Here is a 72089-nt window from a genome sequence, read left to right on the forward strand (position 1 = left end):
AGAGCGTCTCACGGCAGATATACCTGAGACTACTATGGACGACATTCCTATCAGGCTTCAGCGCTTCGTAGTCGCGGTCCCTGGACCGTTTAGGAGATTTTTGCGTAAGGTAGCCCGCGCAGTGGTGTCGTACAGAGAGCACCACCAGTGATTGACTAGTCACTTTTGTAGTCACATGTGACATTTTGACTTTTTGTACTATCATTTTGCCGATCATAAGGTGTTTTAAACCTATGATCGAAGACGATGTATATATTTTTTGACACACTTCTATCTATATATATCACTATTACCGGCTTATCTTGTTTAACATATGTGATGAAATGTTTTTAAATTTACTTGCATGATTATTGTAAATGTCTGTCCAACATTCGAGAAGCAATTGCATCTGCTAATGTATTCAAAGACCTTGGAATATGTTGATATTCAATGTAATCAAATTCACGTTCCAAGAGACGCACTCTCAAAAACAACCTTAATAACACAGGATTTCTAATGGCATAAACTCTATTAAGCTGTAATACAACAAGTTCAGAATCTAACCTCACTATCAAACGTCGAATTCCAAATGAAATAGATTCGGATAATAATTCAACCACTGCACTGTATTCTGCAATGTTATTCGTTGTTTGACCGAGGCTTACCCCATGCATAGAAACTAACTCGTCAGAGGGCGAATAGATAACCCAAGCTGCGGAAGAGATATTCCGTGTACTACGACAAGCACCATCAGCAAATCCAATGTATGTTTGGAGAGGCGTCGACATCTACAATATCAAGAGTAAAACCAAGATAAGCCAAAATAATGACGAAAAACCACACTTGCTAAGCTAAGCACACTGACTAAACTAACACACTTGCTAGCTAGAAAGAAAATCTAACCTATCTAAAAATTTCTCCATACCCATCATTTTAAGCATAATACCTCTTTAGGTAAAGTCCATTTCTGGGTTTACCCAAAGAGTCCCCATCAAAATCAACTAACTCATAAGCCCCTTTTGCTAGCTTTCGCTTTACAATGTAGGGCCCATGCCACATGGGAACGAATTTTCCGGCACCTAGCTTATCGTTAGCTTGATCATATAATAGTACTAGGTCTCCTTCCGAAAAACTTCGAGGGGTTACATTTTTATCGTACTGAGCTTTCATTCGTTTCGCGTGAGTCTCGATAGCTAAAGTAGCGTCACGTCGAGTCTCATCTAATTTAGCCAAGTATAATAACCGTTTCTCCTCTTCGGAAGTAGCTGGAAGTAATTCGACAGCCATTTGAAGTGATGGGATTTCGCATTCAATAGGTAACACAGCTTCTAAGCCATAAACTAGCTGAAAAGGGGTGAAACCTGTTGAATTTTTCACTGAAGTTCGATATGCCCATAGCGCCGAAAATAACATGTTATGCCAATTCGTTCGATGGATACCAATGATCCGTCGAATCATGATGACTAGAACTTTGTTGATTGACTCAACCAAACCGTTGGCTTGCGGATAATAAGGAGTAGAGCTATCGTGGCGCAAACCAAGCTGGCTTGTAAGCTCAGTCATCATGACGTTTCGAAAATGGCTCCCATGGTCAGTAATGATTGCTTGTGGGACACCAAACCTAGTTATGATATGATTGAATACGAAAACTGCAGCTGTCTTGCCGCTTGCGTCGAATGTAGGCATCGCCTCGGCCCATTTTGTAAAATAATCAACCGCGAGGATGATATACGCATGCCCCCCGGCCGAGTGAGGGTTACAAGTAATAAAGTCAATGCCCCATTTGGCGAATGGACCAGCGGCAATTATAGGGTGGAGAGGAGCAGGTGGAGCGCGCATCTTTCGATCAAACACTTGACAGTTGTGGCATGTTCTGACAGCAAGGATACAATCTTTAAACATAGACGGCCAGAAATAGCCAGCGCGCAACACCTTCTGAGCTGTGGCATACCCAGACATATGACCGCCACATGCTCCAGAGTGACAATCATTCAAAACTCTCTCAGCCTCTTCGTGAGTTAAACAACGTCGAAAAACTAAGTCTGCCCCCCGGCGATAAAGTGTATCTCCAATAATTCTGTATTGCTGGGATCGAAACCGAATTTTTCGACGGTCTTCCTTGGAAGCTTCAGGCCGAAAGGTTTGGGTTTGGAGATAGATGATTATATCCCCATACCACGGATCTAAAGTGCTAATAAGAAACAAAGATTCGTCCGCAATGGACTCCTCTGCCACAGTCTCTGTGTCAGCACTCGGGAAATCACACATCAATTCCGCAAAAACTAAAGATTTCTTAGACTTGGACTTCTCGAACTCCAAGTCGAACTCTTGCAGGATAACAATCCATTTAGAGTACTTGCCCCCTAGCAGTTGTTTTGTCAAAATATAAATCATAGGGTTGCAATCCGAAATAACTGTAGTCTTGCGGAGAAGAATGTAGTGACGAAAACGCTGGACAGCTTGAACGGCTGCCAGGGCCAATTTCTCCACATGCGAATATTTTAACTCAGTGGGATTTAAGGTTCTACTAAGATAATATATCACATGCTCTGCTTTGAATTCATCTTCTTGAACTAACACCATTCCAATGGTGGAATGCGAAGCTGCGAGGTATAAGAAGTAGTCCTGGTTGTAGTTGGGAGGATGCAATAACGGTGCATGGGTCAACGCGTGTTTAGTGCATCAAAAGATTGTTGGGCAATCTCGTCCCAAAAGAATTGTGCGTTCTGTTTCAACAACCGTGTAAAACCTTTAGTGACCTCGGCGTAGTTTGGGATGAATCGGCGTAAAAAGTTCGCTTTCCCTTGCAAACTTTGGAGTTGGCGCAAACTCGAAGGAGGAGGCAATTTGATGATAGCCTCGACTTTCGAGGGATCGACGCGAATGCCGGTTTTTGAAACAACAAATCCCAGCAATCGACCTGTTTCTATACAGAAAACACACTTGTGGGGATTCAACCGAATTCGATAATGCCTACACCTCATAAAGATTGCTCGTAGGTGGACAAGGTGATCAGCTCGTTGTAAAGAATGAGCAGGCAAATCATCGAGATAGGGTTGCACAATGTGCTTGATGTCATGAAATGCATAAGACATCGCCCGTTGAAAAGTGGCCCCGGCATTCTTAAGTCCAAAAGGTAATTTGCAATAAGCAAATGTCCCCCATGGACAAATGAATGCCGTTTTTGGTTGATCGGCAGGTAGAATATTGATTTGATTATAGCCTGAGAAACCATCCATGAAGGAAAACATCTCACTTCCGGCACAATCATCAATGATTTGATCGATATAAGGCGTAGGATAGTTGTCTTTTGGACAAGCTCGATTGATATCCCTATAGTCGATACAGATTCTTATTGTTCCTTGTTTTTTATTGACGGGAACAATATTCGATACCCAATCCGTTAACGGGATCGGATAAATGAAACCTGCTTTCAACAGCTTTTCGACTTCTGCTTTAATTGCAGCCGCTTTTCGAGGGTGAATCTGACGCAACCGTTGCCGAATGGGTTTAGCATCCGGGTAGGTTTTGATTTCATGAACAACAATGGCAGGATCAATTCCCGGCATTTCCTCGTAAGACCAGGCAAACACGTCGCGGAATTCTTGGAATAGGGCCTTGTAAGTTTGGATTTCTTTTCAGTACATGCGGCACCTATATGAATGTTCTCCTCGATTCCGGGCTTCACTGAAATATCAATGGGAATAGTACGAGAAATATTCCCTAAATTCAGCTCTGAATCAGAATGTTTCGTTGGATCCTGAGCGTCTTTGACATATTCAGCGGTAAAGATAGATGAAAAATCATTTTCAAATGCATCATCCTTAGGTAAAAACGAAGATCTGTGATGGAGATCTTCCCATGGTAGATCATCTACACTTAGGATTTCGCGAAGTTGTTCGTCAGATGACACTTCTTCGGGAAACGTTATCCGTTCTAAGGGTGAGGTGAAAAGTGACTCTTCACTGACCACATTCATTTGGTCGGTTGAATGAAAGTCGGTAAAAGACATAAGAGCTTCATAAGCAATCTCATACGGACTCAACGGCATAACATCACCGAGTGAGTCTAGCTCAGAGTCAGAGGGAACATACCAAGGATCATCATAAATAATGTTTTCTGACGTGATCATATGAATTGTTGCGAACGAAGGGTCTGCATTGAGTGGAGGGAGAGGAAAAGTTCCCAGTAAACCGGAATCCTTAACTAAACCTACACCAATGTCCCTATAAGGGATTGTCGTTTTACCGACATGCTGGATAGTTTCTAAAGAGGTTGGGTCGGATGAAAAGTATGTCAGCTGATCAATAGTCACGATCTTACCGTTATGTGGAAACTTAATGACTCTGAAGACCGATGAAACGACCGCTGTCATAGCATATGACCAACTTCGACCCAAAAGAAGGTTGTAGTCTAGAGGGGCATCAACCACTTCCACATCCAGACTAACGGTTTTACCTTCGACCCCTATAGGCAATTCTTGTAGAATACCAAACGGACGGAACCCACGGCCATCAAAGGCCTTAAGGATGGTGGGGGATTGGTTCAATGTAGGAGAACCAAGTGATCTCCAACATTGAATCGACATAATACACGTAGAAGCTCCCTCATCAATCACAGTCCGATGAATAGGCCTGTTTTTGACTATCACTGGAATTTGGAAAGCCATTTGATGGGGGAGACGTGGTGTACTACTTTCTAGATCAAAGATCATTAGGTTCGGGTCCTGAACATCGACAGCTCCAATAGCCGACAAAAGCAATTTTCGTTGCGCTGGACATGATTGCAGCACTTCGAGTGCCGACATTGCTGAAGGTGAAACAGCTAAGTCTTCAACAATGTTGTAATTCTGGGCTGCTCTCGCATGTGGATTGAAAGCAGACCTTCGAAGTACACCCTTGGCGGGCGGCTTTATCACTAAGTCTGGGTTAGGTTTTTCGATCTGTAGTGGATCGGAACCAGGAGCTGAGGTTGATGGGTTAGAGTGAGAAGATTCTGCTTCCTTACCATCAACAGGAGCCTTACTACCATAATCTTGCGATCGAGTCGCAATCCTGACATGAGACATCATCAAAATGGGTTCTTCACTGGCATTCGAAGAAGAACCTATCATCTTATTTCCTGCTCTGGAAATGGATTCTTTAACACAGCAGGAGTCGGAGAACCTTTGACTATTTTTACTACCTCGGCCCGATGAGGGCAGTCTCTCGTAAAATGATCTTCTTCACAAATAAGACAAGGATAGCGAGGTTTACGCTTTTCGTCATTGGTTTCCGACTTTTCCGTTTTCTCTTTTGGAGCCTTGTCTGCTTTAGCCTTCTTCTTTCCTTTCTTCTTTCCACCGTTTTTGGATTTGGCCGTAGATGACTCTACAGCGTGAATGTCGGCGGTAAGTTCAGGAGGAGAAGACTCTCCTGTCGGAGAATCAGGCAAAGTGATAATTGGAGTATTGGAGGTCTTGGAAGACTTCTTCTTACTCTTTGTAGTCACGATACCGATCATGCCATCAGCGGCATGAGATCCCGAAGGAGCAGCAGCGATTTGGTTTGATTTTGGAAGATCCGGAATTTTCTCATGTAACGTACCCGACTGAGTATAAACCAAGTCAAGGTACTGTGCCTGAGCAATGACTTGCTCCTCAGTAACTACTCCGGCCTTAGCGACATCTTCAGTAATTCTTGGTAATAATGATTTGACAAACCATTCAGCTAAGATTTGGTCTGGGATAAAAACTTTCACTAATCTTCTTCGACGTCTCCACTCATGGATGTGATCAGAAATGTACGTGGATGTCGATTGTTTTAGCGAAGTTAATAACTCTGTACCATTATCGTATCTGACTGGTAACTGAAAATGAGTTAAGAACGAGGTAGCTAACTGGCTAAAGTTGTAAAAAGAGGCCCGTGGTAACTCAATGTACCACTTGGCTGCGAGACCAATGAGTGTACGCTGGAAAAGACGTAAGCGGATGGAATCATCTGCGATGGAATTTGATGCACACCAGAGGTGGTAAGTCATCACGTGATTAGACGGATCCTCTCCAGACTTCCCTTCGAACTTGGGTATATCGCTGGGCAACTTATTTGGCATTGGCGGCCAAAACGGAAGATATTGAATTGGATCGTTCGTTAGGCGCGTCAAGTCGGGTAAATCTAAAGTTGCAATAAATGGTAACTGCCGGTTAGGATCTCTGAAACTCTGAGTCACAATACCAGCCCCAGGAGGAGGATATCCAGGATAACTAGGAACAGGATTCGCATTGGGGATATTATATCCTCCTGGAAAACCAGGATTAACCGGACCGTACTGGGGTTGTTGAGGTGGTTGATAAGTGTACCCAGGATACGGTTGATACTGGTAAACCGGTTGTTGGGCAGCTTGCCCAGGTTGATACTGTCCCTGGTACGGAGGTTGAACAAATTGAGGTTGAGTAGTAACAACCGTACTAGTACCAGGTTGGCCTACAGGCATCTGGACTGTGGTTTGAACCGTGGGTCCAGACAACGGTACAGATGTCTGAGGAGTGGTTACAGGGACAGTAGAAACTGGAGCTGCCGATACTCCAGAAGTAAACATGGTAGATGAAGCGGTAGTTGCTACAGCCGTGTGAGGTGGAGTACCAGGTGCAATTGGCGGCTGAGTAACTACAGAAGTTACAGGGGTCTGAACACTTGATTGGACAGGTTGCGGTTGCTGGGATGAACCAGGAACTGCAGGTTGTCCTGCTTGAGGTACCGACTGTATACTTGGTTGCAACATCTGTTGACCCTGTGACGGATCCCATGTTAACATTCCAGGGTATTGACTCGTAACAGGTTGAGGATACTGAGACCCATAGCCGTATTGAGGATAGGGTTGATAACTGTAAGGTGCAGTCCCATATGATTGCCCTTGAGGTGGTTGATAACCTTGACTAGGGTATTGACCCGTAGGTTGATAACCTTGAGGTAAATACGAATACTGGGGTTGACCTTGACCTTGAGGTTGGTATCCTTGAGGTTGATACCCTTGGGGTTGATACCCTTGGGGTTGCCATCCTTGAGGTTGCCATCCTTGAGGTTGATACTGATACTGAGGTTGACTTTGGGGTACATATTGAGGCTGGGGTTGATACCCTTGGGGTTGATACCCTTGAGGTTGCCCCCCAGTCAGGAATGAAGTACCTTGAGGTTGCCCCCCAGGTATAAACGAAGGTTGCCCCCCAGGCGGTAATTGGCCACCTTGAGGTTGGTTAATGGGAGTTGAACCTGACATCATATAAATGTCACCTATACTCAATGGTACATTACCATTGTTTCCAACTAATAACCCATGATCAACAGGTTGAGGAGATGCTCCCGCAAAGGTACCAGAAAGTGATTGATACCCAGTAGGAACAGAAGGACCGCCATGTAAAAATGATTCAGGACTTTGTGAAAACACAGATGACTGACCAGACATATTTACAGGAGAATGAATTCCTCTAGGTGGAACCGGAGTACGAGGTGTAGAAAAACCTACTGAGTTGTCTAAAAAATTTGTTAATGCAAGGTACCAAGATTCACTTCTAGGAGGCCTGTAAAAGATGGATTCACGCTCCCTTAGATCAAGGGTAATTAGATCTTCAGAATTAGAAACGCCTATTTCTTCCTCTGGAACAAGTTCTTCTATAGCAATTAATCCAACAGGAAGATTTTCGGTGATAATTCTTTCTATTCTTGGTGAATCAGGAACACTAGGAGTTGGAGTAACAGGTTCTGAAATTTCAGGTGCGGACACGACTGACCTTCCTAGAAGTCTAAGACATTCTAATGACAAACAAGACAAAAAGGAGTGATCTTTCTCTAAATACACCTTTTATAACATGAAAACTACAAGTGTTTAGGCTTACCTTATTCCAAAACGCTGTTGTTGAAGTCCGTTCTTGACGATCCGGATGAGCTCCTCCTTCAAGTCAATTCCTGCAACCACAAACAATCAAACAATTACCAAGCACTTGCATTTCATATAATAAAACATATATTCAACATGCAGACCAAGGAACACATGAAATAACTCATTAACACAAGCTATTGAGAAAAATAAACCAGTTTGTATTAATAACGAAACAAAGAAACTCTTACAACCTGGCCTTGGTGTTGTGCAAGTTCCTCCCAGGGTCCATCAAGGGTTTTCCTCTACTTTGACAAAGCTCACCCTCTCCCAAGTAGAATCAAGTGAAGACAATCTCTCCTCACAAAGGCTCTAATGGAAGACCTAAATCCTGCAGCATTTACCCAAAGAAAATGTATAGCTCCAACCTCCCCTCCTTCTGGCTCAATGCCTTTATTTATAGTGCTGTAAAGAGGTTATTCAGGTCGACCATCAATGGGATCATCCCCCTCTTTGGGTGGGATAGCTCCCTTATTGATGGGATAAGCTTCCCCTTAATAGAGATACATGAACCAACTGGAGGCGCATCCATTTCATCAAACCGACCTCTAGAATGTTCTAGAAGTAACCACAAGTAACTTTTTCAAGATAAAACTCGCGCATTTTGTCTTTTACAGAGGGACGCACCTGTCCCTTTACATACAGAGCGTCCATGGACGCAGTTTTTGTGAACAAGGTCCGCGTCCCCGCCGGTAAGACTAGAGAGAACCTGCGACCCCAGAGATAAACATGATTTTTACAAGACTTTCTCTCTTCTTTGAGTTTGAGATGGATAACAGAGGCATGAGACTTGCCTAAGAGGGTAGCATGACTGTTGATTTGAGCCATACTAACTGTAAGTAGTCAAGGTGACATTTTTTAGTGTAACAATATCGGACCGGCCCCGACGTCCGAATGATACCTTCCGATATCTATCAGTGGGTGACGTCAGGCCTCTGCCACGCGTCACCCCCACATTGTATCGGAGGTACATCTGACAATTCCGCTTCCGTATCAAAAGCGGTGCGATATGAAGCCGCTAACCACTTCCGGTTTTGGTGAACCCGCCTGCCAACGTCATCGCCAGCGTCATCACCGTGTCAGCGCCCCGTCCGCCACTGGCTCCACCTGTCTGCCACCTCATCATCCCCGTGGACCTATCGTATGCCGCCACGTCACCCGATGACGTCATGCTGACGTCATCCGACCTTGACCCCACCTGATGATGTCATGCTGACGTCATCCAAAAAAAGCGCCAAAGTCCCGAAAAATCCATATTTTGGCCAAAATGTCGCATTTTTTGCACTTTTTGCAAAAAACGCTGTTGTATCCTTTGCATGAAATTCACGTCCGAGCCTTCGCCAACCTGCTGAATTCATCCTGGAGACCACTGGCGCACCATTTCCACCTGCATTCGTGACCATTGCTCACAGTATACCAGGTATTTATCCTTATGAATCCCTCCTGCGCCTGGTTTTGTCCGTAAATCGCCAAAAATAGCTTAAAACAGTGAAAAAACATATAATTCACCGGTAATTCCCCTGTGCCTGGTCCCCATTTACACCTAGAACGACAAAATTCACCAGCTAAGCCTCGTTTTCCCGAAGTTTCTATAAAAAACTGCATTCTGTTCGCGCAGTCGCGAACTGGTAATCCAAATTGCACCCTTTGACTGAGAGAAAGAGATTAAGGCCAAAAATTTGCCTTATTCATGTTATAAGCAGTATTTCAATTGCTGCAATTGACCATTTATCCTCTATCCCTGAGTGAATCACATTTCTCTATCAAAGAAAACCCTTTTGTGTTGCTCTGTATAGTAACACCAGTCCATAAACAACAGAAATCCTTAAAGTAACCATGGATCCACCAGTAGCCCCGGTGGCATTGAACGTTGCTCCATTGAATGCCCCTCAGAGAGAATTGGAGTGGCAGCCTCTAGCAGACCTGGACTATCAAATTTCAGAGGAAATGCTGATGAGGACCAAGTTCCACATCCACCTGCTAAATGAATTGAAGGCTAAACATGAGAGTGGGACAGATGTGCTGGGCATATGGGACTCTTTTCTCCCTATCTTCAAGCTCCCTCAGGTCAACCAGTTCCCTGATTTGATCCACCTATGTGCTGAAAACTATGACCCTACTCAGAGGGCTGTGCTTGACCCTTCAGGCTCAGCTGTTTTCTACATCACCCCTGAAGCTATCAAAGAGATGCTCTGCTTCAAAACTGAGAAGAAATTGGTCCCTCTATCACTCATAGACTTGATAAATCAAGGAGCCAGGTTGACAGATGCTCAGGTCACCAAATTAAATCAGCTGTACATTGACTCTGACTCTGTGAAGTATCCTCCTATCAACCAAGTATACCTCAACCAATTGGGCAGAGATCTTGCAGACATGATTAGTCCCATTTTGGGCTATAATTCAATTGAATTTGTTGATGAAACTGTGCTGGTGATCATGCTAATGTTCGCTCCTGGCAAGTCTCCAATCTGCTATGACTATGCCACCTACATATCTGATAAGATACATGAGCAGTTGATGAACTTGGCAAGAGAAAAGGTGTTTAGATACACCTCTTACATCTACCACTTAATCCTATATTATCAAAATGAAAAGTTTTCTTTTGCTATGAAAAGGGTGGATGCCCAAGGCAATCCAAGGTCAATGGTCTATTGGTCCTCTGTCTTCCACTGCAGACCTGACTCCCCATATACTTACTGTGAGTTCATAGATCTCTTCATCCACCCAGCCATGTCTCTGACGATGAGCTCACCTCCTCCAAGACTAACTGATGAGATGCAAAGGGTACTTCAGTTGTCTAAGTCATACAGCATTGGGGACTAGTACTTCTACTAGAACCACATGGTCATCAGGATATATGGGTGTGAATTGCCTCCCTACAGATTGCCCAAATATGTGCCCATGAGATTGTTTGCCCTTGAATATTTCAGGCAGTTTGGGAATGCTGATGTGCTACATTTTTCAGGCAAAGGCAAGAAAGAACAACTCAAGGTCAGGAACCAATTAGGCCACTTTATCTACAACAAAAGGGAGGAAGGTTGGAAAGAGGCGGATAGCATGTTAGAATCCCTTGGCTTGCAAACCAGTTTCCTTTGGAAACCTTATGACCCCAATCACGTCATAACTTTGAGAAGGGTCAAGTATAAGCTGTCTGGTTATGATCATGTAAGGATTCCTCACATAGAAAAATATGCAAATCAAGTAAAATGGAGGAGAGGAACCTTAGAGGAGGCTGTCACACAAGAAGAGTTAAATCAAAGAGCAATAAGAAATCTGAGGAAGATGGCTGACCTTGAGCTTTGTTCACAGGTGTTTACTCTTCCAGGCACTCAAGTGGGAGCAGCTGCCTCTTCCTCCACAGCAAATCAGCAAGCAGTTAAAGCTACTGGGCAGACTTCTAGCAAAGGCAAGGAAAAAGAGATGGAAACCGAATAGCCACCTCATGAGGAGGTGCAACAGCAATAACAACAGGTACAACAGCAACAAGAGGGGCAGCAAGAGAAAGAGCAGCCATTACGGCAAGAAAAGGCAGTTGAGGCCCCAATTTTTACTGAGCAGCAGCCACCACCAATTGTGCCTCCTAGGCGGGAAACAACAGCTGAAGCTTCAGTCCTCCAAACTCCACAAAAGGAAGACATAAGCAGAAAGAGGGACAGAGAGACTCCCCTAACCACATCAATAAGTCATGGGGAGAAAAGGCACAGAATGAATCCCCTTTCAGAGGAGGAAATGCCTATTGGGCAGTCATTGGGCATGGGCCCACCTAGTATGGAGGCATCTGCAAGTTCCTTCCAGCAGGAACAAGAGAGGACAGTGGGAGGAGAAGTCAGCTCCTCAAGCCAGCAGAGAGAAGGTGAACTGGGCATCAAACAACAGTTCATTGACATAAAGAAGAGGAATGAGCCCATAAAAATACAACTATATAATCATTTGTTGAAAATGGCTCCCACTAACCAGCAAAGACTAATGTCTGCATATGATGTCCAGGAGGGCAAGATGATCATGAGTCACTTTATGCCAACTGCATTGCAGCCGCAGTCCCCTTCAGACTACTTGAGAACCAATCTTGAGGTCCTTGCCAAGGACATCCACCCAATGGACAAAATCGAATTGCATAAGCAAACGGGTGAGATGGTATATGCCTCCTTGGCAGACAAGACATTGGATAACTACAGGCTAGAAAATAGCCTAAATAATACAGCTGCCTAGCTTGAGTTGGAGAGAGCATCCTCTCAAGCAAAGGACAACAGGATCAGGGCCTTAGAAGATATAATCATAGAGATTGGGCATAACCCCAAGGACATCAAGGGCATACAAGAAATATTGAAATTGAGGGATGCAGACATGGCATCTTTGAGGAAAAAGATCAAAATCCCAGCAACTATTCACCCTCAAACGAAAGAAATTGCCCAGCTGAGACATGATCAAGATGCCACAGCTTTGTTGGTGTCTTTATACAAACAGCTGATCCAGACTCAAGAAAAGTTGGGAGAATCAGAGGCTGCACAGGGAGCATTGCAAACAACATTACAGCAAAAGGAAGGAGGGAAAACATCTCAGCCTCCTCCTGAAATAATTAACCTTGAGAAGGCTCCTCCAACTACTACTTCCCTCACTCAACAAACAGAACAGGCAGCACCTTCTACCTCAGCACCAGCGCCAACAACAGAGTAGGCTCCAAGCTTGGACATGCAGAAGCTCAAAAATGAAATCCAAGCCCTGGAAGCTCAAATGGCAGAATTAAAAGAGGCCAGGGAAAATTTGGTCAAGTTGAATGAAAGATATGACAAATCCAAGCAGACTGTAGCAGAAAAGGGCAGGGAAATAAAGGCCCTTAAGGATAAGATAAAAGAGCTGGAGAAGGAGCACACACTTGACAAAGTGACGGCTGAGCTCAAGACAGTGCTATGGGCCAACATTGGCCAATCCATAACTGATCAATGGCAATATATTCAGACAATTCATGAGCAGCTGGAGCTCATTGCAAAAGCACACAGGGAAATCCAGAGATCAAGGGCATCTCTAGGCAATATGCCTGAGGTTGCCAACAGGATGATCAATGTGCTTAATAATAGAACAAGTGCTCAGTTGGCAACTATGGGAATCTCCAACAGGACTGAGACTATTATGTTAATAAAGAGGGTCCTGACACTAAGAAACCTGGTGCAGACACTAGAAAGAAGGACCCAGGACATGCAGACAGAGGTCAATAGATTCATGGACAAATTTGTGGCATTGCAAAACAGAGGTCTCCCTGGCTTACTGAACAGCGCAGGAAGGCTACTTACACATGAGCAGTATGCCAAGAGGGTCAACACATTCGCCACGAATCAGATCACTGAAAGGCCCAGCACCTCAGAGGAAACAGGGCCAACTACAAGACAAAGTCTCTACAACAAGGTAGAGAATTTATTCTTTATAATGAATGAAATTGAACATCTGTTTGAAGTGCCTCCAAACTTCTACAAATACACAGAGGCAGATGAGACTTTGGATGCAATCCTTAGACATCAATTGCCCACACAGGAATACTGGACCAAAATGATACAGCTGATATTGTAAACTAGAGCCTGTAAATCAAGTTTTTTTGTTCAAATTCATAAGTGGTCATGCACAGGAAAACTTAGTAAAATCAGCATGCATAAAAAGGGAAGGGCTGAGCCAACTCAGCAGATCATATACGACCCACAAAGCAAGATTGACAGCTAACAGGTAACAGGGCCGAAAAGCTACAGCACGATAGCCATAAAGGCACATTTCCGGCATTAAAGCAGAACGTTCAGACCGACTCAGTGGCCTCCAAAGGTCAAAGTGTCTCCTGACAGATATAAAGAGCATTTATTTTGTATTCAATGATGTAATAACTTTCTTATCTGCTATCTTGAAAAGTTGGTGAACGTATTCATTTCTCAGATGACTCAACACTTCAGATATTTTGTATGAGCATTTGTATATATTCCCCCTCGCATAAGTTTGCAAAGGTTGTTGTTGATTTCTCTTCAAGAGTTTCTTATGCTGTATTTTTCCAGACTATTAATACAAAAGTTGATGGAATTTCCAAAGCTCTGCGTTATCTGAGTCGTTGTGGTGTTTTGCTAAATGTTACAGGATTCCTGCGTGTTTCATGGCACAATAAGTCTTCTTCAAACTCTTGTTATGTGTTTTTGTATCTTTTCATAGCTCGCTCATATTCTGTGTTTTACAATTAATGGCAAGGAAAAAGAATAGTTCTAGGATTTAATCACAGATTACCCTAGACTCAATTTATGCCATTATAAATGTTTTCTTCAGTTACAGTTATGAAGGTGTAATTCTTAATTGCTGCACTTTCAAACTATATACTTTCACAGTGATTGTTGTTTCAGGAATTCAAGTTTGCTCCTGTGCAACATATCTCTTTCTCACACTCAGCTTAGTGAAAGATTCTTAATTTCGTTTCACTGGTTGAACACACATCACAATCACCATTTTAGATTTGTTCCATGAGATATTTAAATGGCCCTGTAATTCCAGTAACTCAACCCAATATCCAGTCAACCTGTAGCCACAGACTCCATTGCCCAATGGACTAATATTACCTGAAAACTTACACCTTAGATGCAGAAGACATCCCTAAACCAAAACATAAAACAAAACCCTGAGCATAATAGCTAGCCTAAAATACTATCAAAACAGAGACAAATCATAAAGAGAGAGCCCTCTCTGGTTACAGTTTGGCTAGAAACTGTGATCCAAAGATTGGTTAGTGGTTACCCCGGCCGTATTCCCTTGGGAGTCAAAGGGAACAACCTGGGTGTTAACATAATTGGCGACTCCACTGGGGAATCCTTAGGATTTTCTAATTACTGTATATCTCCTAAAGCTACAGATGAAGCCTGAATACCAGCCAGGAAGCCTTCAGAACTGTTTTTGTTTTACATTAACAGGTTCAGATAAATGCTGCTTCAGTCAATCTTCATGTTAGCTTTGAGATATATACAGCTATTCCAAAATCTTGCCTAGTCCTTACAGATATAAAAATATTCCAAAAAACATACTCAAAAACAAGTTCAGAAGCTGGCTCCTAAGAAGAATCTACGATATACTAGGTCAAATCCTGACCCCAACCCACCAGCTGTTTTTGAAAATCCTAATACAATCCCTAAGATCATTAGGAAGCAGCAAGGACAGGAAACTCTTGCTGATGTAAGTCCTGAGACAGCTTATCCAAATCCGGTTCCAACTCCAATCAAGGTCCTATTTCGGTCTACCCTTGATTCCCCCAGTTCTCCATCCATCTCTCAAAGCCCTCCTTTCACACCTTCATCCACTGCACATATTCCCTTGACCAACAGTCTAGTTTCTACCGGTCCCATCAACCCTGTAGTACCCATCGTCCCTGTTTTCCCGTTTATCCCGGTCAATCCCATAAACCCTGCAAATATGGCCAATAGGTATGCACCCTTGCAGTTACCTGCTAATGCTGCAGCTCTACCCCAAGACTACCAATCTAAGATCTCATATTTTGACTCCACTGGCCCCTTCACAGCTATTCAGCATGCCAAAAGGATGCAAGATCATTTTGAGACCTATGAAATAGATGATGACAGTGTGAGAATGAGGATGTTCGTTCAAAGTCTGACTGGGGATGTAAGAACTTGGTTTAGATCCCTGAATGCAAATTCCATCACAACTCCTGATGAGCTTTATCAAGCCTTTACTAACAGATGGGAGAAAAAGAAAGATCCTCTGCACATACTTGGTGAATATGACACTATCAAACGAGGTCCTCAAGAGACCGTTCTAGAGTATTGTGCAAGATTCAACAATGTATATAACGCAATCCCGCAAAATTTAAGACCTCCTCCTGATTTGGCCTTGTACAAATTTCCTGATGGTTTTGACCTTGATATGGCCTATCAGTTGAAGGAGAGAGCTCCTGAAACCCTTGAAGATGCCCAAAAGGTTGTTGTCACAGTGGAGGCTAACCTGATTGCCAAAAGAAATAGAGCAAGGTTGGAAAAGAGAACCACCTTCAAAGAAGAACCCTCAGCCTTTGATCAAAAACTGGATGCAATACTCACTGGTATGAAGAGATTGGGTGATAGAGTGGAATCAGTTGAGAGAAAGTCATCATGGGAAGCACCACAAAACAACCCTCCTAGGAATCCAAATTTTAGGAGAACTCAAGACCCCCTTTCCAAGAGAATTATGCTGAGACTTCCACATCAAGTGAACCCAATGAAGATCCCCACATTAATTTAATGGGTTTGGATGGTGAAAGTCAAGTCTTTTTAACACAAGAAGATCATGAGAATGATGAAATCAAGCTGTTCCAAACCAAATCAGGTGAGTCATTTGACTTTAAACAAGGCTATGACACAGTTGTTTATGAATTCCATAAACAATACAAGTTAAGGAGTAGAACTGTAAATGTAACGCAGCCTGAAAAGATAAAGGATAGCCAACAGCCCAAAAGAGCCATAGTCACAGAGCCAAATGACACAACGGAATCACTTGCAAAGGAAGTAACCATTGAAGAAGTCACTGAACCGTTTTCTTCAAAACAGCAGCCCATGGCTACATCATCCTTGCACTCTAACCCAAGTGTCACTCCTCAAGAGATGAGCAAGAAGGACAAGCCTCAAGATCAAGATAAGAATCAAGAAGAAGAGTTAGTGAACAAGGAAAGAACTGTCATCCACAACCAAAAGACCCAATTTGAAAAACCCTTTGACCTAGAAACTGAAATTGGTAAATTGAAGGTAGCTATTCCTCTTTCAGAACTAACCAAGCATGACACTTATAAACAACAAATCAAGAAATCCCTTCAACTTACTAACAACAAAGATGATGTCAATGTGTTGGATGATACCCCAGAATTGCTGTTCGGTCCAGAAGTTGATGGAAAAACAGCAGTCACAGGGATCTTACCTTTTTATGTCAGTTTACATGTTCATGATAAGATATTACACAATGCAATGTTTGACTCAGGTGCCTCTCACAACCTCATGCCAAAAGAAGTCATGGAAAGATTGAATCTAGATATTACGAGACCATATAAGGACCTATTCTCCTTTGACTCCAGCCAAGTCAAGTGCTTAGGTCTGATAAAAGATCTATGTGTGTCCCTTGTTCATTACCCAAATAAAACAATTCTAATGGATGTTGTAGTTGCTGATATCCCACCCAAGTATGGGATGTTGTTATCAAGGCCATGGGGGGCTAAACTTCAAGGTTCCCTACAACTGGACATGTCATACGCCACCATCTCTGTTTTTGGGCAACCAAAGAGACTATACAGAGAAACACTAATGAAATACATGGTCAGCAGTGAAGAAAAGCCCCAAAAGTTTCCCATATATGCTGTCCATTCAGACATAGACTCATACATTCTCTTCAATGATAATACAACTCCCTCAAACAATGATGTTGAAACCAATACACTCATACAAGAGGAGGACACTGATGAACAAACTGCTACCCAATAAATAATGGTTAAACCATCACTAAACAAAGCTGTTGTTCTAGAAATCAAGCTAATTCAATCAAGTGATCGGACTGTCCTAGAAGACAAACCAGGTGAAAAACCAGAACTTCAACTTATGATCCCAGATCACAGAGAAGTTATTAAAACTCCCCTAGAAAAAGAGAACCTATGGTTCCTTGAATTTGATGGATCAGTCAACAAATTAGGGGCAAGAGCTGGAGTTTGGATACATAATAAACAAAACAGTCATGCAGAAGGCCGAGCCTACAGACTAAATTTCAGATGCACTAATAACATGGCAGAATATGAAGCTCTTTTACTAGGCCTCAAACTAGTAAAATCCCTACAAGCCATAAAAGTGTCAATTCTAGGAGACTCAGACCTAGTTATCCAACAAGTAAAGGGAAATTTTGTCACCAATGACAAAAGACTGAGATCTTATAGATATGTTGCTGCTGAACTACTACAGTCCTTCACTGAATTTCAAATTACCAAGATTCCCAGAATCCATAACTTGCATGCTCACAGTTTAGCCACATTTGCAAGTACCTGTAAACTACCCTTTGAACCTAGCCATTGCTTTACAGCTGAGGTAAAACACAGACCTTCTGTCCCAAACAATATCAAGGACTGGCAAGTATTTGAGGATGATACACAAATAAATAATTTCTTGACCTTACAACAAGAATTTGCAGGACTAAATATTGACACTGAGGGAGCAAGTCAATCACAAATACTTGATCTACAGAGCCATAAGCCATTATCAACTAAAACATAAAAAAAAATGCTACATCCAACCATTTTCAACAAAGAAAACATACAACAAATTCAACAAAACAGTTATGAAGAAGTGCCTGTTACAGAGGCTGAAATCATAGAGCTGAAAGACAATTTTCTTCCAACAGGCCTAACTCCATTAGAGGACATCTTTGATTCAAATGATATCCCTAGAAAACCAAAAATGCAGCCCTTAAATGTGGCCATTGAAGAATGCAACATTGGTACTGTTGACAAGCCCAAAATAATAAAGTTGTCTGCATCTTTACCTCCTGATCAAAAACCCAAATACATTGACCTTTTCAAAGAATTTCAGGATGTTTTTGCATGGGGCTATGAGGATCTAAAATCCTATGATACCTCTGTTATCCAGCACACTATCCCTCTCAAGCCTAATCAAAATCCATTCAAACAGAAATTGAGAAGGATTAATCCCATGCTTCTCCCCTCAATTGAAAAAGAGCTACAAAAAATGTTTGAAGCTAGTATCATAGCACCAATCAGGTTTTCTGATTGGATCTCAAATTTGGTGCCCACAAGGAAGAAAACTGGTGAAATAAGACTTTGTGTTGATCTTATAAATCTAAACCAAGTGTCTCTCAAAGACAACTACCCCTTACCTAAGATGGATCGCATTCTCCAAAGAGTGGTAGGGGCCTCAAGGATTTCATTACTGGATGGATTCTCAGGTTTTAATCAAATCCTAGTGCATCCTCATGATCAAGACAAAACTGCATTCACAACCCCATGGGGAACTTTCAAATATGTAAAAATGCCTTTTGGATTGAAGAATGCAGGGGCAACATTTCAAAGAGCAATGGATATTGCTTTTGCCAAAGAGATTCATGACTTCCTTGTCATTTATTTGGATGACCTCACACCTTTCTCAAAATCAGACCAAGAACATTTGAAACATTTGAGACAGATCTTCCTAACATGTAGGAAATATGGAATCTCCTTGAATCCCAAGAAGTCCTTATTTGGTTTGGAGGAAGGTAAGCTATTGGGACATATCATTTCAAAGGATGGCATTAGAATTGACCCAGATAGGATACAAGCTATCTTACAAATGCCCCACCCAAGAAATATCAAAGAATTGCAAGAATTCTTGGGAAAAATCAACTTCTTGAGAAGGTTTATCCCAAACTTAGCAGAACTGATCAGATTACTGAATAACATGCTAAATAAGGATTCAAAAGTGAAATGGACAGTTGAGGCAAATCAAGCCTTTGAAGGTATAAAATTGGCCCTTACCCAAACCCCAGTCTTAACAAATCCTCAATTTGATAGAGAATTTATCATTTTCTCTTTTGCCTCCCAGCATACCATTGCTGCTGTTTTATTACAGAAAGATGACCAAGGAAATGAGAAACCCATTGCTTTCTTTAGTAGAGCTCTTAGAGATGCACCTCTGAAATATCAAATCATGGAGAAACAAGCTTATGCTTTGGTCAAGGCTATTAAAGACTTTAGGATTTACATCCTTTATTCCCATGTCATAGCTTACGTGCCAAGTCCCATCGTAAAAGACATACTCACTCAAGAAAATTTAGAGGGCAGAAGAGGAAAGTGGATTGCCAACATTTTGGAATTTGATATTGAGATAAAACCTACAAAACTAATAAAAGGGCAAGGTTTGGCCAAACTAATGATAGAAGCAAACTTCCAAGCCTTAGACATAAACCAGCTGGACAATGAACCGGAGCTGGCGACTCCAAAGATCAATGTAGCCTTTCAACAATCCCCTTGGTACTCTGATATATGTTATGTGTTACAAAACCTGTGTGCTCCCCCAGGATTGTCCAGAACTAAATGTAGGTTCTTAAAAATGAAAACTTCAAGATTTTGTGTCATGGATGCCAATTTGCTTTGGAAAAACCATGAAGGTATATTGTTAAACTGCTTAATTGAGAAAGAGACTAACAAAATCATGGAAGAATTTCATGCAGGTGACTGTGGTGGACACTTGTATTGGAAGTCCATTGTGGATAAGATTTTGAGGGCTGGTTATTATTGGCCCACTGTTTTCTCTGATGTCAAGAAATTTACCACCTCTTGTCACAAATGCCAAGTATTTGAGGGAAAGAGAAAGTTACTACCACTTCCCTTGAGGCCTATTGCAACAAAGAGACCTTTTCAACAATGGGGCTTGGATTTCATTGGGGAAATTCATCCCTCATCCTCAGGCCAACACAGATGGATTCTAACAGCTACAGACTACTTCACTAAATGGATTGAAGCTGTTCCATGCAGACAAGCAAATGATTCAACAATCATTCAGTTTTTGGAGAATAACATATTGGCTAGATTTGGTTGTCCTGACAAAATAATAACAGACAATGCTGCTGCTTTCAGATCTAAGAAGATGGTGAATTTCTGCCACAAATTTCACATTACCTTGGGCCATTCTACTGTGTATTATCCCCAAGGAAATGGCCTTGCTGAATCATCAAATAAAAGCCTTGTAAATATCATAAAGAAGGTGCTGGAAGAAAATAAGAAGAATTGGCATAAGAAGCTGGTCAATGCCTTATGGGCAGATAGACTAACAACCAAGAGATCAATTGGGGTCAGCCCATATGAGTTAGTCTATGGATTAGAAGCCAAATTCCCTTCAGCACTAGGGATTCCTGTCATGAAACTTCTTCAAGAAAGTCAAGCTGAACCAAATGATATGCAGAGAAGGATAAATCAAATAATATGTTTGCAGCAAACTAGAGATCAAGTTTACAGCAGAGTTCAAGTGTTACAAGAAAAATTAAAGAAAGCTTTTGACAGAAGGACCAAGGCAGAAGATTTTAATGTTGGAGACAAAGTCCTCAAGTGGGACTCAAGAAGAGAAGATAAGGGAAAACATGGAAAATTTGATTCCCTTTGGAGAGGACCATTTGCTGTTCAAGCAGTGCAAGGAAACAATACTTATTTCCTTAAAAGTCTTGATGAAGCTGATTTGGATGAAGGTCCTGTAAACGGCAGGATGCTGAAGCACTATTTTGACTACCATCCATGAGTACAGCCTAAGTTTCCCTTGTACATATTCAGGTGTATATATTACCTTCTGTTGACATGTTAAAATGCAGTTTCTCAAGTTTTATAAGGTATCACCAAAAGGCAAATAAGTTCAGAGATTTACTAAGATGGGAAGAGCACAATTTTGGCGTTTCTAAGCAGCATACTTCAAGTTTTGGTAAAAGCAATCAAGGGCCAAGGCATTCTGACCTGCTGTTCTTGGTCTTTCAAATGGAAAAACCATCCCCATGTGGAGCCACTGTTAGCTACCTATACCAATAGGTTTCATATTTCATGATTGGCAAAGAAAGTTCCAAATATGCTCTGCTTTGATGATGCAAAGATCCCATATTTCCAAGAGAAGACAATGTGTGTATATAGCTTGATGTGGACTCAATTTTGATGGATGGTCCAACAGCCTAATCTGGATCATGCCATGTTTCAATTTTTTGTTATAGAATAGAGAAAGAAGTTTGTCCAAACTGTTTAATCTTGGTAGACCAGTAGCTTAGGTAGAGAAAGTAAGGTTCCCAACTGCTTAATCTGGGACCTTGGAAGCAATAAGGGTAGCCTTAGATAGAAAATCAAAAGAAAAAGCCAAAAGGAAAGAAAAGGCAAATAAGGGTCTGCAAGTCTAAGTGCACCCTCCAAGAAGAAACAAAAAATGTTAGGCAAGTAGATGGGTAGGCAGATGGGGTTGCAGAAATGTCATTCCTTACAATTGAATGTGTGCTAACCTATTCACAAAGGAAAATCAATGGATTGAGAAGGCCTTCTTCTCCATCAGGTTGCAGCAAAGCAAAAAAGCATGACTAACTTCCCATTTTCCCCTTTCCCATTCATTACTAACATCCCTTCATCAGTTGAGATTCATGGAAGAATTTGAGGTTTTATGCTGGTTCTTATTCCTTTAAAAGCCACATTTCTTGTCTAAAAATCTTTTCATTTTGATCTACTCCCTAAACTAAGTGATTTTCAAATAAACTTAGTGATATCACTCCTCATTCACCTTTTCCATCCACATTAACCCCTAACTTCTATTATCTAAATCCCCTATGTTACCCTTTCCCTACTATTATAACACTATGGTGTATAAACCCCAAGCATTGTATAAATATCCCTCCCCTTGGCATTATAGCCATATGTTCACTGTTAGGGATCAGATTGACATCTGGTCAGTTTGAGAACCCTAAGCCTTACCCCTCTTTCCCCTTCTGAAGTCATTTAACTCATTTAATCCCTCATTTGCTAAAAAACCTTGTATAAACCCATTTTCACCCCTTATCCGCTTCATTTGCAAAAAACATGTAAAAACCCACTTTTTCCGTTTACCCAAAGTTTAGCGCAAAAGCGCATTTGCATAAAAAACATTGAAAAACCATGAAAATCCCCATATTACAAAGGTTTCCGCCGGGCGCAAATCCCAAAAGAAATATTATTTTAATCCCGCCCGCGTCCGTATCGTCCGGCCACCTCAACGATCTGTCGACCGTCGGATCAGGCCCTTTTCATCCGACGACTCTCGTACATATCGGACCAGCCCAGACGTCCGAATGATACCTTCCGATATCTGTCAGTGGGTGACGTCAAGCCTCTGCCACGTGTCACCCCCACATCGTATCGGAGGTACATCTGACAATTCCGCTTCTGTATCAAAAGCGGTGCGATATGAAACCGCTAACCACTTTCGGTTTCAGTGAACCCGCCTGCCAACGTCATCGCCAGCGTCATCGCCGTGTCAGCGCCCCGTCCGCCACTGGCTCCACCTGTCTATCACCTCATCATCCCCGTGGACCTCTCGTATGCCGCCATGTCACCCGATGATGTCATGCTAACGTCATCCGACCTTGACCCCACCTGATGACATCATGCTGACGTCATCCAAAAAAAAGCGCCAAAGTCCCGAAAAATCCATATGTTGGCCAAAATGTCGTGTTTTTTGCACTTTTTGCAAAAAACGCTGTTGTATCCTCTGCATGAAATTCACGTCCGAGCCTTCGCCAACCTGCTGAATTCGTCCTGGAGACCACTGGCGCGCCATTTCCACCTGCATTCGTGACCATTGCTCACAGTATACCAGGTATTTATCCTTATGAATCCCTCATGCACCTGGTTTTGTCCGTAAATCGCCAAAAATAGCTTAAAACAGTGAAAAAACATATAATTCACCGGTAATTCCCCTGTGCCTGGTCCCCATTTACACCTAGAACGATGAAATTCACCAGCTAAGCCTCGTCTTCCCGAAGTTTCTATAAAAAACTGCATTCTGTTTGCGCAGTCGCGAACTGGTAATCCAAATTGCACCCTTTGACTGAGAGAAAGAGATTAAGGCCAAACATTTGCCTTATTCATGTTTTAAGCAGTATTTCAATTGCTGCAATTGACCATTTATCCTCTATCCCTAAGTGAATCACATTTCTCTATCAAAGAAAACTCTTTTGTGTTGCTCTGCATAGTAACACCAGTCCATAAACAACAGAATCCTAAAGTAACCATGGATCCACCAGTAGCCCCGGTGGCATTGAACGTGGCTCCATTGAATGCCCCTCAAAGAGAATTGGAGTGGCAGCCTCTAGCAGACCTGGACTATCAAATTTCAGAGGAAATGCTGATGAGGACCAAGTTCCACATCCACCTGCTAAATGAATTGAAGGCTAAACATGAGAGTGGGACAGATGTGCTGGGCATATGGCACTCTTTTCTTCCTATCTTCAAGCTCCCTCAGGTCAACCAGTTCCCTGATTTGATCCACCTATGTGCTGAAAACTATGACCCTACTCAGAGGGCTGTGCTTGACCCTTCAGGCTCAGTTGTTTTCTACATCACCCCTGAAGCTATCAAAGAGATGCTCTACTTCAAAACTGAGAAGAAATTGGTCCCTCTATCACTCATAGACTTGATAAATCAAGGAGCCAGGTTGACAGATGCTTAGGTCACCAAATTAAATCAGCTGTACATTGACTCTGACTCTGTGAAGTATCCTCCTATCAACCAAGTATACCTCAACCAATTGGGCAGAGATCTTGCAGACATGATTAGTCCCATTTTGGGCTATAATTCAATTGAATTTGTTGATGAAACTGTGCTGGTGATCATGCTAATGTTCGCTCCTGGCAAGTCTCCAATCTGCTATGACTATGCCACCTACATCTCTGATAAGATACATGAGCAGTTGATGAACTTGGCAAGAGAAAAGATGTTTAGATACACCTCTTACATCTACCAGTTAATCCTATATTATCAACATGAAAAGTTTTCTTTTGCTATGAAAAGGGTGGATGCCCAAGGCAATCCAAGGTCAGTGGTCTATTGGTCCTCTGTCTTCCACTGCAGACCTGAGTCCCCATATACTTACTGTGAGTTCATAGATATCTTCATCCACCCAGCCATGTCTCTGACGATGAGCTCACCTCCTCCAAGACTAACTGATGAGATGCAAAGGGTACTTCATTTGTCTAAGTCATACAACATTGGGGACTGGTACTTCTACCAAAACCACACGGTCATCTAGATATATGGGTGTGAATTGCCTCCCTACAGATTGCCCAAATATGTGCCCATGAGATTGTTTGCCCTTGAATATTTCAGGCAGTTTGGGAATGCTGATGTGCTACATTTTTCAGGCAAAGGCAAGAAAGCACAACTCAAGTTCAGGAACCAATTAGGCCACTTTATCTACAACAAAAGGGAGGAAGGTTGGAAAGAGGCGGATAGCATGTTAGAATCCCTTGGCTTGCAAACCAGTTTCCTTTGGAAAACTTATGACCCCAATCACTTCATAACTTTGAGAAGGGTCAAGTATAAGCTGTCTGGTTATGATCATGTAAGGATTCCTCACATAGAAAAATATGCAAATCAAGTAAAATGGAGGAGAGGAACCTTAGAGGAGGCTATCACACAAGAAGAGTTAAATCAAAGAGCAATAAGAAATCTGAGGAAGATGGCTGACCTTGAGCTTTGTTCACAGGTGTTTACTCTTCCAGGCACTCAAGTGGGAGCAGCTGCCTCTTCCTCCGCAGCAAATCAGCAAGCAGGTAAAGCTACTGGGCAGACTTCTAGCAAAGGCAAGGAAAAACAGATGGAAACCGAACAGGCACCTCATGAGGAGGTGCAACAGCAGCAACAACAGGTACAACAGCAACAAGAGGGGCAGCAAGAGAAAGAGCAGCCATTACAGCAAGAAAAGGCAGCTGAGGCCCCAATTTTTACTGAGCAGCAGCCACCACCAATTGTGCCTCCTAGGCGGGAAACAACAGCTGAAGCTTCAGTCCTCCAAACTCCACAAAAGGAAGACATAAGTAGAAAGAGGGACAGAGAGACTCCCCTAACCACATCAATAAGTCATGGGGAGAAAAGGCACAGAATGAATCCCCTTTCAGAGGAGGAAATGCCTATTGGGCAGTCATTGGGCATGGGCCCACCTAGTATGGAGGCATCTGCAAGTTCCTTCCAGCAGGAACAAGAGAGGACAGTGGGAGGAGAAGTCAACTCCTCAAGCCAGCAGAGAGAAGGTGAACTGGGCATCAAACAGCAGTTCATTGACATAAAGAAGAGGAATGAGCCCATAAAAATACAGCTATATAATCATTTGTTGAAAATGGCTCCCACTAACCAGCAAAGACTAATGTCTGCATATGATGTCCAGGAGGGCAAGATGATCATGAGTCACTTTATGCCAACTGCATTGCAGCCACAGTCCCCTTCAGACTACTTGAGGACCAATCTTGAGGTCCTTGCCAAGGACATCCACCCAATGGACAAAATCGAATTGCATAAGCAAACGGGTGAGATGGTGTATGCCTCCTTGGCAGATAAGACATTGGATAACTACAGGCTAGAAAATAGCCTAAATAATACAGCTGCCCAGCTTGAGTTGGAGAGAGCATCCTCTCAAGCAAAGGACAACAGGATCAGGGCCTTAGAAGATATAATCATAGAGATTGGGCATAACCCCAAGGACATCAAGGGCATACAAGAAATATTGAAATTGAAGGATGCAGACATGGCAGCTTTGAGGAAAAAGATCAAAATCCTAGCAACTATTCACCCTCAAACGGAAGAAATTGCCCAGCTGAGACATGATCAAGATGCCACAGCTTTGCTGGTGTCTTTATACAAACAGCTGATCCAGACTCAAGAAAAGTTGGGAGAATCAGAGGCTGCACAGGCAGCATTGCAAACAGCATGACAGCAAAAGGAAGGAGGGCAAACATCTCAGCCTCCTCCTGAAATAATTAACCTTGAGAAGGCTCCTCCAACTACTGCTCCCCTCACTCAACAAACAGAACAGGCAGCACCTTCTACCTCAGCACCAGCGCCAACAACAGAGCAGGCTCCAAGCTTGGACATGCAGAAGCTCAAAAATGAAATCCAAGCCCTGGAAGCTCAAATGGCAGAATTAAAAGAGGCCAGGGAAAATTTGGTCAAGTTGAATGAAAGATATGACAAAACCAAGCAGACTGTAGCAGAAAAGGGCAGGGAAATAAAGGCCCTTAAGGATAAGATAAAAGAGCTGGAGAAGGAGCTCACACTTGACAAAGTGACGGCTGAGCTCAAGACAGTGCTATGGGCCAACATTGGCCAATCCATAACTGATCAATGGCAATATATTGAGACAATTCATGAGCAGCTGGAGCTCATTGCAAAAGCACACAGGGAAATCCAGAGATCAAGGGCATCTCTAGGCAATATGCCTGAGGTTGCCAACAGGATGATCAATGTGCTTAATAATAGAACAAGTGCTCAGTTGGAAACTATGGGAATCTCCAACAGGACTGAGACTATTCTGTTAATAAAGGGGGTCCTGACACTAAGAAACCTGGTGCAGACACTAGAAAAAAGGACCCAGGACATGCAGACAGAGGTCAATAGATTCATGGACAAATTTGTGGCATTGCAAAACAGAGGTCTCCCTGGCTTACTGAACAGCGCAGGAAGGCTACTTACACATGAGCAGTATGCCAAGAGGGTCAACACATTCGCCATGAATCAGATCACTGAAAGGCCCAGCACCTCAGAGGAAACAGGGCCATCTACAGGACAAAGTCTCTACAACAGGGTAGAGAATTTATTCTTTATAATGAATGAAATTAAACATCTGTTTGAAGTGCCTCCAAACTTCTACAAATACACAGAGGCAGATGAGACTTTGGATGCAATTCTTAGACATCAATTGCCCACACAGGAATACTGGACCAAAATGATACAACTGATATTGTAAACCAGAGCCTGTAAATCAAGTTTTTTTGTTCAAATTCATAAGTGGTCATGCACAGGAAAACTTAGTAAAATCAGCATGCATAAAAAGGGAAGGGCTGAGCCAATTCAGCAGATCATATTCGGCCCACAAAGCAAGATTGACAGCTAATAGGTAACAGGGCCGAAAAGCTACAGCACGACAGCCATAAAGGCACATTTCCGGCATTAAAGCAGAACGTTCAGACCGACTCAGTGGCCTCCAAAGGTCAAAGTGTCTCCTGACAGATATAAAGAGCATTTATTTTGTATTCAATGATGTAATAACTTTCTTATCTACTATCTTGAAAAGTTGGTGAACGTATTCATTTCTCAGATGACTCAACGCTTCAGATATTTTGTATGAGCGTTTGTATATATTCCCCCTCGCATAAGTTTGCAAAGGTTGTTGTTGATTTCTCTTCAAGAGTTTCTTATGTTGTATTTTTCCAGACTATTAATACAAAAGTTGATGGAATTTCCAAAGCTCTGCATTATCTGAGTCGTTGTGGTGTTTTGCTGAATGTTACAGGATTCTTGCGTGTTTCATGGCACAATAAGTCTTCTTCAAACTCTCGTTATGTGTTTTTGTATCTTTTCATAGCTCGCTCATATTCTGTGTTTTACAATTAATGGCAAGGAAAACGAATAGTTCTAGGATTTAATCACAGATTACCCTAGACTCAATTTATGCCATTATAAATGTTTTCTTCAGTTACAGTTATGAAGGTGTAATTCTTAATTGCTGCACTTTCAAACTATATACTTTCACAGTGATTGTTGTTTCAGGAATTCAAGTTTGCTCATGTGCAACATATCTCTTTCTCACACTCAGCTTAGTGAAAGATTCTTAATTACCTTTCACTGGTTGAACACACATCACAATCACAATTTTAGATTTGTTCCATGAGATATTTAAATGGCCCTGTAATTCCAGTAACTCAACCCAATATCCAGTCAACCTGTAGCCACAGACTCCATTGCCCAATGGACTAATACTACCTGAAAACTTACACCTTAGATGCAGAAGACATCCCTCAACCAAAACATAAAACAAAACCCTGAGCATAATAGCTAGCCTAAAATACTATGAAAACAGAGACAAATCATAAAGAGAGATCCCTCTCTGATTACAGTTTGGCTAGAAACTGTGATCCAAAGATTGGTTAGTGGTTACCCCGGCCGTATTCCCTTGGGAGTCAAAGGGAACAACCTGGTTGTTAACATTTACTATTTATCTTTTACCTATTTTCCATTATAAAAGGCAAAAATTGTAGCTGAGACGGGAGGGAATTAATTAGAGAATTACTATTGCATTTGTAACTTTGATCATCGACTCTCACTGTTGAAGCAAAGTATGAACTGGCTGTAATGATTTTGCAATGATTAATATATAAAAGTAGTAGCTGTTCCTTCACATATACTGTAGTAATCCGGCGGTGTTCACTGGCGGCTAAGGGCCCGATGCTAGTGGATTCACTTGCTGTTCCTGTATCATGCATTTCTGATTTCTATAGTGTGATGGTTTGATTGAATTTCTACTTTCTGCAATTGTATCGCTTTGTTGTTTCTTACTTTCCAGTCTTAACAGAATTGTTCTGCTTTGTGTAATCTGTAGTAGTGTTCTTGATTTAGTTTGCTGTTATTTCAGATTTAGTCATTCAATTACATATTCTGGTTAAGATTATCAACTATAAAGAACATTGACTATTGCTGTCAAAGCTCTCAGATTGGGATCGTTTACTGCTTATATTGGTTATTGATGATTGTATTTGATTTAAATTAAATCAGTTAAAAGAGGAATGAGTTATTACTACTGTATCCTTGACTGATGTTTGTTGTTACTTTGATGAATGTCTGATTTAGTTTCATTAGAGGATTGAGTTGTCTTTTAATTGCAATTAGAGTTTACTTGCTGCATCCATTTACTCTTGTATTTGAAAGAACTGTACTGCAATTTAGAAGCATTACTCTTTGAGTTAAATAGCCACCACATACTGTGTACACTCTTGAAATAGAAAGTCTTTCCCGGATTGATAACTAATGTGAAGATAATTAGGAGTTAAAAAGACACCTTTTATACCTCAACATTTTGGTGTCGTTGCCAGGGAGAGTGTAGCCATTTCTGAAGATTAGTGTACATATGATGATTGTTGTTGAAGAAGAATTGGGTTTTGAAAACGGAAGGTAAGAACCTACGTACTGAGCAAGTAAAGTGCTTGCTCCCCTGCTTGCTTTCCAGCACAATTATAGAAATCTGAAATATGTATTTGTTGCTTGTCTGTTGGGGGAGAATTGGGTATTAAAAACGAAAGGTAAGAACCTGCGTACGGAGCACCTAAAATGCCTGCTCCCCCACCTGCTTTCTAGCAGAATTGATTAAGAAATTAGGGTAGAGGAAAATATTTGAGTTGTGTGTATGACTAAGAAGAAAAAACCTGAAAATAATCCAAATCCACTACCCAAACCCAACAAAGCTAAGGGACCAGTGACCCTTGGTCGATCAACCTTCATAGATGACATCATAAAGAAAGCCGAATCTCAGCCATCAGTAGGTCCTAGGAAAGTTGCTTCCAGACAACCTACTAGCTCCCTTCGGGCCACAGGCTCACCATCTGTAGCCTTCACTGAGGTACATAGCAAAACAGAAGAGACTGAGCAGAGTTTTCAAGAAATTGAAAATTCTCGCCCAATTTCTTTGCAAGAAGGGAATTCTAGTAATCTCCGTGAAGGAGGAGGAGAAACAGGGGAAGCAGAGGAACCAAGATCCCCTCAGGCAATAATTCAACCAGGAACACTCAGCATCCCAGATAAAGGGAGTGTTGTTAAGTTCATCCAAGAAGAAGCAGGGGAAACAGAGGAGCCAAGATCCCCCCAGGGAGTAGTTCAGCAAGGAACACTCATTGTCCCAGACCAGGGGAGTGTTGTTAAGCTCATTCCCATCCCTTCTAGTCATCCTAGGAATAACTCTCTAGAGATCCCAGAAGGGTATTGGCACATATTTGATCAAATGGCCAACAACCCACAAACACCTCAGACCTCCACATTGCAGTATCCCATCGTTGACACAGCAGTCAATGCACCTATGAAAGCCATCCCTCTCCAAAATATTCCTACCTTTCATGGGCTGACATCAGAGGATCCAGACACATTCCTGTTTGAGTTTGATGTATTGTGTCGGGGGTATGATTATACCACCGATCCCCAAAAACTAAAGTTATTTCCCTCCACATTGAAAGGAGCAGCTTTACAATGGTTTATGGGATTAGGTGGAGGCACAATAAACGATTGGGAACAAATGAAAACCGCTTTCCTAAAAAAGTATCAGGACTACTGCAGATCTAGGGAATTGAAAGATGAAATATTCCAGATGGTAGCAAGACCAAGTGAAACATTAGAAGAATATGTGGAACGATTTCAATATAACCTTCAGCGGTCTCCCTATGCAACTCTACCTTTACCTGATAATGTGCTGAAAACTACACTAATTAAAGGGATGAAAGAACAATGGATTGAAACATTAAATATTATGGGTAAAGGTGATATATATCAGGAGAATTATGCTGACATCATTAATTTGTGTATTAGGTGTTCAAGAGGCAGCACGAGATTAAAGCCAGCAGAACGAGACATGACCACGAGGGACAACAAAATCTATGGTGGAGGTATAACTCGCGCAGAAATTGGCAACCTATTAGAGGATTTCAAAATAGATATTTTGGGAACTCTGACAACGCAATTGGACATTATGCAAGCCAAACAAAAGCAGGTAGAAATAGAACAAAACTTGGTTATATTCTATCCTAGATGCAGAAAGAAGCAAAACCACAAAGAGTTCTCGCTGGATACAGTTCAAACCAGCGCCATATGTATGAAAGATCACACCACAGAAAGTTGCCCATCACTCCTAGGATTGAAAGTAGTTTACAAAGAAGCAGAAGAAGAAACAGAACCGGTATACCTAATAAATCAATGCTGCCAGTGGCAAGCACGACAAACAGGTATGCCCATTGACCCATCCTCTTCTTTTCAGCCTCCTCAGTATAGTGCTCAACAATACCTGGGAACCATGTGGCAGAACCAGCCATATTTTTCCAATTGGTCACAACAATCATTCCCTATGCCACCCTGGCCCAACCAATCAAATCAAAATAACAATTGGCCGAACTCCTCTTACTTCCCACCGTTTTGGCAAAATAATGCATATCAATCCCAATGGCCACCCTCAACTTCACAGAACCAGAACTGGCAGTCAAGCTGGCAGAGACCTACAAATCAGCCAGTAGGAACAATCCCCCTACCTCAACCCACACTGCCAACACCCTACACATTGCAACAAAACCCTCAGACCAACCTATGACCGTAGCTCCCAGCCCAACCCAACCCGAACCCCAACAACAAACCGGTTCAATCTATGCAAATTATTGAAGGACCAGAGCTAGAAACTGAGTTAAGGGAGTGCAATGACCTTCAATTAAGATCTAGGCAGATAATAGAAACAGAGGGGGATAAAAATGTACAAATTGAAGATCCGTTACCTGTAGAACAAGCACCACAAGAAGAAAACATGGTTAGACAGAAAACTCATGATCAAGAAACCACCTCTTCTCCACCATTCCCAGAAAGATTAATCATACCTCGCCCAATTGAACATCCTGATTTTGATCTTTTGGGAGAATTGAAAAATTTGTGTATAAAAATACCACTCCTCCAGGCTATTCAAGACATCCCAATTTATGCAAAAACTATTAAAGAAGTATGTATGAAAAAGCCAAAGAGGAAAATAAAAACAAATCCAACTGTCTAGGTAGTCGATACCTTATCTGATTTACTATCAGGAAGAGAAACACCTGTAAAAGATGAGGACCCCAGAAATCCTATAGTCACGGTGCAAATAAATGGATGCCCCTTCCCCAATTCCTTAGTCGATTTAGGAGTAGCAATAAATATTCACACAACCACAACTTGTCAAAAGCTCAGCATTACATCCTTGGACCCAACCACGACCTTGTTGGAATTTGCTAACCGATCGGTAGTCAAACCAGAAGGCACATTACAGGATGTAATGGTGTCTGTAGACTCTTGGGAATACCCTGCAAACTTCCTGATCATCAATCCTAGAAACCGACTCGATGGACATCCCTTAATTCTAGGTAGACCTTGGCTAGCAACTGCGGATGCTTACATAAGCTGTCGAACAAGTAGCATGACTATAGCAAGAGGAAACAATGTGAAGAATTTAGCCTTATATCTTCCAGCTCAGCCAAGTTTAACAATAATCAAAACCAGAAAACAACCTGTATCATATCTAACTGAAAACATTAGATCACCACTAACCATAGAAGATGCTCTCGAATTTAAATATCAAACAGAAGATGACATCATTAACACCTACATTAACCAACCAAAAGCCAGATCCCATCTAAAATGTCACATGATTGAAGCAGCATTCGATAGTGAAGTAGAAGAAGATCCCCTAAAGATACTAACGATCAATCAATACCAACCACCTCTGTTTATAACAACAAAACCATAGAAATTGAGCCGGGAAAAACTTTGAATATTAACAAAAACCTGACTGCTGACCAAGAACAGAAACTTGTTCAACTCCTGAGAAAATATAAAGAGGCCTTTGCATGGGATTACCCGGACATGAAAGGGATTGATCCCCAATTATGCATGCACCACATTTATATGGAGAAGGATACCAGGCCCATTCGACAACCTCAATGAAGGTTAAATCCTCATCTTAAAGATATTGTTAATGTTGAACTACAAAAATTGCTAGAAGTAAACTTTATCTACGCAATATCTGACAAGAAATGGGTCTCCCCATTAGTAGTGGTGCCAAAAAAGAATGGAAAGTGGCGGATATGTGTTGACTATTATAGAGAACTTAATAAAACAACCCAGAAATACCATTTCCCCCTTCCATTCATTAACCAGGACTTGGAAACATTGGCAGGAAAGAAATTCTTTTCTTTCCTAGATGGCTTCAGCGGATACAATCAGATTCAGATTTGCCCCTGAAGATCAGGATAAGACTACCTTTACTTGCCCTTGGGGAACATTTACTTATAGGGTCCTACCTTTTGGGCTGTGCAATGCACCTGCCACATTTCAGAGGGCTATACTCAGCATTTTTTCAGATTTGATAAATGAAGGGCTCGAAGTATATATGGATGACTTCACACCTTATGGAGATGACATCGAGCCAGCATTACAAACATTAGAAAAAGTGTTGCAAAGATGCATTGCCACCAGGCTCTGTTTAAGCCATTAAAAATGTCATATGATGATGACCGAGGGACTCATCTTGGGTCATTATATCTTGGCAACTGGAATACAGGTAGATCCAGTGAAAATTCAGATAATTCTTTTAATACCTACCCCTTCCACACAAACAGAGGTACGCAGTTTTTTGGGATTTTATGGTTATTATAAAAGGTTTATAAAGAATTTTTCTCAGATTGTTGCACCATTATATGCACTAACAGGAAATATTGATTTCATTTGGACAGATAAATGTGATAGTGCTTTTAAAGATTTAAAATGACTTGTATCAGCTCTTCAGCGTACTGCATTGATCCAACAGTAAAGAGCGAAATGGCATGATGCCCTTATTAAAAAGAAGATCTTCCATGAAGGAGATTGGGCACTCCTATATGATTCTAGGTTCCAGGATTTCCCTGGAAAACTCCAAACCAGATGGTTAGGACCTTATGAGATACAAAAGGTGCATGATAATGGCACCATCACATTAGCAACCATTGATGGATCTGGCTATTCTTTTAAAGCGAATGGTCATCGAGTATGACTTTATCGCAAACCACTTACCAGGGAGTCCTTTTTCCAACAGTTACGGGAAGATTCCACCATGTGAATTCTCACTGAGGAGAGCAACCCATCCTCAGCATCGATCCAATGAATAATTCATTTGTTTTTGAATTTTGTATATAAACTTTTATTTCTATTTGGATTAAGATTGCTTGTATAAACTGTAAATAAACTCTTTTTTTTGCTTTTGCTGTTCCATTTAAGGAACAATTGTTGTTTCCTCCAAAGAATAGCTATTGTTCCCTATAAAGGAACAACAATTTTGTACAGATTTTCGTGCTGTTCCATTTAAGGAACAACTACTATTCCCTTTAAGGAACAGTTGTCGTTCCATTTAAGGAACAACAGTCTCCTCTTTATTTGATTTTCGTGTTGTTCCATTTAAGGAACAACTGTTATTCCCTTTAAGGAATAGCCGTCGTTCCCTTTAAGGAACAACAAATCAATGTGTATTTGCTTTTTTCTTTTCCATTTAAGGAACAACTGTTGTTCCCTATAAGGAACAGCTGATGTTCCCTATAAGGAACAACTGCTGTTCCCTATAAGGAACAGCTATCGTTCCATTTAAGGAACAAAAGTTCTCTGTATATTGGATTTTCGTGCTGTTCCATTTAAGGAACAGTTGTTGTTCCTCCTAAGGAACAACAGTTGTTCCCTTTAAGGAACAGTAGCTTCATGTGCATTTGCTTTTGCTATTCCATTTAAGGAACAGTTGTTGTTCCTCCTAAGGAACGGCAGTCGTTCCTTTAAGGAACAATAGTTTTATGTGCATTTTCTTTTGTTGTTCCATTTAAGGAATAGTTGTTCTTCCCACTAAGGAATAATAGCTGCTCCCTCTAAGGAACAACAGTTTCATTTGTGATTGCTTTTTTGTTGTTCCATTTAAGGAACATTTGTTGTTCCCTCTAAGGGACAGCTGCCATCCCTTCTAAGGAACAACAGTTTCATTTGTATCTGCTTTTTGCTATTCCTTCTAAGGAACAACAGTTTCGCTTGAGTTTGTTTTTGTTGTTCCTTCTAAGGAACAACAGTTTCATTTGCATATGTTTTTCCATTGTTCCATCCAAGGAACAGCTGCTGTTCCCTTTAAGGAACAAGAATTTCACGTCAAATTATTTTTATTTCTGTTCACTGTTCCTTATAAGGAACAGCTGCGGTTCCTTCTAAGGAACAACTGTTGTTCCCTCTAAGGAACAACAGTTTCGGTGTGTAGTTTTGTTTCTTTTTTTTGTTCCTCTTAAGGAACAACTACGGTTCCCTGCCAAGGAACAACACCTTTTTGTGTGTTTTTCTTGTTGTTCCTCCTAAGGAACAACACCTTTTTGTGTGTTTTTCTTGTTGTTCCTCCTAAGGAACAACACTCTTTGTGAGAGGTTTTCTTTAGAAAATAAGCATCTTGTGAATATTGTTTCACTCTTTATGATCCTCTAGAGGCAAGAATACAAACATATATGTAAGGATACAAAATTTGAAGGTTACTGGAACAAGCAAAACGAATATTATCATCTTTAATGAGATTGCTTTGTATTGATTAAAAAAGGGAAGGACACAACCATCTATATCACTTTGTTGTCCTTATGTTCACTATAAATCAAATTGATTGATTATTTGTACCATGTTGGTTCTTCCCTAACCCCCATAATTCTCTCTGCTCATTATCATTGAATAAGAGTAAGGGCATATTTTCTTCTATTGGTATGTTCAGACTTCTTCCACCATCCCTACTCTTAAGGAGTGTTGAGCCACCCTTTATATATAAATAGGAAGTTCTATCTAAGAAAAAAGGGGAAAAGAAGAAAAAATATACATATGTTTACTAACAATTCTATGATTTGTCAGATGGAGGATAGGGGGTCTCATCATGAGCCAGCCTACCATGATCATAAGGAAGCAGTGAAGTGGCATTCCCACTATGGCCACCACACCAGGGATATGATCCAATGGATACATCAGAAAAATAAATTCCTTGGAACAGGAGGTCTCATCACGAGCCGGCCTACCCACCTTTCACTCCTTCCCAGTGAATGGCATTGTGATCCATCTAGTCACCAAGCCAGCACAATGGCCTCCATTTTGACATCACAAGGCACTTTCCTAGTTATACATAAAGGATCATGGTTCCAAAGGGTGAAAAAGAAACTCTGTCAAGCTTATGAACACCTGTGGGCAACAGAAGCTTTGCTGATGGTATTGGAGTCATATTTTCAACATCAATAGTAATTATAACTCCCTTTTCTTATTCCTTATCTTTATTACAGAGGGATTATGTTCCTAATTTATTTGAACCTTTATGCATGAGATATCTTTTAAAAAAAGTCAATCATAATGGTTTAAGTGGAATAATGACCGCAAAGCATCTTGCCCACGTCAGATATCCTTTCCCCCTTTTCAAATCATTCCACAACATCTCCACATTTATTCATAATTTTCGTTCTATGCATTGATTTCAGAAACCCGATATTTTTGTGATCTTATCATAAATATGTATACCTTGCCATTTTTACCACTCCTGTACGTTGCCACCAGTATGTCATCCCTTCATTTAACCAGTTGAAGGTGACCTATCATTTCAAAGGGGGGCGTGGGTGACTCCCAAAGAACTCATGCATGCGTGTCAGTCCTTTATTTGGGTATACCGGACTACATGACATTGCATAATAGCAAATCTTTAATGAAATCTATGCTGAAAAAGTATTATCTGATATTAACAACTTGCTATTCCATTGTTGGCTCTGTGTATTGTTGTGTTACCTGTGTTAAGCTAACAGTGTGCAGAATTCAGGCAAAATGGGAGGAAGAATAGTGCGCAGGGAGCCACTGATACTAGCTATTTCCGACACCTCTAGAGAAATTCTAGTACGAGCCGGATGGGTTGCATACTTCACACAACTACAGCAACCCAATGAAGCCATTGCTATCGAATTTTTACAAAATTTACAGGATGATCATTCTATGATAAGAGGAAGGAAAATTACAGTAACAAATGCAGTAATAGCTGAAGTGTCCAGATTACCAGCAGTCGGACCCATATGGACTCATAAAAAATTGAGGTTACAGGATGCCATTGCAGCCTTTCGGGATGAGGGACAGAACCTGATCGTCAAAGGCAAAGGAGTTCAACCTTCATCTCTTGGAGAACCATGGACAGAACTAGCTAGAGTCATTCAAAGCTACATCACATGCGACGGAAGAAAAGATGTGGTAAGGCCACGCCACCTTAAATTATTAGCAGTTCTGAAACAAAAATGTTCTGTAAACTTGCCTGCATATTTGAATTTCTTATTGCATGACGCTGCTCAAAGCTTAAAAAAATCCTAGCATATAGAGACTGTCATGAGTCATCATTGTTTAATTAGGCTGTTAGTAAGCCACAGCCTTGCCCAACAGCAAACAAGTTGGGAAGAATTAGTATTTACCATAGAAGGGGGGCTAGCTTTACCTGCTCCTAATCATGTTCCAAAAAGGAAGAGAACTACCAGCACAGCAAACACTCCACAAAAACGTAGACACTCTTCCAGATTAAGGACAAGCTTGGGAACAGCTGAAAATCCCCAGGGTAGCAGTAGCCAGCCCATAGAACTATCCAGTCCAGAAAATGAACAATATTTGCAGCTAGAAGGACGGGATGACCGAGAGTCAGAACTTGAGGAGGAAATAGAGCATACTAGTGAAGAAGAGAGGGATGAAATAGAACTTCCCTTAACTCCCAGCACACGTCCACCACAAGACTTATTACATGATGCCAAATTGGCCTAGATTTTGGGCAATATGAGTGAATTTATACATCCCGAAATCCCACTCGACCTTAATGTTGAAGCAAAATAATCGGAAGAAAACTTTGCCCATAATCGGAGCATATCAGAAAATATAATTGGTGAAGAGGAAACAGGGGCAGAAGTCACTTAGGAAGAGGCAGACCAAACTAGGAATACACCTCCAGAAGAACCTAGTCGGGTTGATTTAAACACAGAGGATGCGGGCCAAATAGGAGAAATAGAAACCAGTCAGGGTAAAAACACAGCCCTTGGAGAACAAATCCCAGATGAGCAACCGAGCTCGCTAAGAGCAGAAACGGTTAGTGGAACAACTATTCCTCCTAAAAAGGCGAAAAACAAAATTAAAAGACTTAGAAAGGAACAGCAGAAGCTACGGAATTTAGTAAAAAGACTCAGGCAAAAGATAAGGACATTAAAAAGGAGGAAAGTTTCAAGTAGAACCCTAGAAATGATGAACGCAACCATTCAAACCAAATTTCATGATACAAGGGTTACTGGGACTCAAACTGAGCCCATATTCACTCAAATTGATAAGGAACATCATGCAATTGTTGCAGAAGCGGCTGCCCAAACAGAGAGTGCACATTTTCGTAACCGAGCTATTCAAATGGAGGTGATACCCTCCAACAGCATGGCCACCCAGACAGAAAGACCGACTATCCATAATAAAAGTACACAGACTTTAAGTATTCAGTCCCATAATAAGGACACACAGACAATAAAGATCCACTCTCATAGCAAGAATACGCAGACAGATATGCAAGCCAAAGATATTATGGCAAGTAGCAACCCTAGTATAGCAGATCTTCAAGAGAATCTGGCACAAGCTCAGCTTACCATAGAACAGCTTGAACTAGAAACAGTCCCATGGCAGAAATACCAAGAATTACAAAAATAGCTTCGGGACATGAACATCTCAGAAAGTGAGGCATTTGATAAATACAGAAAGGCAGAAGAGAGGACTGAGAAAATAAAACTCAGATTGGAAGAGGTCAGGAGTCAAATGGATATTATTTGCTCCTTATATACTGACATATTGGCATGCAGATCTCCTGCCAATAACTATGCCCTATTTTTTATGGAAAGATACTTACAATTAAAGCTCAAAGCTGTCAAGGCTGGAAAACCGATAGAGTTGAAAACAATTGATGATTTTATAAACTGTTGTAAGCATCATGGGATAAAAGTACAGAGGCTGTTGTGTGAATTTTATTTACACAATTTTATATTGGAAGAAGAAATTGAAAAGAACCCCAGTCCTTTTATAGGAGATGTGCAGTTCTAGGCTTTCATTTCATTTGTTGTTAATCAATTGAAATGGTTCAAGGCTCATAACACTTTCCAGAGGCAAGAAAATGGACTGGACTTGTGGGTCAGAGGTGAACCAAAGAACCCATTACAAATGCTGGCCAGTCACAAAAATCTGATGAAGAAGGAAGGAGTTATCAAAATCTTGGGGCCCATTCACAAAGAGATTGTCCAGAAGGGAGTAGAATACTTCCTCACTATTCAGGAAAACTCCTTGGCTGTAGCCAAGCTTAGGTGGACAATTTCTAATAATAATGTACAAAACAGGGAGCCATTCAATTATAAAAACTTTAAGCTTGCTGTAGAACGCTTTGTTACTTACAGCAACCTCATCTTAAGGGAGGGCCCTTATTGGCTTGGCTGTCGATTCCGTAGCCCTATTGTTTGGTATCTTGCCGAAGGGTATAAAGCTATATATGAATTACCTAAAGGGCAAACATGGTACATCTTTGAAATTTTGGCCAAAAATCATGGTTTCAGACCACTTTATGACATTCCTTCTCCAGCCTATTCCTTGATTGCTTTGCACACAAACTACATGGTTTTCATGAGGGCATGAAAAAGGGTAAGCAGGGGAGTATGTTGAGTCATGGAAAAGGTATGCATATGTTATTTATTTCATCATCCTTTTCTTTAATTATATCCCAAAGTGCTAATATATCAAAGGATTATGCTAAGAATGAGGAAATTATCTGTAATCATGATTTAGCTGATTGTTGTCCTTCTTTATGCAGGAAAAAGACGAAACGAGACAACTGTTGTTCCTACGATGAGTCATGGACGAAACGGGACCACTATTGTTCCCTAACCAAGGCGCAACGAAGAGGTAGCAAGCCTAGTGAGGAGCGTGGAAATTATGGATAAGAATGAAGTGAATCATAGGATCAGTGCAAGGAGGAAAAGCTAACTGAAGTTGGAAGATTGCGCGAATCCCTCAGGATCTCTTGATCCCAAGGGATCGTTTTTACTATTTATCTTTTACCTCTTTGCCATTATAAAAGGCAATGATTGTAGTTGAGATGGCAAAGAATTAATTAGAGAATTACTATTGTATTTGTAACTTTGATCATCGACTCTCGCTGTTGAAGTAGAGTACGAACTGGCTGTAATGATTTTGCAATGATTAATATATAAAAGTAGTTGTTGTTCCTTCACATCTACTGAAGTAATCCGGTGGTGTTCACTGGTGGCTAAGGGCCTGGCCCTGGTGGATTCACTTGTTGTTCCTGTATCATGCATTTCTGATTTCTGTAGTGTGATGGTTTGATTGAATTTCTACTTTCTGCAATTGTATCGCTTTGTTGTTTCTTACTTTCCAGTCTTAACAGAATCGTTCTGCTTTGTGTAATCTGTAGTAGTGTTCTTGATTCAGTTTGTTGTTATTTCAGATTCAGTCATTCAATTACATATTCTGGTTAAGATTATCAACTGTAAAGAACATTGACTATTGCTGTCAAAGCTCTCAGATTGGGATCATTTACTGCTTATATTGGTTATTGATGATTGTATTTGATTTAAATTAAATCAGTTAAAAGAGGAATGATTTATTACTACTGTATCCTTGATTGATGTTTGTTGTTACTTTGATGAATGTCTGATTTAGTTTCATTAGAGGATTGAGTTTTCTTTTAATTGCAATTATAGTTTACTTGCTGCATCGATTTACTCTTGTATTTGAAAGAACTGTACTGCAATTTAGAAGTATTACTCTTTGAGTTAAATAGCCGCCACATACTGTGTACACTCTTGAAATAGAAAGTCTTGCCTGGATTGACAACTAATGTGAAGATAATTAGGAGTTAAAAAGACACCTTTTATACCTCAACAATTATCATCAGAAGTTGCCCGAAGCCATCATCCCGCATCACAGTCCTACTGCCTCTCCCAGTCACCTGCATCTGAATGATCATGTGTCATGGTAGACTAGGAGGTTTTGGATTTGATGTCGTCTCGCCATGAGTGACTACAGGTACAGGTACATCCACAAACATGTCAATACGATGAACGGGATGAATGAAGGGAATACATGCAAATGGACAGGTTCACCAATGGAAGAATGAACGAAGCATGTGAAGCAGACGAACGAACAAAGCATGCGAAGCGGAAGAACTTGATGAATATGCACCTTCGCAAACAAGTGAGCCTATCAAGCCTTCAAACGTGAAAGCAAGGAACAACATGCTAAGAGCTTCATCAAGCAAACCAAGGACCATGGAAGACTCCATGCACTTTGCCATGCAGAGGTGAAGCTATGATACACCATGAAGACATCCATCACTTAGTAGCACTGTAGCTCGACATGCACTCCAGCAGCAGTACGAATGTACCAGCATTGTCTTGTCAAGTCATGTCGAGTCAAGTCATGATTCATGTTGCCCACATCTCCACTATGGGCTTGTTGTCAATCAATGTGATGTAACGTGGAAGTCCAAGAGACCCACTTGTGAACATAGAGTCATGTAAGTCGAAAAGTCATGGAAGTCGAATGGTCATGAGGGTAGTTGAACAACCACAAGGGTCAGTTTCACCCTTGGCTATAAATAACCCCCTCATTTGTACATGAAAGGACTTTTCACCTCATCTCCTCCAACATAGCCAAGAGATTCTGTAATATTTTATTTGAGGAGTAAGTAGTGGCTCCAATGCCGCACTGACGGGGTTAGTGATGTATGGTGTAACAATTTTCTTGGAAGTTTTGCTTAATTTAGAAGCTTGTCAACAAGCGAACATGTTTTCACACATGTATTGCATTTGTTGTAAGACTGATCTTTAACACATGTAATACATGTTGTTTTAACCATGTGTTTTACATCTGAACTGATTAATTTGTTGTAATGCATAATCTATTAATGGAAATGTGTTGTATATGTTGTTAATGTTTTCTCGTCCGTGTCGACTGCTCTGATGAACATCAGACAAACCTTTCACATGAACCTTGTTGTAAAAATCATTGCACTCATCTCAGACTGATCTGTGAGTGTTGTACATGTTATCTTACCTTGTATGTTGTGACTACCGCATCCGAGTGGACTGCTCTACCGGAAGTTTTGTATGTCCTTTGTGTTGTGTCTTCCTAGCCGAGTTGGGACTGATCCCTTTTAACCTGGAACTCACCTTCACCTTTTTCCCCTCAAAGTGAAAGAACCATTGACACAAGTACACTTACACTCACTAGGCACGCGAACCTCACTTCTCGAAGACAAATCAAACCACTCTCCCATGGTCACAAGAAAGAGTTGAGGCAAATCCTTAAGACAATGGCAACTGGGCCATCATATCGGGTGGGACTCCCACACCAAATGGTGTGAGGTCTAGTTGGGAATTCATACCAGGGTGATCCCTTGAATGTTGTCGAGTCCATCATTGTCAACATTTATGGTGCTAGAAGGAGGGCAGCCAGTTGTACATGGCTGAAATTCCCCTCACACTCACTCATCAACCATATGGTCAAGGCAGTAACTCAGAGTCCCTCTCTCACGACTCAGCAAGTGGTTACTCCTCACCTCCCAGAATTGAACACAAAATTTCATATCACACTTTTGATTCGTCCGTCCCATCACTCACGAGTTTGCAAAAGAGTCGAATTGATCCCAGGCGTACAGTACCTTCCACACGCATCTAAGAAGCCAAAGGCCACTCCCACAGGAGTGGTTGTATCATCAGTGGAAGAAGCAGTCCTTGCTACTCTTGAAGGTTGGGAAGAAGCTATTGAAGATGGAGAGGAACCTCCAATCTTCTTTGAAGATGAACAAGGCACTCTTGTAGTCTTGGGATCAAACTCTGGTATAGGAGGTGGAGGGGAAGGCAGCAGAGGAAGTGGAGGCAGAGATGAACCGATAGACTCAGATCCAGAACCATCATATTTTGAAGGAGAGGAAGAAGACGAAGAGGACGAAGAGATGGCTTACCCAAATCTTGAATGGATGACTCAGGGACCATTCGCTCTCCCTGATGTTTTGCACAAGATGCCGAAGCAAGCAAAGAGAATGAACATCAAGTTTAACCCTGATAGCGCAGTGAAGGAACAAGACCACTTAGACAACTTCTACCTACAGTTGCAAACCCTTGAGGTACCTTATGACAACGTAGCATGTGGATTTCTTCCATGTACCTCGGATAGTCGGGCAGCTGCTTGGTATCATAGCCTTCCACCCAACTCTATACAGAACTGGGGTTCTTTCAAACGTATGTTCCTTGAACATTTTGCTAATGACAAGACTCCAACCATGCTACTCAAAGAGTTAGGAAGCCTCAAGATGGAGGGAAAAGAAAAGGTAAAATGTTTCAATCAAAGGTTTACGCATATCTTGAACAAGTTTGCAGCAGAAACCAAAACTCATGACTCCATCACTATCGATTATTACACATCTGCACTGCCAACCACCATTGTGCAGTTCATCAAGCAAGCTGTGAAGCCAACAGTGTTAGCAAGATGCAAAGAGGCTATTGTTGTTGAGAAAGACTTCCATGCCATTGGAGTCATCAAGGATAAAGAAACAACGAAAGACTCCAAGGATGCAAGCAGAAAGCCCCAAGAAACGACGAGAAAAGGCAGGGACAAGGAAGCAACTGACATTGAGACCCTCACTCACCTTGTCAAGAAATTGACCATCGAAATGTCTGAACTCAAGAAACAGAAGACGGGCACATTCGTGAACAGTCATCCACCCAGATAGAGACAGAGAAGCAGCTCATTAACCAGCTCATCAAGCAACAGTTGGTTCGGTTCCAAATCTATTCAAAATCCTATGTTCCAACTCGATCAATGCGCTGATCCTAAGTACTGCTCCTTCCATGAAGAATTTCATCCCGAGAACACTTGTTCAAATTGGAAGCAAGTTGTTACCTCTGTCTGTGCTCATAAACTCGATGTGGATGGTGACATACAGGAGCAATGGGAAGACACTGATGATAACGAAGAGGTTTCACATGAGGAAGCACCATGTTTTGGGCATGAGGAGAATGCATATAAGTTCTCACAAGTAGTCTCGAAGACGAACACCGAGAAGTGGCCCCCAAAGAAAAATGATCGATACAATCTTAGGAGTAAAGGGGCTCCCCCGACACTTGAGGAGATGCAAGAGAAAGTGAGATGGTTAATAAAGAAGGTTGATCCACTAGCTGCCTCAAAGAAACAAACACAAAGCAAGTCTAGGAAGACAATGACAGATAAGAACACATCCATGAGCAACAAGTTGCAGAACAATCCGCCAGACAACACGAGCATCCGTTCCACACCAGACACCTCAATGAGTCTACCACCTCTAGATTACAACATAGTCAATGACATGAAGAAAACTCAAGTGAACATCAGTTTGTTTGAGTTAGCCAAAGTCCAGAGCCAGTGAGATATCATACTGCGTGCATTAGGATAAACAGAAACAGACATTGTGGCCTCTACCAGCAAGGGAGCATGCACACCTCCCAAATCACTATCCACTGTGCTCAATACACTCTGGATGGAAGAAGAAAATTCAGGTTGCCCCCCATTCCTAATTTCATTCAAAGTTTTCAACTACAATGTCCACAACTGTTTGGTTGATTCTGGCGCGACAGCCAATGTCATGCTGCTCTCCATTGCTAAGAAGATCAATGCACAATGGAGCGAAACATCTGTGAGAATCATCCAACTTGATAGAACATTGGTACCAACCATTGGTGAACTACGAGACATGATCATCCGACTATCCCATGATAGTCGAGTCCACCAGTGCATCAACATAATTGTTGTGGACATACCGGAAGCATATGGTCTGCTGCTTAGCAGAGATTGGTCCAACAAGCTAGATGGATACTTTGCTATAGACTGGTCTCACCTGTGGCTTCCGTACAAGGGAAAATGCAACCAAATTTGGGTGTTATCTGAGAGGTATATGAAACAAAATGTCACTCCTCTTGACAGTGAGAATGAACCATTGGCCTTCGCAAAACTCATCTTACACGGCCAACCCCAACCCCATCAGACAAGTAGTTGGGACTCCTTAATCGCCCAACTGATGATAATGAAACTTGTATAGCTTGTTTTTCTGTTAGTAGCAGTAGTAGCAACAATGGTAGTAGTAGCAGTACTAGCACGCCAAGCGGTCCATGTACAGACAAGTTGTGGACCATGAGTCTTGATAAATCATGAACACGTGATGACTCAAGGACCGAGTGCATTTCAATCATCCAAATCAATGAACTATGCAATATTTGAGCTATTTGAAGTTTGGAGTCATAAACAATGATGCTGAAGCACTCATGTTGAACACATGAAAGATCAACACTATGAACAAAAAGAGCAACTTGGGGATCCACCATGATCCGAAGATGGCTAATCTCGGTACAAGTTACACACTGCGGCAACAACCAATTGTTTACCTCTTCATCAAAAAGTACCAGGATGGGCCTGCACGAGTAGATGATGACCTGAGTACCCACTACATGTGAACATTCCAACATGAGATTCCAGGTAAAGGAGAAGACAAGCAATTACAACAAAAAACAGGTAACACATGCATGTTGTTTGTACTCCTTTCAACAAATAGATTGATTAACATGTTAAGTGTTTGGATTACTTGTGAAATTCGTCATCACATTTGGTTTTGTTATTTAAATCCTCTGCATAAGAAATCTGGGAAGATGCAATTACGCATTGACTTCAGAAACTTGAACCCTTCCCAGAGTAAAAACAATTAGCCCGTGCCATCATTTGAGCCCATGTTACACATAGTACCTGAGAAAGTAGTGTTGTCTTCACTTGAAGGTTTTCTGGAATGCCACCAGGGTCCGGTAGTGGAGCCTGGTGGACCAGCACTGGTCCACGAGAAACTTGGCACACACACCTATCATTTGCAATCACTCGATGGGAGGAGTGATAATCTTCCTGTCAAACAACCAAGTCCCCAAACATTAGTTCAGTAGATCGGGCCGCGCCTGTGCCTTGTACATAGTCTTCTTACTGCTTGTTGTTTCATTTGGTTTTCTTTTTCTTATTATCTTTGCTTTTGCTTTGTTTTATTCTGATTACTATTTTTGTTCACGTCCATTTTTTTTGTTTGATATATTACTATTTTGTTTTCAGAAATAAGTGCTGCCAACTACTACATTCTAGCTTTTGAATAGAGTATGTGGCTGAAATGTGAAGAGACTTGTCAAACTGCAGCACTTGGCTAGTCTTGTGTTCATTTTCTCTGTGCTTGGTTACAACCTTCGATGATGAAGTCCTGACGGAAAATACGAACCTTCCGTAAGGGAAGCTTTGGTCCAACTGTGAACCTGTTTCCACACCGGGAAGCCCCATGCCTGTACTCAGCCTTCTGCTCTGTGTGTTGAAGCTAATCCAATTAACAGAAACAAAGAAGGGGAAAAATCTAAATGAGAAAACCAATGTTAGAGGTCTTACATGATTCTCTGAAGGAACAACATATTCTGCTCTCAATAAGTTGGGATCCCTCTTCTGCCCCAAAAATAAATAAGGGCCTATGCATAGTTCTCTTAAAAAAATACAAAGGTGAAAGAAGAGAAAGGCTTCCTGTGCAAAGAGGTGAAGCATGCAACTCCACTGGGGTTCTGACCAGGCTTGCTGGTAGTGGAGCAATGTGTGTGTTCCAACGTGACTTCTCTGGGGTACTATCCAGGCCTACTGGCAGTGGAGCAACACTAGAGATGAAAAATTATACTTTGAAAATCTTCAACTCACAAGCTAAACTACTCTTCCTAGATTTGAAAAACTGGGATCTAAGTTGAACTTTTCATTGTGTTTGACTGAGTTGGCAAAGGGTGAACCATTTATGTCCATGGGCTAAGTGGGGAAACTGAAGTAACATGCACAACGATTCAATACTTCCTGAAAGATCGAGGCCCTATGCTAGCAATGAACTGAAACAAAGAATATAGAGTTCTAGCAGTGTGTTTCCAAGTGTTGTAGCGGCTACAGCCACCCTCTAAAATTTTGGACTGCACCAATTTCGGAGGCTCCCTTGGAGAGTTTCACTTGATGACTGCACACACTCGAGTTCACTTCGTGAGCTCGTGTGAGTCTTTACATTCACCTTGCTTGTTTATTGCACTCAAGTCTTTGCTTGTTGATGTCGAAGTCATGCTTGCAACTTTTTTCTGGTTATGTTCAAAGTCTTTGTTCGTAATTGTTTGACGTGTTCGCCATGAAAGCATCTGTCGCACTCACACACAGAGTCAAATTCACTATCGCATAAGCGTTGTCTCAATCATGAATGATCAATCATGAGTGTCACGGTTGTCACTTGCACCGTCAGTCAGTCATGTTGAACATGTGTATCCAAATGGTTTGGTCGTTCTGTCATCAAGTCACGCGAGTGTGTGTCTGTATGATCACCTATGCATCTTTCGATTTTTCACACACTTAGTCATTTTTTTGAAGTTATGATGACTAGACTCCTCAATGATAGTTGGACCATCACCCTACTCTTAACTTGATCGACTGTCAACCAGAACAGCGAAGAAGCACCAAGCTAGTTCTTTCAAGTTGTGCTACCCACAAGAAATTCAATCAGCACTCATGCTAGCCACCCTGATAGTCAATCGACTTTTCATCTCAGAAATTTCATAGTGCTCATGAGCAAGCCCCCTATTGCCCATCAATTAGCTCATCTCAAAAATTCCGTAGAGATGATCAATAGGCCGGCCTCCCATCCTTAATGCAATTTTCCCAACCAGCAGCTCCCAGCAACAGACTGCATGTTCTCTCCAGAAATTGCGCAGTTTCTGCTGCCAATGACTGAGCAACCAACTCGCAGTTCCCTCTGGGAATTGCGCAAGTCTAGTTTCCAGTGACCCCAATAGCCAACTGGCAGTTCCCTCTAGGAATTTCATAGATATGGCTGCCAGTGACCCCAACAACCAAATGGTAGTTCCCTCTGGGAATTTCGCAGATCTGGCTTCCAGTCTCCCAAGCAGCTCCCCAAAAAAATTACGCAATCCCTTCCTATTGACCCCTCATGTAGCCTGACCCCATTCCTATGGAAAATTGTTCAAATTTGTTGTCCATCCCCTGCTAACTATTTGTTTCAGAAAGTGCATAGAGAATTCCTACCCTGCCCTCCTACAGCCTGGACAGTCCCTCCTAAAATTTGTGCAATTTTTCCTCCCAATCGAGCCAGACCTTACAGCTAGTCACTGTCAACTCAAATCGTTTGTCTCTATCCCTCAGTGACTCTTGCACAATTTTCATCAGCAGTTGCTCAGAGCCATCATCTCGCATCATAGCCCTGCTGCCTCTCCCAGTCACTCGCATTTGAATGATCATGTGTCATGGTAGAATAAGAGATTTTGGATTAGATGTCATCTTGTCATGAGTGACTGTAGGTACAGGTACACCCACAAACATGTCAAGACAACGAACGGGATGAACGAAGGGTTCACATGCAAATGGAAAGGTTCACCAACAGATAAATGAATGAAGCATGCGAAGCGGATGAACGAACAAAGCATGCAAAGTGGACGAACATGACGAACATGCACCTTCACGAACAAGTGAGCTTGTCAAGCCTTCAAACATGAAAGCAAGGAACAATATGCTACAAGCTTCATCAAGTGAACCAAGGACCATCGAAGACTCTGTGCACTTCACCATGCGGAGGTGAAGCTATGATACACCATGAAGACATCCATCACTTAGCAGCACTATAGCTCGACATGCACTCCAGCAGCAACATGAATGTACCATCATTGTCTTGTCAAGTCATGTCGAGTCAAGTCATGAGTCATGTTGCCCACATCTCCACTATGGGCTTATTTTCAATCAATGTGATGTAATGTGGAAGTCCAAGATACCCACTTGTGAACATAGAGTCATGTAAGTCAGAAAATCATGGAAGTCGAACAGTCATAAGGGTAGTCGAATAGCCACAAGGGTCAGTTTCACCCTTGGCTATAAGTACCCCCCTCATTTGTACATGAAAGTACTTTTCACCTCAGCTCCTCCCACATAGCCAACATATTATGTAATCTTTTCTTTGAGGAGTAAGTAGTGGCCCCAATTCCCCGCTGACAGGGTTAGTGATGTATGGTGTACCGATGTGTCTTGGAACTTTTGCTTAATTCAAAAGCCTGTCAACAGGGCAACATGTTTTCACACATGTATTGTATTTTTTGTAAGACTGATCTTTAACACTTGTAATGCATGTTTCTTTAACCATGTGTTCTACATATGAACTTATTCATTTGTTGTAATGCATAATATATTAATGTAAATGTGCAGTATATGATATTAATGTTATCCCGTCCGTGTCGACTGCTTTGCCAGACATCAGAAAGACCTTTCACATGAACCTTGTTGTAACAACAATTGCACTCGTCTTGGACTGATCCATGAGTGATGTATGTGTTATCTTACCTTGTATGTTGTGACTACTACATCCGAGTGGACTGCTTCACCGGAAGCTATGTATGTCCTTTGTGTTGTGTGTTCCTAGTAAAGTTGGGACTAATCCCTTTCAACCTGGAACTCACCTTCACCTTTTTCCCCTCACAGTGAAAGAACCATTCACACAATTACACTTACACTCATCAAGCACACGAACCTCACTTCTCAAAGACAAAGCGAACCACTCTCTCGTGCTAACGAGTAGCAGTTGAGGCAAATCCTTAAGACAATGGCAACTGGGCCATCATACTAGATGGGACTCCCACACCAAATGGTGTGAGGTCTAGTTGGGACTTCATACCAGGGTGATCCCTTGAATGTTGGTGGGTCCAACACTGTCAACACGTTCCTGCACCACTGTTAGGCATGGAATCCCTCCCCACAACATGTTTTGGGGCTCAAAGCCCTAGTTTTGGTCAAATGTTATTGTAAGACTCTGCGAATTGCGGGTGCAGAACAGGAAGTGTATGTTGAGTCATAGGGTTTTCTGCCCTAAGTTTTGTAAATGTAATGTAATATAATGTCGACCTACCCATGGTCCGTAGACCATGGGATTGTATAAATAGAGTGAGGCTCTAAGTTGTAAATTAATCAATTCATAGATGGAATGATGAAGATGTATGCGAGATAGATCTGAAGTGAAAAGTCTAGTTTTGGGTCGTAGTAGTAGGAAGAGGCTCTGCAGCTAAGTGCACAGAGGTCTAGTAGAGTCCGCAGCTGAGTGCGCAGACCCCTACAGCTGACTGCGCAGGGCAGAGTCAAGTTTGTAACCAAGCAAGAAGAGCAATAAAAAGACGTTTGATTCCAAATATTGTGTATCTATTTCTGTCTCACTTTCTATGCATTTATACTATCTTGTTTATTGCACGCACTTATATGAATGTTGAACACTGTTAAGTATAATTGGGCTCATATAGATAAGTTAAAATAATTGATTAATATCAGACTAACAGTAAGGAATTCGGGTATTAGCATGATCGCGCCTCGAGCAGGGCTGCGCGAAGGCAGCATCGCAGGCTGCAAGGGACTGATAGCTGCATGTATCGACGTGTGCGTAGGGTCAAACCGTGGACCACCAAAAATCATCAGACATCTCTAGGGTGCCGAAACCTGGTTCTAGCACCCTCCCATACTACTTCGGGTGAGACCTCACTCCGCACTCCGCAGACTATTGCCGAAAAGGGCCAGTAGTACCAGGATTTGTTTGGCTAAATCATCTCTGAACCTGGGTCAGGCCCATACAAGCCAACAAATGGTTCCATTTCCAGGACCGAGATCTGCATAAGGGATGTCTGATGTCGTGGCACTAGAATCCAATGAAGAAAGAAATTGAAGAGTGGTTGGGCAAGAAGATTCACGAGTTCGTGACGCGGGAAAACATTAATCTGTGAGTGTTTAAGGAGCAGTGGTTGGAGTGCTACTTATATACAGAAATCCATGAAATTTTCTTTGCTTCCTTTCCTTCTGAGTTATATGAGTGGATTGCGAAGCTAAAAGATAGTCAAGGAAGGTGTAGATTTGATAAACTGATCACATGGACTCCGGAATTAGTGCACAGGTTAGAAGCCTCATAAGATAAGATCACGTGCATTTTGGACCATTGGTTCAATCGGATTATAGGAGGGTTTATCACTGAGTTCATAGTAGATATGACCATTAGTTACAATGAGGCGAAACGATGCTTCCTCAAAGGACCACGGGGTAAGTATATTAAATCCTTGAACATTTGGATTAAGATGATATTGTGTGAAAAGCGAGTTATACGGCTAAATTAACGTTTGGTACTACACGGAGTGGGAAGACCTATAGAAATGAAGGTAGTGCAGGGATAGAGAATAGCCCCTTGATTTCGCCGCAACAAGAAAGCAAGGACGAACTCACAGAAGTTTCACCAAGAAGCGCGGTCAGTCTAATAAGACAGTGGATTCTGCATTTACCACCTCCACCTACACCACCACCCGTATCATTGTCTTCACCTCCATCTCTACCCACCTCACCTCCACAACCCTTGCAGTTTAGTATAGCAAGCGTGATCAAACTCCTGATATTCAGAGGAGTAGGAAATGAAGATCCGGACCAATTTTGGTTCGTCGTGAGGGTAGTATGGGAAGCACAAGGAGTTGTGGACGACCATATAAAGAAGGCTACATTGGTAAGCGCATTACAGGATCGCGCCCTAACATGGTACATTAAACACTCTAATGATCATCCAAATGCAGGAATCGCAGAAATTCAGACAGCGCTGAACAAGGAATTTAGCAGGCCAAAATTGGAGACACAATAAATTATTGGATTTAAGGAGATGGCAATGCTCCCAGGTGAGACTATTACAGACATATTTGGGCGCTACAACCCTAATCTTATATGTCGATAAACTAGGGCTCTTTAACCCCTAAAAGCGTTTTTTCATACCCTAAAGGATCATGGTCAACTGATTACATCATTCCCCAAAAGTTCCACCTAAAAAACCATCCAGAACTGGCCAAAACAGGACCATACTGACTGCTCCACTGTCAGGGTGCGATGCATACTGACTCCTACACTAGCTAGGTGTGATGCATACTGATGAGGCCTTCTGTAGGGTGTGATGAGCGAGGATGGACAAAATTCCGAGACAGTTTGCTAAGTGGATGCTCATGGAATCTTCTAGAAACTTCTCCTATGACACTTGCCTCTCTGAATTTTCCCATAGACGAGTAAGAGATCCAAGAAATATCCAAGTGGAACCAAAAACAACAAGTGGAATGACACTAATCAAAACCTCAGAGATGACTCACACCCTTGCACACATCTATAAATGGATCGCTCATCTGAGAGATCTAGAGGCTGGAATTTTGTAATTTGCAAGGACGTGTTGATAGTTTGAATCTGAGAAAGAGCATTGTATTTTTGGTGTGATCTTGCTTTTCATGAGGTGAAGAGGGCTTTGATGCTGGGAGGATGATGCTGGATCAGACAGCTGGGTTGTAATTCTCCCTTCTATTTAATAAAGTTCTTTGAGTTTTCTTCCATACAACTGTGCAATTGTGAATGTTATTAATTATGAATGCCATTGTATGTTCATTACATTTATGATCCTGTAATGCTTATGATATGATAGATCAAGGTGCTTTGATGGTCCCTTGTTACTGTGTTTCTACAGGTATTCTCTAAGTGGGATAAGTAGGAGAGGAGTTGCAAGCTCTGTTAAGGGGGAGAGAGATCAAGCAAGGAGTTAAGAAGAAGATCCAGGTTGGTTCCTTTGCCTCTCTCTTATATATCATACGTAGGAGAAATCCCAAATTGCTTTGATTGTTTGTTTCTAGGATAGCTGCCAATCCTGGAGGGCTAATCGATCGAAAAGACACTAGTTTTCCCGCAAACAAAATGGCGACTCCTGGGATTTGATTTGTTTTTATTCGAAGTGTCAAAAGAATTTTCTATTCAAAATTGAAAAGTGTCCTTTAGTCTTCCTTTCTATTTTGAAAAAGAAATCGTCGAAATGTCGCTTTGAGTAAAGTATTTTGGATCTTTTGCTACATTTTTTTCTCCTTTTTGTAATTTCTCACATTAAGGGAACGAAAAACAAATACATGCATTTGCATTTGCATTTAGATTGTGTGCGAAAAATGATTTAGGAAAGTGCATTTAGTGTGTGCTCTTTTCTCTTTGTTTGAAAGAATCGTAATTTTCTTTCCCTAGTAGCTAGGATTTTCATTGATCAAAATAAACAACGATTGTTTATCATTGTAGATTGCATTTTTAGGAATTTCAAATCAACATCACGTGGTGAACCATTGAAAGGAAAACTTTTAAACAAGATCAACTCTAAAATAAATCTCAATGAACCTAACAATGCTTTGGAACCTAACGCAACACATCTAGAGGTCTAGGCTAGAGATGTGTTCCAGCATCGTAAAATCTAGTAACTATCGTTTTCATCGAAGGTTGGGTGATTCCTCCTCTTTGATATGACAAGTGCTAGCACAGACTTGTGCTCCCCGTATCGTCGAGTATATATTGGGAGACCACAATAGGCTTACATCCTTTATCCATAGGAAGCCGTGTCTGCCACCCTATCGATCACAACACACTGAACACAGCATTCGGGAAGACTGACTGTCGTACATATGTCCTTGGTAATTTCTCTTTAATTTATCACCAAGGTGTATATTGCAGTTTTGTGATTGGTTTGGTAAACCCTCTGTCTAGATTTCCAGAGTAATCACTTTCGTTCTTTTTCGACTCTTTAAAAGAAAAGGTCCATCTGAGCAGTTGTCACTTCAGGCTCATTAAAAATCAAAGGGGACTAGAGTCATCTTTAGCTTTTTCTTGACTCTTAAAAATTGAAAAAGCAAGGTTGCGTCAAAGCGTCATTAAAATTTATTAATTCGAAATAACATCCTTGTTCCTTCATTGATCTTAGGTTGAGATAATGGAGTCCACCAATCAAGGAATCCATTTTGAAGGGAATCCTAGTCCATTTTCTTCTTGGGGAAATGTTGGTGCTCCGTATATGGCTACATTGTCCCTTCCGGGAATCACAATTGGCCTTGCCAGTATGGCTATTCTCAACCTCTATCATTCAAAATACTATAATTCCTCAGCAATTGAATTAGCAACCAGTTGATAATGAAGTTGACCCTTCACCTTCTTCTTCGTTTGTTTCTCCCTCCTCTTCTTCCTCTTTGCTTGGTGAAAATATCGATGCTATTAACCAAGTGGCCGAGAAGAAGAAGAAAGGGAAGGAGAAGAAGAAGAAGAAGCCTATTCAACAAGGGGGCAACCATGCAGCATCTAGTGAAAATCTATACACTAATTCTTCCAAACCCAGATCTCCATGCATAATTTGTAGAGGAGACCATTTTCATCGCGAATGTCCATGCATTCCTTGAATCTTGAGAGAATGGTCGCCCCGTTCACACCAATTGGTGTCACCAACCTCTGGTGATCATGTTGACAAAACACCATCAACTAGTAGTAGTGGACAGAAAGGAAAGGTCAAAATTCCATGTAGGTTATGTGAAGGGGACCATACCCTTCCCCGTTGTCCTTTTTTGGATGAATCCAAAAAGAGTCTTGCATAACCGTCCTGTTTCACCGCAACGACTTCCACCTGGATATAGGAAACTCTCCCCAAGTCCTTTACTAGTTGAAAATCGAACTCACATAACTCAACTGTCGGTCGAAACACCCATCGTTGAAAGCGAATCTTCTGAGTCCATACCAGACGAAAATCAATAGGTCGAAATGGCAACCGACCCAGTTTTACCTTCAAAAGATCATACACATCCTCAAGAGAGTGAGAACGATACCATTCAAATTCTCTTTGTTACTTCAGATTCCAATGAACTTGGGGGCAATCCACCCATTCCTTCACAACAGGAAGAGAATCCCCCATTTCCCGCTACTCAAAGAGTTATTTCAACCATTTATTTGGTACCCCCTCCAAGCAGTCTAGTCACTTCCTTTGATTGGAATCAACTAGCAAGATCTCACCTTCCTTCTAATGTACCATTCCGGATCATAGTACAAGTTTACAAAATGTTCGTGTTTGGTGCTATCATAGAGGAAGGGGCATCAGTGAGTATCTTTTCCTCAACTGCTTGGAAAGCGCTTGGTTCGCCATCACTTATGCCTGTTACTCAGAATTTATCAAGCTTTAACAATGGAACTAGTACACTGTCAGGGATCCTTCCTAAGTTACTGATAACTTTGAGAAGGAAAACCATTCACTTGAACGTGATGGTAGTCCAAGGACCGTTAGATTAAAATCTACTCCTTGGATGTGACTATGTTTACAACATGGAAGCTATTATTTCAACACTCTTTCGAGTGATGTGTTTCCCGCATGAAGGCAAAATTGTCACCATTGACTAGCTTTCATTCCCCAGTTCAAGCATAGCTCCAAGTCGATCATCATCCCTAAATGGTCCTTGTACATTAGTAGTGTCTCTCGAACCTTCATTCCATCCACCTAATTACCGCGAGTAGTCTGGTGAATGTAACGAAGCTTAGGGGGCATGCACCCTTGTCTACTTTGGTGGACGAACCCAGCTGAAAAGATAGGTTTCCCTATAGGTTATGTGATTGGTCTGAAACACCATTCACCTTTGTCTATTTGGCAGACAAAGCCAAGGAAGTGTTTTGTCTAACCGCTGACAAAAACCATCCTGCTTAACCACAGTGATTTCCATATGGTTACTAGAGACTCTCCTTTTCATCATGCTGGGGGCATGCAACCTTTTTTTTTTAATTTCATTTTCTAGCCTTTTAGCTTTTTAGCTTTTTAGCTTCTTAGGTTAGGTGATTGGTCCAACACACCATTCACCTTTTTCTACACTACGGACGAAGCAAAGGAAGTGTTTTTTCTAACCGCTGATGAAACCATCCTACCTAACCTCAGTAGTTCCTTAGATTTTTAGTTTTTCTAGCTTTTTAGTTTTGTCTTTTCTAGTTTTTTTAGTTTTGTCATTTCTAGTTCGCATAAAAAGAAAAACTAAAATCTGAGCATATGTTATCGCATGGTTCAAGCTCGTTAAAAAATAAACCTACCACTGAGCATAGTTCCCCACGGTTCAAGCTTGTTAAAAAATGAACCCACCTTTAGTAAATAACCTTTGTGATTGCCATGCTATCAGCCTTTTGAGCCTTGGTTGTGTTCTTGCCATCACCTCCATTCTTTTGGCCGATCATACGCTTCCACTTGATTGTTTACCCTTTTGAGGAGCAGCTGCGATGAGTGGTCTTGTTAGCCAACCTCTTCACATCACCGTGTTTTGAGAAGTTCCAAACTTACCCGAAACTAGTTGCTACCCTAAACACCACTCGTTCCTCAAAAACGAGTCTCCTTTAAACTATTTTCAGACTCATTAAATATGAAAAGATTGTCGGGCTATTGGCCTTTCCTACTCGCTAAAGTGATTGGAAGTTCCATCCCTCCTGTGTATTTTAATCTTTTTCGGACCTGAGGGATTATCTCACAAAAAAGTTCGAGTGCTCATCTTTTCAGCTCGCTAAAGTGATCGAAAAATTCATCCCTTTTGTATTATTTTATCCTTTTTCGGACTTAAGGGATTATGCTACGAAAAATAAATGTTGGAGTTTCCTTTTAGTCCCTTTTCAAACTCTCTAAACATGAAAAGGACCGAGTTGTCGTTGTTGTTAAACTTGTTAAAACAATAGCGACAAACTTGTCCACCTAGACAAGAACGAGTTTCACTGTCACTACACTTGCTAAAACATAGCGACAGGTTTGCCTGAAGGGAAAATTATAGAACAAGCATATGTTATCCTCCTTAAGCTTAACAAAAATAAAGAGGTACTGGTCAACAACGACTGGGGAAAAAGGGAACAAAACTTGAATAATTTTATGGTAGCAGGTTGCTCTTGAACATGACACTTTCACTCCATCACCATGATTGAGTCGGGTTGGGTTATTCCGTTCACCGGTCATTTCACCATTGCTCTTCCACACCATCCATCTGTTGGGGTTAACACTACCAATCCATCTTAGTGTCACCGATATGTTCAAGAGAAGTCATTCAGTTGAGAAACCACCATCCAGTTAATTCCTCCTCCACTGGAATACCTTCACCCTCCATTTTTCATGACCGCCATTCCTGAACCTTGTTTCGTCAGATCATTTTCACTTCCGAAAAATCATTTGCTTCGTTTCGTGTCGTAGATGTGGGATACATTAAGGCCCTCCTACGATGAGTCACTTCTTGTCGACATCAGTTCATTATCCAAGAAGTTGACTTAGAAACAACCCTTTCAATATTTTGAAGCTTGCATGCCTCAATGGCAAGTTTCTCACTTCCGGTGATAGGTTGACATCAATGGCCTTCGACCGAAAGATTTTGCGTGGTGTTCGACATCGGATCATATATTCACACCACGTGAATTGTGTTGTAGTACCTTGAGGGTCATTATCATTATCAGTGATTCCTCTCGCGTCTGTTAACGGCTCACATTATTGGCTGGTAATCAGGCTATGTCTTTCCATGTTCGACTTCAAAACATCTCTTCACATGGATCGACTTGTACATTGGGCAAAGATTGAACGAGTTTGAAGACCTTGAATCTAGTTTCATCCATCCGGGCTGTGATATATTCAGGGATATAAAGACATCAAATGTACATAGAAGCTGCACAGATGGTCATCCAAGCCAGGGATGATGAATCTACATTTGAAGAATCACCAGTCTGCATATGCAGACGACTATCTTTTCTATGTAGATGAAATGAATTTTAAAAGTTGAGCATGGGAATGCCCGCCTCAACTAGATCATGAAAATTATATTATGATGATGTATTGTATTGTATCTTATACAGGTCACCTTCCAGTTTCAAAAACCTCGGATCCTCATGATAAAGCATTTCACTAGACATCAAAGATTTACGACTTCATGCTTTAGGGGGAAACTGTTATAGAAATATTTTGGCAATGCAACCCTAATCTTATATGTCGATAAACTAGGGCTCTTTAACCCCTAAAATTTTTGTTTCATACCCTAAAGGATCATGGTCAACTGATTACATCATTCCCCAAAAGTTCCACCTAAAAAACCATCCAGAATTGGCCAAAACAAGACCATACTGACTGTTCCACTGTTAGGGTGCGATGCGTACTAACTCCTACACTAGCCAGGTGCGATGCATACTGATGAGGCCTTCTGTAGGGTGTGATGAGTGAGGATGGACAAATGTCCGAGACAGTTTGCTAAGTGGATGCTCATGGAATCTTCTAGAAACTTCTCCTATGACACTTGCCTCTCTGAATTCGCCCAGGGATGAGTAAGAGATCCAAGAAATCTCCAAGTGGAACCAAAAACAACAAGTGGAATGACACTAATCAAAACCCTAGAGATGACTCACACCCTTGCACGCATCTATAAATAGATCCCTCATCTGAGAGATCTAGAGGCTATAATTTTGTAATTTGCAAGGAAGTGTTGATAGCTTGAATCTGAGAAAGAGCATTGTATTGTTGGTGTGATCTTGCTTTTCATGAGGTGAAGAGGGCTTTGATGCTGGGAGGATGATGCTGGATCAGACAGCTGGGTTGTAATTCTCCCTTCTATTTAATAAATTTCTTTGAGTTTTCTTCCATACAACTATGCAATTGTGAATGTTATTGTTTATGAATGCCATTGTATGTTCATTACATTTCTAATCCTGTAATGCTTATGATATAATAGATTAAGATGCTTTGACGATCCCTTGTTACTGTGTTTCTACATGTATTCTCTAAGCAGGATAAGTAGGAGAGGAGTTGCAAGCTCTGTCAAGGGGGAGAGAGATCAAGCAAGGAGTTAAGTGGAAGATCCAAGTTGGTTCATTTGCCTCTCTCTTATCTATCATACGTAGGAGAAATCCCAAATTGCTTTGATTGTTTTTTTCTAGGATACTTGCCAATCCTAGAGGGCTAGTCAATTGAAAAGACACTAGTTTTCCCGAAAACAGAGACCCCCTGGGATCTGGATCAAAGACTGAAAAGTATGATTCACGATGCCAACATGACGTTGACGGAGGCACAACATCACGCATGGTTTGTAGCATCGCTATCACCACATTTAAGGACGATGTTGTCACAACAAAAGCTTTCCACTTGAGCTGAAGATTTGGAGATGACAATGAGATTGCATGAGACCTCCATACAAGACCCTGGTCTGGGAGTCCAGCAAATCCATGCACAACTACAAAATTTGTGTCTGGAAATGAAAAGCTTGAAATAGGACAGGACACCTTGGCTAGAGGCACGCAAGGATGTATGGTGCATAAAATGTAAAGTTCAGGAGCATGATAAGGACCATTGTCCAGTTTTCGAAAACTACTTAGCGACAGGAGGGAAAATGCCATTAAGACCAGAGATGCAAGTAGGATCCAATGTGGTGCCTACATTATGGTGCGCGATCTGTCAGATGGGGGGAAACACAATACAAATAATTATCACCTATTTCAGAAGTATACACAGACGTCCCAACAATTGTTCTGTAATTTTTGCAGGTCGGTAGGCCATGATGAACGCACCTGCAGAAGCTACAAACTAATGATGGATCAAACTCCTACCTATAGAATGCAAACCGAAACGCGAGCCCTCGATCCGAATGTAGGGATGGTGCATGCTGGATTTCAGGGGTGCGGACGAGGACGAGGAGGAATGGGACCAGGAAGGGGTCACAGACAACTAATTTGTTACAATTGGAGAGTGCCAGGACACTAAGCCTACGATTGTACGAATTCGACTAGAACATCATGTTTGTAATGTACTTAGTTTGATCATGAGGCAAAAGACTACCCTACATTGATAGCAAAGCTACGCGAAAAGGGGGTACTCCATCCTCCCTCGACTCAAAATTTACAAATGATGAGGTCTGAACCACGCGAAGAGGACCCGAATGTAAACATAGTTCTTAGAAGTGGTATCACAACCAGAGATGACAAGGGTAAGAAGCCTGAAGAAAGCATGTGGGTTCGCAAGGCTCCTGCAAAGGAACTTGAATTTGATTTAGAGCACGCGAAGGAGACATTCATGGAAGCTAAGAAGAGATTCATGGAGGCATCCACTTCAGGTAGTAAGGATCAACCAGAATCAAGGATGGATCCTTCAATGCTCACTACCTTTCTAGAGACATGCATGAAATTGCTGCATGACAACAAGGTGGTAAAAGGAATACAAGAGCTGATCATTAGGTGTGCAGGGTCAGGAGAACTACGCGTGGTCCGGAAAGTTGGAAAGCATGCACTGCGCACAAGAAGGGAAATAAGGTTGGCTGCACAAATCGGAGAATACGAAATGGATTAGGTGATTTTGGATTTAGGATCAGATGCAAATGTATTACCAAAACAAACATGGGAACACATGGGTAAGCCCGTGTTGCAGTGGTCTCCTATTCAATTACGAAAGGCTAATCAACGAGATCCTACCAATGGGAAGATTGCAAGGCGTAACAGTGGATATCGAAGGTGCAAGCGCACTGGCGGATTTTGAAGTGATAGAGATTTTCGACGATAGCAATCCCTATCCCACGCTACTGGGCATAGACTAGGCCACTGATATGAACAGAGTCATAAATTTGAAGAAGCACAAAATGATTTTTGAGAAAAAGTCACTACGCATCATAGTACCACTTGACCCTACCGAAGGAGTGCGATACACTGAACCAGTGCGCGACAATGATAGTGATGATGATCTCAATTGCATCTACAAGATAACTGCGCGAGAACATGATTGGGTGAATCCAACTACAGATGGTAGGATTTCGTGGGAGCGCGAAAGCTCTTGCAGTTCAGATTCAGATGAAGAAATAGAACAATGGCAAGAATCGACTGCACGAAGTAACAATGCTCAACTGCAATACAATGATGAGATCAATGCGGTGCGTGACAACATACATAAGGGATCTGCCAATCTACGATGGGTTGACAGCGGTGGAGGAATTTCTGAACAAATTTGAAAGCACAGTACCAGAACAACAGCGGTTCGATGCACTAAAATGGGCACTGCACACTACACCCGCAAAATGGTGGGGTACGCATCAAAACATTTTCAAGGACTGGCGCAAATGCAAAAGGATGATGCACCTACGATTTGGAAAACCCCAATTAAGGATGAGATCCCGTTTCAAGGGACAAAACAGCTTGCATGCCCACCTTTCCCGATGGGCGTAGACCTATGCCATGCAACTTGCCCCAACACACACTAGTCTAAGAATAGAGAATTGGAACAAAACGCAATGACAGGAGAGGAAAAGCGTGCTACGGATTATCCACGGAGAAGCGTTCGACAGGGTGTGTGAAGTACTGAACAGGGTTCACCAGGTGCGACGTACCGACTGGGACCTACGCATTCTAGCGATCCAATGAGCCTATAGGACAATGTGCAAAACCCTGACCATAAAACCAAACCCAAGGTTGGGGAATGGAGAAGGGACCGTAATCTCTGAAAGCCGACAAAGATGAACCCACTCGAAAGAGCACCTGCTAGTGTGACAGTGTGCGAAGACCAGAACGAAGGAATCACACAGCTACGCGAATTAGAACACGTAAGACTTTAGGAAGCCATTCGACAAGGGAACCATAGACTTCGTGAACTTGAAAAGGACTAGGTACGGCTAAGGAAGAAAAGCATGTTGATGGACGCAGAGGTCAAGAAGTTGGAAGACGAAATAAAGGAAGCCTTTCTCGTCGAAAAACCAAGGGTGGTATGGCAAGGTGCACACACCCATAGTGATAGGAGGGAGAACTATCACAGAGAATTTATTAGTTTGTTGCCATGGCTCGAACCATATATCACACAAAGCAATAATCAGGAAAGCGCACTACAACCAGTAGAGTGCACAGCGAGAACAATTGAGGATTTTTCGCAGACTATCCTGAGGGGTGAAATAAAGCTCCGCATGGGTGGTGCGACCACCTAACTAGCCAACTAAAGAACAGTCTCAGTGCTCTAGGCAGTTAAAAGGGAGCACAGGACTATAAAAAATTCTGATTCGAAACTACGTGATAAGGGAGGTGCGCACAAAATCAGCATATCAACAGGTTCATGCCCGTGCATGGGAGGATGCGCTGCCATGCGGGTAGGCTAGGAAGTGACCATTGGTGTCACTGTTCATGATGAGATGTCTGGTTTGAGGCCAAATGGAGTGGCCAGCAGACATTTAAGACAGAATTTATGGGCCATATTTTGGCAAATCTGCTGCCAAGAAAGCATTGATGGCCCAGAAATGGGGGGAACGATCGAATTTGAATTCGAAAGGCACTATAAAACTCCAAGGGCTAGCCACAAGACAACACTTGTTCACATGAGATTTGAGCGGTTGAATAGAGCACAGAGTGTTGAGCGCTGAGCAATATTAGAGCCCCTAAGTTTGCGAAAGACCATATCTAGTGCAAACGAGATGATGACTACCAGGAGAGGGTTGGGATTTGAAGAAGGAACCACCGACAAGGCTGCGTAGACCCCTTTGCTACACGATGTTCCCAAAGATACTGGAGTTGCACCAGAAATGCCGAAATCACCTCAGACGCCGCGACCAAAAAAAGATAAGCAAACAATGGGACCAGTCTACATGTCCCCAAGGAATCCACGGTCCGGAAATATCTCAATGGAGGAAAAGGGCAAGGAAATCACCATTGAGTCAGAAGAAGAAGAGGAGGACTTACAGGCTCTGATTACCAAAGTAGAGGAAGGAGAAGATGTGGGGGAGGACATCCAACCGATGCACCCTGCAACAACATTACCCGAGTATGTCCCTCCACAAAAGGGGAAAGCTAAGGTACCAAAGGACCTAGATGCCATGAAGAGTGCACTCTAGACCCCGCTCCTCCCTGATGGAATTACCTTTGAGGGTCTGCTCCTAGGCTGTGTGCCTACCCTAAAATTTGAAGATTGGGACCTCACAGATAGCGAGAAGTTCCCACACTTAGAGACAACAAGATTAATGAAACAAAATACGAAGTGTCCAGTCATCACATTAGAGCCACAAAAATGGTTGCACAATGTAAAGAAGGCTGGGTTACTTCATCTGAGGTGGATACCACATTTCCACCGTGCTCCTATCATTATTTTCATCATCAGGTAGCTGCTTTGCCTGGTGCATGATGGGTATTTATGGCTAGAGGATCCCATTCCCATCACGGCCAATCTCATCTACAGAATTTCTCGGCTTCCCTGTAAGTAAAAGGACCCCACGGCGATAGCAAGAAAAAGTAGCGATTTGGCTCTCGCGGACGCCATGAAGGCCAAATACAAACTCGAAAAAAAAAAGAGGGGTTATGCCATCGCTAGAATCAAGGATAAAGGGGTATGCATATCTACCCAACTCCTAGCTGGCAAGTTAATGAGAAAACGTCACGTTGATGAAGTACCAACACCAGTGATTGCGTTGGCCGAACAGTGCGCAGAGGGGGTCTAGTTCAACTGGGCTGAGTCCCTCTGCCAAGAATTCTTGATCAACTGTCAGGAGGCCTAGGAGCAGGGTAAGACCTTCCACTACGCATGGTTGCTCTTATCCATTTTGCTGGTAGCAGGAGAACTGCCAAAGGACAATCAGTTCCCGAGCATTGAATGTGACTTGCTAGAAGCCACGAAGTACACTTCGCTCTGGGCTACCAAAGATGTGAAATGGATTCGCGAGACCAAGATTTTCTATTTGCTCATGGAGGTGAGCATCCGGATGTCAATTAATAGGAGGCCGTGCCTATCCCCCACAGTGCACAATAGTTTGCAGAGTTTTGTAGACTTCAAGGCGAATATGCACCATATTTACATCAGGGCGCGAAAGGATCTGGCACAGCAGTTGACAAAGCTCCCATTCATAGCCATTGATGACGTGATCTTCACAGTGTTAGAAACATGGCCCCCTGAGTGGCACGCCCCAGATTTAGGAAAATTGGAAAAGGCAGTAGCACATAAAAGGAAGGATGAGGCCAAGCTGCGCGTCACACAGTTGGCCGAGAAAAGGCACAATGAAAAAGCGGCACCTGAGGTCAGGGCACTCCGAGAAGTGGCACAGGAAGCCACGGGGCAAAAGAAGGACACCGAAGTAGCAGCAGAAACAGTGCAGACAGCAGAGGCTGTAGCAACATAGGTAGAGGAGGGCCAAGAAGTGTCTGCTAGACAAGAGGCAGAGGGCACAGACATTGCATAAGAAAGCACGGACCCAGGAACCACTTCAACCCAACTCAAACGACCGTGCATCACTAGAGGATCGGGTCCATGAAAAAAGGTCAAGGCTTTGAAGCTGGCCATAGACCCGATCATGTTAACCGAAGGAGACCTCTATGACATCGGCGAGACAGTTCACGATGTCACCAAGGAAGTGCTCCAAGAAGTTATGACGGAGTAGCAGACTGTGTTGGGGGCCCTAAGGGCACAGCTGCAAGAGCTACAGGTGTGGCCTCCATAGGAAGGAACCTTGGCCACCTACGTCGCAGCAGGCACATCAGCAGCAGAATAGATGTTATGCGTGAGGATGGCCAATACCATAGTATTACCGGAAGGAGCACTAGCAGCAGCGAATGAGATCGACAGAGTTACGGTTGGAAGTATCAAGGGAATTGGCCTAAATTTGGCTACCCTTTTGTGTGAACGTTATACAAACTACATGATGGAATAACAGTAGAACTCTGCGCCAGGGATGGCCACGTGATACAAGTTCTAAGTGAGCAGAAGATAAACATCAAACAGCTCAGCCTGTAGTGCGATGAACTGGTATCACAGAATCAGCAGTTGGAACAGGTGGTAGATGATGCTTGCAAATGCGTCCCAGAACTGGCCATCCTGGCAGATCTACCAGTAGCAGAGTAGATCCACAGGTTGGCGACCGGTGTCTGCGAGGCCAAACTGAAAAATGACAAAGGTTTAGTTGGAGCTAAATCTTCAAATCGCCGAGCTGCGGTTGAAGGAAGTCGCAGCCTTCCAATCCCCTAGAAGTCAGATAACAGAGCGCTAGTGCTATCCAAACATGGTTGGAAGAAATTGGATGGGCAGTGCAAGACTGTACCGATATGTTGGAACAAGCCCTTGTGGTCCTCACATCTTTGCTAGAGGACCCCAACATACAGTGCCTGGAAATAGAGGCGTGTGAACTTCAGGAGCAGTACGACAGTGTCCAAGGAACTACGTAGACAGTCGTCCTCACTCAATAGTTCACAAAGATGCAGCAAGCAAAGGCATTGAAAGAGCAGGTGGATGTCATGAGACAGAAAGAGGCAGTTCTCAAAGCACGCGTTCAACCATGGATTGACGAGGCCTTCACCATCACGGCAGATATTGAAGGTAAGCTAGCACAGATGTAGGGGATGTATGTGCTAAGAGCAGCTTCGGAAGAGCGCATGAAGTAGGTCTAGCAAACTGCATAGTAGTGCGCTGCAGACCTCCAAGCAGCATGGGACCAACTGGAGGGACTTCACGCCAGGATCGCCGCACCAATAGAGTGAGTTGAGGGTGAGTCACAATGTTTGTGTTGGGGGCCTATTTGGCATGGAATCCCCCCCCACAACATGTTTTAGGGCTCAAAGCCCAATTTTTGTTCAAATGTTATTGTAAGACTCCGTGAATTGCAGGCATGGAGCACGAAGTGTATGTTGAGTCATAGGGTTGTCCACCCTAAGTTTTGTAAATGTAATGTAATGTAATGTCGGCCTATCCATGGTCCGTAGACCATGGGATTGTATAAATAGAGCGAGGCTATAAGTTGTAAATTAATCAATTCATAGATGGAATGATGAAGATGTATGCGAGATAGATCTGAAGTGAAAAGTCTAGTTTTGGGTCGTAGTAGTAGGAAGAGGCTCTACAACTGAGTGCACAGAGGCCTAGTAGAGTCCGCAGCTGAGTGCGCGGACCCCTGCAGCTAAGTTCTCAGGGCAAAGTCAGGTTCGTAACCAAGCAAGAAGAGTAATAAAAAGATGTTTGATTCCAAATATTGTGTATCTTTTTCTGTCTCACTTTCTTTGCATTTATACTATCTTGTTTATTGCACACACTTATATGAATGCTAAACACTGTTAAGTATAATTGGGCTCATACAGATAAGTTAAAATAATTGATTAATATCATATTAACAGTAAGGAATTCGTGTATTAGCACGATCGTGCCTCGAGCAGGGCTGTGTGAAGGCAGCATCATAGGCTGCGAGGGACTGATAGCTGCGTGAAGCGACGTGCGCGCAGGGTCAAACCATGGACCACCAAAAATCATCAGACATCTCTACGGTGCGGAAACCTAGTTCTAGCACCCTCCCATACTACTTCAGGTGAGTACTCAGTTCGCGCTCTGTAGACTATTGCCGAAAAGGGCCAGTAGTACCGAGATTTGTTTGGCTAAATCATCTCTAAGCCTAGGTCAGGCCCATACAAGCCAACAACCACGCATCGAATTCCTACACCAATTCAGATTTTACAGCATTCCTGCACCAATTTGGGGCTTTTATACATTGACACATTTCTGGGAAAATATGAAAGAGGGGTTTTGTTCAAAATTTTGTTTGAACACTTCCACATGATTCAAGATAGACCCAGGTCGTATGGACTTATGTTTAGGGAATAATTAATGCTTAAGCACCGAATTTGCAGGAGTTTCCAGATTGCCAATTTCCTCCTCGATTTCCATGCCAATCATAGAAAATATCAAAATTTTGAAACATGGGTTTTTTCCCGAGCATAGGAAATTGAGTAATAGGTGGGTTGTTTACAAAAATTCATAATGGTTAAGTAGATATGAAGAATTCTTTGGAGACGGTTTGTTAAAAATACCAACTTTTTCCAAAATTCCTAAAAACGCCCAGATTTGGAAAATTCGTATCAACTCTTCATTATTTCAATAGGGAAATTGTTGTACTAATATTCTATTTGATGAGAATTAGTTTGGATTTAATCCCCATGTTATTTGCTAAAGGATGGCTTATTTAAAGCTAAAATTATGATGTAAAAATATTATAAAAGAAAGGAGTTATGCAGGTGTGAGGAGATGGTATTGGTGAAATCGCATTTTTTTGCAGACGAGAGGGATGAACTTCATTGTGTAGGGAAGAGAGGAGTTGTGCACCCAATGGGATGATCCCTAGAGGGGACAACTAGAGCCAGCACTGCATCATTCCATAATTTTGGAACAGGACTTTGAAATGAATTTGTTTGGCATCCAATTTTGTGTTTGTATCTCTCCTGAATGATTCTAATATTGTGATTTAATTGCTACAAGGGAAACAAGTTGGGTGGTTGGCCCCACCAGCCAGTCTGTTTCCCCAAACTTATTAGGATTTCCTTTGCTGCATTTTTTTTTCCACGCTGTGAGTGTGATTTAATATAGTTCTGCAATTTCATTTTGCATTTCTTCTTCCTGATATGGTCATTCTATTTCTGATTTCATTCCATAATTTCTTTTCCATTATTCTGGTCATTTGAGTTTAATGATGTAGCTGTTCTTTTGGAATGTATTTCTATGAAGGCTAAGCTGAGGTAGACAGAGGATCGATAGTGAATGCCCTACTGTATCTCTTTCTTTCGTTATAAATTAAGTGTGATGCTTATCCTGGTTTCATTTGTTGTGTACAAGGATATAATGGCTTATTAAGAATTCTAATTTAGCATATACCATTTGAGTATTCATGACTGCCTTAAAATCATTATTTTAAGTGTGAAACTGATTCCTCGACTTTGAAGAAAAACATTCATTTTTGAAATCTTAATAAACAAATAAATGCCATGATCAGCATAAGGTGAAGCTGTGAATATTGTTTTATTTGCAATGTAAAGTGCTCGCAGAATTCTTGAAATGTCTTAAGGTTAATAGCTATGATTGATATTCCTTTCATAATAATTAAATGTTGCACACATCATATAGGATATTTCGATATTGCAAAGGAAGTATTTAATGATTTTATAAGATCAGGGTAAGCAGCGAAAAATATATTTATCCTATTTGCTCTTATTACACACTTTGCTTATAGTTAAATACTGAATTGTATTTAGATAATCAATACATATATCATCTCAATTCTTTTCTAAGAATTCAATCATTTTCATAGATTAGTGGGAATAAAGTTGCTTTATGATTCCTAGTTTAATTTCATGCTTTTCATCTTTGCAACATAACAGTAATCTTATAAGAGGTTTTTGCATTCTTTATTGAATCACTTTATTTTTAATGGGGCCTACATTCCCTTGTCCCCTGGAAAATTGAGGAAGACTTACTTCAGGAGTTAACTCAGTGTTGGGCATCCCCCAAGGGAATTTTTGGGGCTTAGAGCCCAAATTTTGGTCAATTTTGTAATTCTGATGTAAAGACTCCACATTTTGTGGCCGCGGAGCGCTTAGTTTGTTAAAGAGTCATAGGGTTGTCCACCCTTATTTTGTTAATGTAATGTCGGTTGTAGAGATCTATCCATGGTCTGCAGACCATGGGATTGTATAAATAGAGTGAGGCTCTAAGTAGTTTGATAGCATAGTTGAAGAAGCAATGACGAATAATTGAGTCATATATGTGGAGTAAAGTCTAGTTTTGGGTCGTAGAGTAGGAGAAGGCTCTGCAATTGAGTATGTGGAACCCTGCAACTAAGTGCGCAGGGAAAGTCAAGTTTGTAACAGTTGGAGGTATTAATAAAGAGAAGTTTCCTACCATTTTTGCGTATTTATTTCGTATTTTATGCATTTGTAACATTAGGTATGAATTTCACTTGTAATGATTATATGATGCACGAATGTGTATAACTATATTGATTAAGTGAACGCAAGGAAGAATATCTATTTTCGCGAAGATAACTAAGATCTGTCACTAAAATAAGTAAGATATTTAGTCTAGGTTGGGAAATAGCGCAGATCACTTCCCTAGCAGCGCAAAAGCATCTCAGCCCCCGGTTAGGGCTGCACGAAAGACGATTGTGACACTTCACGAAGGTACTGAAGTTTGGAACAGTGTGCGAAGCAACTTGCACAAAGGCAGGCCTCGTTGGACTAAATCAACATCACAGACATCTCAAGGGTGTGGAAACTTGGTTCCATCATCCCGCCGTACTGCTTCGGGTGAGACTTCAGTCTACGCTCTACAGGCTGATGCCGAAAGGGCCAGTAGTGTAGGGATTTGTTTGGCTAAATAACTTTGAACATGGGTCAGGCCCCCATAAGCCAACTCTCAGCCTAGAAGAGGAGCCAGAAGTATATTCCCGGAGTGTGTTTACTTTACTTTCGAAAAGTATTGTTCCTTTTTCCTGAATGATTCTCCTTTTTGAATTTCTTGCAATAGCTTTATTTTTATTTGACAGATCCCTGAGGTCGTATTCTAGAATTCACTGTGCTACGCCTCTAAGCTTACCAACCTGGATTGACAAAATAAATGTTGATGTAAATCTTGCATTTATACTGCCCGATATTTTGGCGTCGTTTCTGGGGAGGCGTTGTAGGATAAGGTGTCAACGATTTGTCATGATTTTCCCTTTCCTTCACAATTGAATTTCTAGATTAACAAGATCCCCCTTGCTTGCTGAAGCATACTAGATGACATTCCTAGAGATCATAAGCCAGGTTTTCCTTTCGGCAAATGAGTGATTTCCTTTACAACAAAGTGTGATGCCTGATTTGTTTCTTTTACTGCAATTTAGTTTTTATGAGTAACTTTTCTTTCTACAAATTCTAATTCTTGATTTACTGTAATTGAGTTTTTTATGAGCAATTTTACTACAAAGTGTGTTACTTTTTATTTTGCAATAGAGGTTATTTAACTTACGCAAGTGTGATTTCCTTAGTTTACAATATTGATTTGTTCTTTTTACGGCAATTGATCTTTTGAGTTTTTCATGGGCTAAAAGAATCCCTTGCTCTCAATCTAGGGGCTGACAATACTTTCTAGCTAGAAGGAAAATTCCAGGGAGTGTGATGTTATTCAAAGAAATATCTCAAATTCTGGCAAAAGCTAGGGTCTCTACTTCACAGAAAGAACACATCTTGGCATCAATTAGAAATCGGTCTACTGCTTTGGAAGAGGAGAATCGTGAAGAGCCAGAAGATCTTCCTAAGGAGACTGAGAAGCTATGGATCATGCTTGATGAGGAGAATTCATCAGAAGGAGAGATTGAAGAACACCAACCTGATCTAGCCTGCACTTTAGAGGATGAACAAAGAAAATTGGAGGATTTTCATGATGCACCAGATGTTGCCCATGAATCAAATGACCAAGAGTATATGGATCCCATAGAATCTTGGTTTCAGATGACTGTCAGTATTCATCCCTCCATTATCATTCAACAATTTGAGTGTCACATTAGTTAATGTAGCTGGTACCTCATGTTCTGGTATTTTCTCGCATATACTTTCTAAATTTGAACATGAATATGATTATCCTCTTGTTGCGCACTTGGTTGCACTAGAAGTCCTCCTATACTTAAAAGGGAGTCTTCCACTTCTTAGGGTAGAGTAGGGTAGAAGAATAAATCAATGCCATGAATAAAGTTGTTACAACAATGTTATTAGGGTTTTGACTTTCAAAGCATAGCCACTAAAACTTCTTTTGATCCACATTGGTTGTTAACACACACATTTGTGACAAATCTTGTGGAGTATGATTCACTCTAATACCGCATGATTCTGCAAAAGTAACCATGATTAACCACTCTAATGAGTTTTCATATGAGATATATATTTTCAGTTTCCCTTAGAAGGTACTATTGGAGAGCCCCCTATGGTGGACCACTCTTGTAAAGATCATAATGAGCTATTCATGAGAACACTAGCATTATTTCAAAGAGTCTTTCAGTCATTATCTGAGACATCTTATTTAAATAAGTCTTTAGGGTAGAGGAACTAGCTAGTAATGATTAGTCATTAAAAACTTTTCACGCCATCCAGTACTCTTAAGGAGTAGATCTGCCTCCCCACTTATTAAGTAGCTTTTGAAGTTAATTACAATCAGAGTTTACAAGAAGATTTAGGGGAGGATAGGAGGTCATGTGATGAGGCAACCTACCACGATCATGAGACCAAACATGCATGACATTATTGTTGCTGGTCACCAAGCTAGAGTAATGGCTTTTAGCTAAAAAGCTAGAAGACAGGAGGTCTCATCACGAGCCGACCTGTTCAACTGTGTTACTTCTGGTGACTGGCACTACCATCAGTTGGTTACCAATCCAGGATAGTGGCCTTATCTAATTTTTAAATTAAATAAGATAACTATGAATCTACATCTAGTAAGTGGGACACAAGCATTTTGTTGGGTTAAATGACATCCCTGCCGAGGCTATAGATGCCTATGGGTAGCAGGGCCATGTATGTGGTATTAAAGTTAATTGCATACTAATATTTACTCGGTTATATTTCTCTTTCCCTAAAACTCATCATTTTATTTCTTGGACAATGGTTTTAATATGATTTGAGCATGATGCTTTGAGTTCTATCTTTCAAAAATTAGGAATATTTAATGATGTGGTACCCTTAGTGAAGGTAATTCTTTGTACTGGATTAAGAAGAAATTCAGTTTTGCATCTGGATGATAACAAAATTTAGAGTGTTCAATGAAGAGGTTGCTAATTGGTCCAAGAAGGTGTCATCTTGCTCTATTTTTATTTCCCTTTTTTTGGAATCATAACTCCAATTCTTTATGGTATTTAGAGTGATTAATTGCTCAGCGATGATTACTCACTAGGTGTTGATGGACAACAATGTGAGTTGATTATGGCTGCCTCTAAATAAGCACCACATGACATAGGTACATGATTGCTATAGTAGGTTTGTTTCTGGGAAAATTAGTGTCTTGTCGAACGACTAACCCTCTAGGTTTGGTAGCTAACCTAGAAAAAACAGTTAAAGAAATTCAATATCTTTCTTATGAGTGACAGATAAGAAAAAGATTATGAAAGACCAACCTATAACTTCCGCTTGAATCCTCGCTTGATCTCCCTCTCCTTTGGCTGATCTCGTAACTCCT

The sequence above is a fragment of the Pinus tabuliformis genome, chromosome 4_1, assembly GCF_031772625.1.
Source record: "Pinus tabuliformis cultivar Carrire ecotype Pingquan chromosome 4_1, CPIR1, whole genome shotgun sequence".
In the NCBI taxonomy this organism is placed as follows: domain Eukaryota; kingdom Viridiplantae; phylum Streptophyta; class Pinopsida; order Pinales; family Pinaceae; genus Pinus; species Pinus tabuliformis.